This window comes from Marmota monax, unplaced genomic scaffold (genome assembly GCF_021218885.2).
Source record: "Marmota monax isolate L192 unplaced genomic scaffold, Marmota_monax_Labrador192_F-V1.1 WCK01_AAM20220418_F8-fsc00096, whole genome shotgun sequence".
Lineage (NCBI taxonomy): Eukaryota > Metazoa > Chordata > Mammalia > Rodentia > Sciuridae > Marmota > Marmota monax.
The window spans coordinates 3907917-3980005 of NW_026695236.1; the positions used below are offsets into that span (position 1 = coordinate 3907917).

Here is a 72089-nt window from a genome sequence, read left to right on the forward strand (position 1 = left end):
TTTTTGTGCAACACTTCTATTGCACTGGTTTGAACAAAATATACATACATGTACAAACACAAAACAATAACTGTGTGATTTCTATAATTTTTACATAGGAGTTAGATGCTCTTGTGTTTCTCTTTAAAACTGTCATAACAGAATGTGAAGATAGTAAACTGTGTGCTAATAATTTAAAATTTAACTTTATTTAGTGAAGATCTTTTTTTTTTTTGGCGGGGGGCAGTGGTACCAGGGATTGAACTCAGGGGCACTCAACCACTGAGCCACATCCCCAGCCCTATTTTATATTTTATTTAGAGACAGAGTATTACTGAGTTGCTTAGCACCTTGCTTTTGCTGAGGCTGGCTTTGAACTCATGATTCTCCTGCCTCAGCTTCCTGAGCCACTGGGATTACAGATGAGCACCACCACACCCGGCTTAACGTTACTTAGAATGGCATTAAATAACAAATTTTTAAAAATGTCTTAAATTGTTGGTTGGCCTTTATTTATTTACTTACACATGGTGCTGATAATTGAACCCAGGACTTCACACGTGCTAGGCAAGCATTCTACCAACTGAGTCGCAACCCCAGCCCTTAAATATCAAATTATAAGACACCACAAGTTGAGAAAGAAACTGTAGGAGGAAAAATGATCATCTCATTTTTTTTTTTGTTTTTAAACAAGGGACTTGCACTTTCACTTTGTAACATGCAAATTATGTAGCCAGCTGTCTTCAGGACTAAAAACATGACCAGCAGCATCCTCTGTTTCTCTTGAATTGAATTATTCTTTCACAGATGAAGTTCAGGGGGCTATAGGATGACTGCTTTCTGAAATCAACTGACAAGAGTCTCACTGTGTTCCCCATCCAGGCTTTGGCTCATTTGGGGGCAAAGAACATGCTCTTTCCCTGAAAGGGTATTGACAGTGTAGGGGTCCTTAACACTTTTGTTGAACAGGGTCTTTTTCACTTTTTTTTTTTTTTTTGTATGAGGTGCTGAGGATCGAACCCGGGACTCACGCATGCCAGGCGAGCGCGCTACTTCTTGAGCCACATCCCCAGCCCTCTTTTTCACTTTTAAGTTGAAGTCCAGGTGAACTAGGTATACACTTTCAGGTGTCCTCATTATCCAAGGTACATTTGTAATCTAAGAAGGAAACAGGCTGCATGATGTAGAAATACATGGAGAGCTGAAGGGTTTCACAGCACTGGTACCTTTTTTTGTAATGCGCGCGTGTGTGTGTGTGCTAGTAATTAAACCTAGACTCTTGAGCATGATAAAAATTTGGCTGTGAACCATCTAGTTGACCTTCAACTCTTAACCTTGTTAAGAGTTCTCTTGTTTTAATAACTAGTAACCACCAAAGGGGTTATCAAAAAAATGGCTGGTGGACAGGAAATAGGCCCAATTTCTGTTTTTATCATTGTTTTCTTGGTACATAGCCATGCCCTGTCATTATATGTTGTCTATTGTTATGGGCCAGGCTATATGGGCAATAACCAAACAGACTTCATTTTACTGAGACTCCATGTCATATAAGAAATGCTTCTAGTGGATGGGGTTGTGGCTCAGTGGTAGAGTATTCCCCTAGTGCAGGTGAGGCACTGGGTCAGATTCTCAGCACCACACAAAAATAAGTAAATAAAAATAAAGGCATTGTGTCCACCTACAACTAAAAAATATTTTAAAAAAAAGAAAAGAAAGAAATGCTTCTCCTATGGGAAAACTCCACCCCTGCCATTGTGTTGATCCTGCTTAGCATAGTCTGTTTAGAAACAAAATTGTTTCTGTTCTTCTTATATAATGTAAATTGTCCTTTTTTCAGTTCCCATTTTTCTTGGACAATGTACCCTGTCAGAGAATGATTGTCTAGATGTTAGTTACCGTTCTTCAACTTGTACTCAAAATGACCCACTTCCCCTTCTGCCTATGATTTTAGATCTCATGATGTTTGTTTATGGTTTTGATTCATAGCTACAGCCACTTATGTTTAATGTGATTTTAGACTATAAAGGTATGCTGCAACCCTTGGAGAAGATTGAAGGGTATAGACTTGTAGCCTGCCCTTTGGCCTGTCAGCTGGTGAATAAAAATGGTTCCATCTCCTGCTTCAAGTTGACTTGGTGATTTATTGAAATTTTGCCATAACACTAAGGCTGCTTTCATACCATAGGAGCAGACTCAAATAGTTATAACGGAGACTATAAGATCTATATTTCCTATCTAGGTCTCTGTAGAACAAATTTGTTAACCCCTGATCTACAGAGATATAGACTAATAAACAAAAAAAAAACTGACATAAGTTCTAATATATACTATTGGAGCAAATATAATTTGCAACAGTAGAGAAAAATGCCCTTTCATTAATAATTGATTCTGATTAATGAATCTGAGGAATCACAGAGGCACACAAAGATTTGCATGCTGGGCAGTTAATAAAACATTATAAAAGCAAAAAAAAAAGGAAGTAATGAACATGTCTAACAACAAGGCAGTCAACAGATAAAACTGTATTAATGGAAATGTATCAAAACATGCAAACAAATAACAAAATAATCTAATATTTGAAAAATCAGAAACAACCTAAAAATAAAGCATATAAACAACATTTTTAGTAATATCATTTGTTTAAAATTATGCACACAAAAAACATCTCATAAATAAAAGCAATCATTTCTGGGAAGTAAATTAAAGGTGGATTTTACCTTTTCTTTTTTTTCTTTTTGTGATGCTGAGGATTGAAACGTAGACCCTTTGCAAAATAGGCTACTCTTTATGCTTCTATAAAAACAGCACATGTGATTTAGAAATTATTAAATTGGAGCTGGGGATATAGCTCAGTAGTACAGTGCTTGCCTAGCCTTGGATTCAATCCCCAGGCACTATAAAAAAAAAAAAAGTGAGAATGGTATTGATTTTTTTTTATCTTAACAAAATGTTTATAGATGAAATGACATGGTGTGCTTCAAAATAATCTGGGGTGGATGTAAGGGCAAAACAAGGTTAGCTATGCATAAAAAATCTTATTTATTTATTTATTTATTTATAGTTGGTTTTTTTTTTTTTTTAATTTTTTATTGTGGGTTGTTCAAAACATTACAAATTTCTTGACATATCATATTCCACACTTTGATTCAAGTGGGTTATGAACTCCCACCTTCACCCCATACACAGATTGCAGAATCACATCAGTTACACATCCATTGATTTACAAATTGCCATACTAGTGTCTGTTGTGCTCAGCTGCCTTTCCCATCCTCCACCCTCCCCCCTCCCCACCTCTCCCCTCCCTTCCCCTCCTCTCTCTCTACCTCCTCCACTGTATAACCCTGAGGGTCTCCTTCCATTACCATGCAATTTCCCTTCTCTCTCCCTTTCCCTCCCACCTCTCATCCCTGTTAAATGTTAATCTTCTTCTCCTGCTCTTCGTCCCTACTCTGTATTTATAGTTGTTGATGAGCTTTCTTTTATTCATTTATTTATATGTGGTGCTGAAAATTGAACTCAGTTCCTCACATATGCTGGGCAAGTGCTTTAAACTGAGACACAACCCAGCCCTAAAAAATCTTAATATTATGACATTGTATAAGAAATATGCTGAACAATTATCAAGTCAAAGAAGAAATAGGAAATTAAAAAACATATCTTGAATCAAATAAAAATTGAAACATAACATACCAAAACTTATCAGATGCAATAAAAGTAGTTTTAAGAGGAAAGTTTATAGCATTAAATGTTTACATCAAAAGAGATCTCAATCAACCTAACATTATACCTCAAAGAACAAGAAAAATAGCGAAGGTCAATAAAACCAAGGGTTTGTTTTTTAAAAAATTTAAAAAGCCAGATGTGGTGATACATACCTACAATCCCAACAACTCAAGAAGCCGAGGCAGGAAACTTTCAAGTTCTAGGCCAGCCTCCACAACTTAAGACCCTGTCTCAAAATAAAAAATAAAATGAACTGGGGATGTAGCTCAGTGGTAGAGAGTCCCTGAATTCAATCCCCAGTACTGAAAACAATAAATAAATAAAAGTAAAAAGCTTAATAAAATAAAAAAATCCCTGAGCTAGACTAAGACAAAAGACAGAATACTCATAAATAAAATCAGAAATAAGAGACATTACACCTTAAACACAGAATGCTGAGCATTATGAGAACGCTATGAACAATAATATGCCAACAAATTAGATAACCTCGGACAAATGAATTACTAGAAACCTATAATGTACCAAGACTAAATTATGAAGAAATCAAAAATCAGAACAGACCAGTAATAAGTAAGATTTACTCAGTAACAGAAAGTCTCCCATCAAAGAAAAGCCCAGAATTGAATGGCTTCACACCTGAATTCTACCAGACATTTAAAGAACTAACACCAATTCTCAAACTCTTCCAAAAACATGAGGAGGGACTACTTGCAAACTCAATTTACAAGACTAGCATTAACTCTAACAACAAAGCCAGACAAGGACAAAATAAAAAGCTAATATTCCTCATGAACATAGATACAAATATCCTCAACAAGACTAGCAAACCATATTCAACAGAACATTTAAAATATCATAAGCAATTGTCAATTAAAAATAAAAATTAAAAAAATAGTTACCAGGAACAGTGTCACACAGGTGTAATTCCAAGGATTTGGGAGGCTTGAGGAAGGAGGATCTCTAGTTTGAGGTCAGCCTCAGCAACTCAGTGATTCCCTACATCAAAAATGAAAATGGGCACACCTGTAATCCCAGTGACTCGGGAGGCTGAGACAGAAGGATGAAAAGAGCTAAGAAACTCAGTGAGATCCTGTCTATAAATAAAATACAAAATAGGGATTGGGATGTGGTTCAGTTGTCAAATTCCCGAGTTCAGTCACCAGTACCCAAAGGGGGGGGGAGAGACAGAGAGAGAGAGGGGGGGGGGAGTGGGAGTGAGAGTGAGAGAGAGAGAGAGAGAGAGAGAGAGAGGAAAAAAATGGGCTGGAAGTGTGGTCAGTGGTCGAGAGTCTCTCGATTCAATCCCCAGTATGGGGACACACATACACAGCCATATGTAGCTCAACAAAGGCCCACATTCTAAAGAATGTCATTGATTTTGTCATTGTGCAAACATCATAGAGTGTGCTTACAGACAGCTATAATGTCACCAGGCTTTATCATAGGGGACCACCATTATATATATAGTCTGTTGATGTTGGCAAAGTTTTTATGAGGCAAATGATCATTTTTGGTCTTGATCTCCAGTTCCTGACACAAGGTTCTAGAATCATTTTGTATATTGAGATAACTGGCAATTAGGAGTTTGGGAATAGCTTCAGGATGGGAGCTGACCATCAGAAAACCAAGGCATGCTTCAACAAATGGTGCTGGGAAAACTGGAAATCCATATGCAACAAAATGAAACTGAATCCCTTTCTCTCGCCATGCACAAAAGTGAATTCAAAATGGATCAAGGAGCTTGATATCAAATCAGAGACACGCCGTCTGATAGAAGAAAAAGTTGGCTACGATCTACATTCGGTGGGGTCGGGCTCCAAATTCCTCAATAGGACACCCATAGCACAAAAGTTAATAACTAGAATCAACAAATGGGACTTACTCAGACTAAAAAGTTTTTTCTCAGCAAAAGAAACAATAAGAGAGGTAAATAGGGAGCCTACACCCTGGGAACAAATCTTTACTCCTCACACTTCACATAGAGCCCTAATATCCAGAGTATACAAAGAACTCAAAAAATTAGACAATAAGAGAACAAACAACCCAATCAACAAATGGGCCAAGGACCTGAACAGACACTTCTCAGAGGAGGACATACAATCAATCAACAAGTACATGAAAAAATGCTCACCATCTCTAGCAGTCAGAGAAATGCAAATCAAAACCACCCTAAGATACCATCTCACTCCAGTAAGATTGGCAGCCATTATGAAGTCAAACAACAACAAGTGCTGGCGAGTATGTGGGGAAAAGGGTACACTTGTACATTGCTGGTGGGACTGCAAATTGGTGCAGCCAATTTGGAAAGCAGTATGGAGATTTCTTGGAAAGCTGGGAATGGAGCCACCATTTGACCCAGCTATTCCCCTTCTTGGTCTATTCCCTAAAGACCTAAAAAGAGCATGCTACAGGGACACTGCTACATCGATGTTCATAGCAGCACAATTCACAATAGCAAGACTGTGGAACCAACCTAGATGCCCTTCAATAGACGAATGGATAAAAAAAATGTGGCATTTATACACAATGGAGTATTACTCTGCATTAAAAAATGACAAAATCATAGAATTTGCAGGGAAATGGATGGCATTAGAGCAGATTATGCTAAATGAAGCTAGCCAATCCCTAAAAAACAAATGCCAAATGTCTTCTTTGATATAAGGAGAGTAACTAAGAACAGAGTAGGGACGAAGAGCATGAGAAGAAGATTAACATTTAACAGGGATGAGAGGTGGGAGGGAAAGGGAGAGAGAAGGGAAATTGCATGGAAATGGAAGGAGACCCTCAGGGTTATACAGTGGAGGGGGTAGAGAGAGAGGAGGGGAGGGGAGGGGAGAGGAGGGGAGGGGGGATGCTGGAGGATGGGAAAGGCAGCGGAGCACAACAGACACTAGTATGGCAATATGTAAATCAATGGATGTGTAACTGATGTGATTCTGCAATCTGTGTATGGGGTGAAGGTGGGAGTTCATAACCCACTTGAATCAAAGTGTGGAATATGATATGTCAAGAAATTTGTAATGTTTTGAACAACCAACAATAAAAAATTAAAAAATGAAAAAAAAAAAAAGAAAACCAAGGCATGATTAGAAGGTTTCAGCTCTACCTTGAGACAGAGAGGGGCAGAAGATGGCCAGTAATTTAACATGGCTACTAATGGAACCTTCTCTCTCTCTCTCTCTCTCTCTCTCTCTCTCTCTCTCTCTCTCTCTCACACACACACACACACACACAAAAAAAAAAAAAACCTCTAAGCAATATGTTTCAGAAAGGTTCTGGGTTGGTGAATGCACCTACATGCCCAAATAGTGGTGCATTCTACTCCCTGGGATATAATCTCCCCTTTAGACCTCCCCCAATGTACCTCCTTCATGAGGCTGTTGATCTGTAGCCTTAGTTGGTAATACTAAGCAAGCTGTTTTCTGGAGTTCTTTGAGCCATTCTAGCAAACTATTAAAGCTGAGGGGCTTACAGTCAGTCAGAAGTATGGGAGATCTAGACTTAAGGATGGGCATCTAAAATATGTGCAGTCTGGTGGGACTAAATCCCTAACCTGTGGGGTCTGATGCTAACTTCAGATAGTGTTAGAACTGAATTGAATTACTAGAAACCAGGTGGTGTCCAGACTGGTTGGTAGTGTGGAAAGCACTCACACATTTGGCATTAGAACTGTTGAAAATAGTTTGGCTATTGTAAATTGTGCTGCTTTAAAAATGGTTATCACTGTTGTATGACTTTAATTCTTCAGAGTAAATACCAAGTGGTATAGGTGGGTCATATGGTGGTTCCATACCTAGTCTTTTGAGGAGACTCCATATTGATTTCCATAGTAGTTGTACTAATTTAGTCCAACCAACAGTGTAAACGTGTTCTTTTCTCCACATCCACTCTAGCATTTATTTCTATTCTTGATGATTGCCATTCTGACTGGTATAAGATGAAATCTCAAGTGTAGATTTGCATTTCCCTAATTGCTTATGATGCTGAACATTTTTTGATGTATTTATTAGCCACTTGTATTTCTTCTTTGAGAAGTGTCTGTTTAATTCTTTTGCCCCTTTATTAATTGGGTTTTTTGGTGAAGTGTTTTTTAGCTCTTTATATTTTCTAGATATTAATCCTCTGCAAGAGTCGCTAACAAGGATTTTCTCCCATTCTCTGGGTTCACTCTTCACATTCTTAATTATTGTTTCCTTTGTGGCACAGAAGATTTTTAACTTAATGCCATCCCATTTATTAATTCTTGACCTATTGCCTGAGCTTTAGGAATCCTATTGAGAATGTTGTTGCCTGTGCCTAAAATCTGGAGTGTTGACCCTACATTTTCTTCTGCAAGTTGCAATTTCTGGTCTAATTCATAGGTATTTGATCCATTTTGAGTTGACTTTTGTGCAGGGTGAGAGATAAGGGTCTAGTTTCATTCTTCCACATGTGATAACCAGTTGTCCCAGAACCGTTTGTTAAAATGCCTGTCTATCCTTGCATCTCCAAAGTATATTTTTGGCAACTTTTTCAAGGATTAGATGATTTTATCTGTGTGGATTTGTCTCTTGTGTCTTCTACTCTGTGCCATTGGTCTATGTGTCTTGTTTTTATGCCAGTATCATGAAGTTTTTGTTACCATAGCTCTGTAGTATAATTTGAAGTAAGGTATTGTGATGCCTCCAACATTGCTTTTTTGGCTTAATATTGCTTTGGCTATTCTGGGTCTTTTATTCTTCCTAATGAATTTTAGGACTGTTTTTTCCTGGTTTTGTGAAGAATATCATTGTTATTTTGATAAGGGTTGCATTGTATGTTGCCTGTGGTAGTATGGGCATTTTAATATTAATTCTGCTTATCCAGGAACATGGAGGTCTTTTCATCTTCAAAGCTCTTCAATTTCTTTTAATGTTCTGTAACTTTCATTATAGAACACTTTCACCTCTTCAGTTAGATATATTCCTAGGTATTTTACTTTTGTTTGGGTTATTGTAAAAACTGTTTTCCTGATTTCTTTCTAAGAAGATTCATTGTTGGTATATATTGTTTTATAACCTGCTACTTTGCCAAATTTATTACCTCTAGAAGTCTTTTGGTGGAGTTTTTTTTTTTGTTTTGTTTTTAATCTTCTAGGTATAGAATCATATCATCCACAGTGATAATTTCCTTTCCTATTTTTATCCTTTTTATTTGCTTCTCTTGCCTAATGGCTAGAATTTCTAAACTGCATTAAATAGGAGTGGTGAGAGTAGACATCTTTGACTTGTAGATTCTAAAGTAAATGCTTTCAATTTTTCCCCATTTACTATGAGGTTGGTTTTGAATTTTTAATATATAGTTTTATGATGTTGAGGTAGGTCCTTCTATTACTAGTTTCTTCAGTGTTTTTGTTATGAATGCGTGCTGAATTTTTCAGACTTCTCTGCATCTATTGAGATTACTGATTTTTGACCTTAATTCTTTTAATGTGATGAATTATTTATTGATTTATATATATGAAACTATCCTTGCATCTCTGAAATAAACTCAACTTGGTCATGGTGTACAATCTCCTTGAAATGTTGTTGGACACAATTTGCTAAATTTTATTAAGTATTTTTGCATCTAATTTCATCAGGGATATTAGTCTATAGTTTTCTTTCCTTGATGTATCCTTATCTGGTTTTGGTGTGAGTGTGATACTGGTTTCATAAAATGAATTTGGAAGGTTACATCCTTATTTCATAGAATTATTTCAGGATTATTGACATTAGTTCTTCTGCAAAGGTTTGATACAATTTGAGAACCCATCTGGTCCTGGAACATGGAGGTCTTTCCATCTTCAAAGCTCTTCAATTTCTTTTAATGTTCTGTAAGCTTCATTAAAATCTTTTTATTACTGCTTGTATTTCAATACAAGTTATTGACCTGTTTAGGTTTCCTACGTCCTGATTCAGCTTTGGCATGTATTCAACTAGAAATGTATCCATTTCTTGTAGGTTTCCCAGTTTTCAAAATAGTCCTAATGATATGCTGGATTTCTAACATCTGTGATGAGTTCTCCTTTTTATCTCTGATTTTCATTAATCTTACTTTTCTCCCTTTTTTAGTTTGGCTAAGGATTTATCAATCAATCTATTTAAAAAGAACTCTATTTCATCCATCCTTAGGATTGTTTTTTTATTCTCAAGTTCATTGATTTTCAGCTGTGATCTTAAGTCTTTCCTTCCTTTTATCGGTTTTGGAATTGGTTTGTTCTTCCTTTCAAAGGGCCTTGCAATGCATCATTAGGTCATTTATTTGGGACCTTTCTAATTCTCTTATGTAGGCACTCAGCTATAAACTTTCCTTTCAGAACTACCTTCGCAATGTCCCAGATGTTCTGGTATGTTGCATCACTATTCCTATTTAAGAATTTTTAAATTTCTCACTCAATTTCTTCTATCACCCATTCATCCTTCAGAGTATTGTTCAATCCCCATGCTGTTTATATAGCTTTCATAGGGTTTGGTTGTACTGATTTTTAATTTCATCCCATCATGATCTGATAAGATGCAAGGAATTATATCAAATTTTTTTTTTGGTTTGGTAAGAGTTGCTGTATGGCCTAAAATATGGTCTATCTTGGAAAAGGTTCCATGAGATTCTGAGAAGTATATTATTATTGTATAAAATATTCTATAGATGCCTGTTAGGTCCATTTGATTTATATTTTTAACATCCATAGAGTCTTTACTGAGTTTTTGTCCAGATGAGCTATCTAATGGTCAGAGAAATCACCCAGTATTATTGTACTAGGGGCTATCTGGGGCTCCAATTTGAGTAGTGCCTTTTATGTAATCAGTTATGCTCATACTTGGGGCATAAACATTTATTATTGTTATATCTTCTTGTTGGATTGCTCCCTTTACCAATGCAAAGTGACCTTTTTTCCTTTTTCTGATATAATTTTTGTCATATGGGAGTAGCTACTTCTGCTTGTTTTCAGACTCCATTCACATGGTATATCTATCAATTTCCATCCTTTCACTTTCAGCTTGTGGCTGTCTTTGATATGTCTCTTACAGACATATAGTTGGGACCTGTTTTTTAATCCACTTTGCCAACTAACATCTATTAATTGGAGAGTTGAGACAATACACCTTCAATGTCAAGATGTTTATTAACTTCTGTCATTTTATTGTTTAGTCTTGTTTCTCATTTGCTTAGCTACTCTTCAAATGAGTTTTTCTGTGAGCTCTGAAGCCTTTTCAATTTGTTTAATATTTAAGTTCTGTAGTGCCAGTTTACTAGTCATGAGTTCTTTTATTAGGGCTTGTAGAGTTTGTACTGAGAAATCAGAAGCAATTGTGATTGGCTTGCCTCTTAATATGACCTGGTGTTTTTTCTCTTGAAGAAAAATATGGAACATTAAAAAAAAAAATGTGTCATCCTTGTCCAGGAATCATGCTAATCTTCCGTTTATCTTTTCAATTTTAGTGTATGTACTGCCAAAGCAAGCTCAATTTGTCATTCTTCAGTCTTCTTGATCACTCAAAATATTTGATCGTTTTTCAAGGTCTAAGAGGAGATGCCACCTTTGTGGTTTGCTTTCAGCTTTCATGGAACAAAGCTGAGAATTCAAAATATTTCATTTTCTGCTCATGCAGGAAAAAAATTACAAAAAAAGATATTTCTAAATTATTAGATGAATCAGAAGATCATGAGAGGCAGACATAGCACTATACTCTAGAGATAGTGACAAAACTGATTGTGTAAGTGAAATTTCAGCCTGTCTTCAGATGACCTACATTGCAGAATTTTTCCATTCAAGAAGTGAATAATATGTTTCTATGAAGGAACATACACTCACCCAGTTAGTCATGTAACAGGAAGGATTTCACCTTGCAGTATTTTGCCATAATAAACTGGACCACCTTGCTTTGCTAAAAGGATGTCACAGTACTATCTTTAGTGTTTATGCATCAAAATTTATTTGCTTTTGGTTTGCGACTTAAGAAGGATCCATTGGATGCAAAGATGATAAATGTTGATAAAGTTTTCCTGTTTACTAAGAGTTAAAGCACTGTATTTCAGGGAGGTAGACCTTGCTTCAGAGACACGACACTGTCCAATACCATACAAGTATACAATATCAAAACCAAATTTTAAAAATACAAAAAAGAAAATTTTATTAATCCTTTTAAAAACTTGACAAAATTCAGTCTTCCATATTTTACCCTGGCCTGGCTCACCTCACCTTACCTCTACCATAGTTTCATGACTACTCAGGCTTTCTTCATTCTGCTTCAGGTTGGTTAACATTCGACATGTGATCGTGGTCCTCTTTGGAGATTTTGTTGTTGTTCACAAATAAATGCAACATGCTCTATGTCTGAGACCAAAACCCAACTACCTTCCACCCTATGAGATCTACTTAATCTCACTTAGCCTATTGGCTACCATTTTAGAAATGAGGCAATAACTCACTACATGGACATACTCCCTGTATCTTTCATTGTTAGACCGTGCATTTAAACAGTATGTCCTCTCCTTTGTTCTAATAATAACATTTCCACTAAGTTTACTAATGGTCCAATTACAAATCTACTGACAAGAAAACATATGTTCTAATACTACTGAATTTTAAATATAATTACTTGTGGAATCATCACAGAAGAAATCACTAAAACTATAAAACCATAAAACATATAATAGCCAATAATCATAAAATATACTTAGGGCTTATTATTTGGCAAATAATATTCTAAATACCCCAAATACATTAAAATAATTTGCTTCTCATTTTTGTGGTAGTATTATTCATTTTACACATGAGCAAACTAAAGCACAGAGATGTTACTTACCCAAAGTTACACAGTGGCAGAGCCAATATTTAATTTCAGCTTAGTTGTAGAGCCTACACTTAAATCTCTACATTAAATTGCTTTCTCCAGTTAAGAAAAAAAGATCATCACAAATAGATTAAGCTATAATTTTATAACTTTCAACTTGCTTTCATCATAGTGAAAATAAAATAACACACAGCTTACAAAAATAAATTTTTATTAAAAGCAGTAGAGTCTGAGCAGGAAGACAGTACAAAGAATGTAAACAATGTAAACATCACTACATTCAGCTCAGCCTGATTGAACGCTGAAAAACAAGTCTAAATGCTCTATGTGCTCTTGCTAGCAAGATACATTAATTCTATTTTACACAGACAACACAGTCTAATTTTGAGTAGGAAAAAATATTTTATCGAAGTCGATCCCAACGCCAAATACTGGCATCATCACAAACTGCTATAAGAATGCTGCTATCCCTGCTAAAACTGGTTTGTCGAATAGCAGCACCACATTTATGATGAGTCAGTGTTGTACATCTAGGGAAAAAACATGACAAGAGGTTAAATATTTTACATTATACTACCAATATCTACCTTTAGAATGAATAAGAAAATAAACAGATACCAAGTCTCTTTAAAAAGCATTTAAAACCAGACTATCTTCATTAAAAGTTCAATCTCAAATCTCATAAAATTTGGGTATATTTTAAACCCAAGCGGCACCATATAATTTTTACAAGTATCACCAAGGTGCTCATTATTAAAATAAAAAAATACTTGTAACTCTGAAATTTGTAAATGTTAAAATGTTATTTAAGGATGATACTGCAAGTGTCAATATTTTTTCTATATTTGCATAAAACTTTGGGGGGAATAAGGCAGAAGTCTTTAATATTATAGAAATTTCTCAATACTTACTTGGCTTTATGAGGATCTTCTACTTCTAAATCCCAAACATAAAGTTTGCCAACCTGATTGCCCAATGCAAGCATCTGTGTAAACATTTTTAAAAACATCAAATTAATAAAATCACCATGCTCCAAGGCATTCAACAATCCTAAGACAACTTTCTTACTTCAGAAAAACCTCGGCTCCAGCCTCTGACTGCGCTCTTGACTATTTCTTTGGATCTTATATTCCTGATTTGTAAATAGGAATAAGAGCAATTAATATTTCACAGGTGTCCTGAGTAAAATAAGAAGGCACTTCACAATTTTATGAAGGGCTTTACAGTTTACATTGTAATGTGGTACTCTTTTTTCTGCCCTGCCTTAAAGAATTATAGCAACAGTTGTGGAAAGCTCTTCCAAAACATGTTTTTCTTTTCTTTTTTTTTTTTTTTAAAAAAAAAGAGATGAATACCCAGTTAATTTGTTACCACAGAATCCTAACAACAGATTTCTTTAACATTTTAGGTAACTAGTAACTAGTATTTAACCTGTCTTCCATGCTGATTTTCCTAGGAAAAAGCTACAGAAGTAATTTAACATTCCAATCACTAAAATATTAAATGTTAGTAACAGTTATTATGGAATGTAACCTAAATTTAACTACTGATACCAAACTGCCAATTTTATTTATAACAGGCATTGCAGATGGTATACAGAGCCCACAATGGCAGAATTTTTTAATCAATACAAAACATCAAGATAGATTCTTAGAGTAAAAAGAACATGGATATAACAGAAAAAAGTTAGAATTACAATGGAGTATAAGCCAAATAATTTCAAAATGTAAAAATATGCTGCTACCTTTTGCCAGAAATCCATAGAAAACCTCATGTACCAAATGTCACACTGGCTGTAATCAAATCGCCCAAGAATAGTCACATTAGACTCACTAGGTTTAATTTTATCTATATCATCTTCCATTTTGCCAGGTTTCCAGCATACAATGGCATTTTCACAAGACTAAAAGAGAAAAAAGAAAAACAAGTATTAATTTTAGAACTGAATTTTAAAAATTTAAAACAAGACTATTATTTTAGAATGACAAGTCAAAGAATGTGGTTAATCCAGTGATACACATTCATTTGTATACAGTCAACGTCCACATTTGAGTATAAGAAATCTGATCAACAAAATTAGACAATACAAAAAAATTATGTTGTTTGGAATATTCATGTTGGAAGTCACAATTTCTCTTCATAATCAAACCACGTTCAGCTCTAGATACTTTGGTACCCAGAGATACTTTGAAATTACATTTCAAAGGTATAATTATAAAAACACTGTATTAGAATACATGGCTTTTCAATATCTGGTCCTTCTTTTTATCACCAGTTTCCCCAATTTTCCAACTTATTTCTAATCCTTTATTGCATTCTTCAACCACAGTGTCTGTACCACCTGACAGGTAACAGATATAATGAATTCATTCAATGTGCCTTGAAGATCAGGTTTGAAGTAGGGCAAAAGGAGGCAATCAAAGCAGTAGTTTAACATCAAGACACCGACATGTGGATGGGCTCAAATGATATGAAGTTATACTTCTCTTATCATATAACACTGACTCTTTGTGCACACATTCCTACTTAGGCAGGAACTGGTAAAGAATACAATGAAAAGAAAATTTCAAAACTGTGGATGTCTTTCATATTATTAATTGGTAGAAGCCAGACATGCTGACAAAAATCTTCTGATGAATTGGATAGTTCCTCACCAAATTACATTATACAGCACAACCTCAATAACACCAGATTAAGAAACCTTGGTTTAAGTAAACAGTGCTCCCTGGATTTTGCTGTGCAGCTTACACTATCAAAGGCGGTAACCCTGCAGCAAGGGTAACTGGCATTTAAACAGTTTAACCACATGGTCATAAGAAGATCAGAATGGGATAATACTTTTTCTTTTTTTTTTTTTTAATACCATGGATTGAACCTAGAGAGGCTTAACAACTGAGCCACATCCCCAGCCCTTTTTTATATTTTATTTAGAGACAGGGTGTCACGGAGTCGTGTAGGGCCTTGCTAAGTTGCTGAAGCTGGCTTTGAACTAGCAATCTTCCAGAGCTACTGGGATTACAGGCATGCACCACCATACCTGGCAGGACAACACATTTTTTTATTCTTTTTCAAATTTTTCAAACATAATGCTGTATGGTATATGTTACACAAGTTCTTAACTACAAAGTACCCTCAGAGATCACCTTAGCTTGATGACTCTTGAACAAGTGTACAACTAGATCAATAATAACTTGTGGAATTTTCTCAGGAACCTCATCGTGACCCCAACCCCAATGAATCAGAATCTCTCAGGGGAAGGCAGAAGCATAAGAATTATAAAATTGTTCTTCATGTACTTCTTACTGTGCTGATAAAGAATATTTTTCCCCCTGTGGTGGGGGATCAAACCCAAGGCCTAAGGCATGCCAGCCAAGCACTCTACCATTGAGCTACATCCCCAGTCAAGAATTTTAATTATTAGAGTCCCGCCTCATGGAAAACTAAAGTAAGGGAAGATAAAAAGAATTTACCAGAGCTGATTCATTACCTTCGAAATCATCTAGGGAGTGTTTTAGAATCACAGATTTCTAGGGTTCTTGTGCCAAATTTAGAATGTTTGGGGGATAAAGTGTAGGAATCTATTTTTACCATGTTCTTCCAGTGATTTTTAACACAGAGCCAGATTTGAGATGACCATTAATATTTAGTCCAACCTCTCACCTAAATTCAGAAATCCTGTCCTTAAGTGTGATTACATTCCCAGTATGGGGAAATGAACCCAGGAGTATGGGTTCTTGAACCACTGAATTATATCACTGGTCCTTTTTATTTTTTTGAGACAGTGTCTCACTAAGTTGCTAAGGGACTGAAACTTGTGTTGTTCCTGCCTCAGTCTCCTGTGTTGCTGGGATTATAAGTGTGCACTACTGAACAACTGGCCAGATTAAGTTCTAAGGGTAGAAATTTAAAGCTACTGGCTTTTTATTGCTGCTACAAAAAAAAAAAAAAAAAAAAAAAAAAGGAGTAGATTCACTTTTCTCTATTAATTCCCCTGAATGTAACTTAAAAGACTAAATATCATATAAAGCAAACAATCTTAAAGGTGAGAAAAGGCAGACAAGTTATGAACCCAGGAATGTGAACCATAAGAGTGTTGAGTTCTCTGGATTTTCTTTATATCCCAGACTGGATGCTAGAGAAGGCAACAAAGCAAGAATGCTAACAAGTAAAGACAAGCCTCTCAAAACAGCACAGAAAAACCCATGACTCATCTTCACTTGAACCTACAAAATCCTGGTAAGGAACCATTCTTAAGTCATAACTAAGTACCTTGATTACATATCCACTGGTATCCCATACCCTTAGCATCAATAAGGTGACTTTCTGGCTGGCCTAGTATCAGAGAAGGGCTAGAGAAGGCCTAACAGAGTCAGGACAGTCACAACCACTCAGTGGTAAGGCCATAACTAACTATCCACACAGCAGTGGAGACTATTAGTTCAGCACTAATGAGGCATCCCAACCCCTCCAACTATGGTTGTATTAACTGAGGCCTAGTAGAAAGTCTGAACTCCCACCCACTAACTGGTAACCACAAGGCTGTGCTCTCCTTCCCCAGCTGAAAAGTATCAAAGAAGCCTACCACAAGGGAAGCTTGAAAGAAGATCTAGAGTCTCATAATACCCTAAATATCCACAAATCAATAAAAAATTACTGGGATACTAAGAATCAGAAAAATCTCAACTTGAAAAAAAAAAAGATACCAATACTGAAGCAATAGATGTCACAATTATCTGATAAGGATTTTAAGGCAGCAATCATAGAAATGCTTTAATGAGTACAAATACATACACTTGAACTAAAAAAGGTTTCAGAAACAGAATATATATGGAAAAATTTGAAATAAAATTGTATTATAATCAAAATTAAAACTTCAATGGATGGGCTGAATAGCAGAAGACAGAGGAGAGAGTTAAGAATTTTAAAAAGAGAACAACAGTAATTATCCAATCTGAGTAAAAAAGAAAACAGACCTTAAAAAAAAAAAAAAAATCCGAGAAACCAAATTAAAGATCTAACATTTCATCAGACTCCAAACTAGGGAGAGGTGCAGGGTTAAAAAATAACTCAAATAATGGTTGAAAGGTTTCCAATCTGAGACAAAAATATGCCCCCAAAACATAAACCTAGGGCTGGGGTTGTGGCTCAGTAGTAGACTGCTCCTGTAAGCATGTGTAAGTCTCTGGGTTCAATCCTCAGCACTACATAAAAATAAATAAATAAATAAAATAAAGATATCATGTCCATCTATGACTAAAAGAGTAATAATAATAATAATAATAATAATAATAATAATAAATCTATCAAAGATTCAAGAAGGTAGTGAACGCTAACAAAATAAATCCAAATAAATCTCCATTCAAATTATACTCAAACCCCAAACTACAAATATATTCATGTTCAATCTAAAAACTAAAGACAAAGGAAAAATGGTGAAAGCAGAAACAAAAAGAATGCCTTATCTACAGAGGAGAAAAATTTCCAGAAGATTCCTCATCAAACCAAAGGGGGGACAAATACTTTTTCAATAGTTAAAAAACAAAACCTAAAAAACTGTGAAGCCAGAAAACTATATTTAGTGACTACATCCTTCAAGAATGAAGAAGAAATAAAGCCATTCTTAGATGAAGGAAAACTAAGAGAATTTTGTCAACAGCAGACCTACCTACAAGAAGTTTCCTGAACAGAAGGAAATTATTTAAGGAGTCATCTTGGCATTATGAGTATGGAAGAACAGAAAAAGCAGGATGAGTAGTATGTAATACTCGCTCCCTTTTCTTTTGGGTTTTCTAAATTATATTTGATGACTGAAGCAAGATTCTGATGTGGTTCTCAATATAAAGCAAATATTTAAGAGTTGTAAATGAAGAATAAAGGAATGAAAAGTCATACATTTCACTTGAATTGATAAAATACCAATACAAGGATGACATGTTACACATATACAGTAAAGCAACCACTGAAAAAAACCCAGAGAGAGAAATGAAAACAAAAACATATAAACAAAAATAACCAATCCAGCAGACTAATATAATTACCTAAGTTAAGGCTTAAATATAAATGGTCTAAATAAATCAAATAAAATAAACCACCAGAGAGGATTAATTACAAAATGACTCAATTATATGTAATCTATAAGAAACTTACACAACAAACAGATGTTAAAAAGTAAAATATTACATAACAATAAAAGGGTAAAGCCACCAGGATACAGCAATACCAAATATATATGTACCGAACAACAGAACTGCAAAACCTGTAATAGAATTGTCAGGAGAAAGAAAAATCTACAATATAGCTGGAGATTTAATCATTTGTCTCTTAGTAAGTGACAAAACAGTATACATAAAATCAATAAGACACAGAAGAATTTAACACCATCAACCAATAGCATCTAATTTTCACAATACTTATTCTTTTCAAACTCCCATGAAACATATCTAAAATAAATTCACAGAACTTCTTTAAAAAAAGAAGATACCAATAAAAATTAAAACATAAAGAGCAACAAAATAAAAAGTTCTTTGAAAAGATCAATACTGATAAAGCTCTAGAAAATGACAAAAAAAAATACAAATTTCAAGAATAAAACAGGTTTTATCATTAGAGACCCAGTAGATAGTCCCAATTCATTTATATAAAGTCATTATTACTGATACCCAAACCATATTAAAATAACAAGGAAAAAAAATTCAGGTAAGTTTAATACTTCATGAATCATCCACAAAAATACTTAGAAAATAGAATTTTACGACATATAAAAGAAATTATACAGCATGACCAAGTAGGGTTTATTCTAGAGAAACAAGGCTGGATCAATACTCAAAAAATAGTACAATCCACTAAATTAACAGGCTACAGAATAAAGAAAAAAACATAATTTTATCAACTTATGAAGAAAAAGCATTTGACAAAAATGAAACCCATTTGTGGAAAAACTCAAAAATTTAGGAAGAGAATACAATTCTCAACTTGACAGAGAATACCTAAAACAAAACAGAACAACAATAATAACAAAAAAATCCAGCTATTAATTATGAGACTATAGTCAAAATGTCTGTTCTTAACATGGTTATTCAACATAGTACCAACAGTTGAGTTCATCAGTGCAATAAGGAAAGAAAGAAAAGGCATACAGATCATATAGGAAAAAAATAAAATTGTCCTATTAATAGATGACAAGATGGTCTACATAGAAAATCCCAAGTAATCACAGAATCAACAAGAACAAAAAAAGTTCTTAGAAAAAGCAATTTATTTAGGTTGTAGGATTCAAGATTAATATTCAATCAATTGTATTTCTATAGACTAGTTATGAACTCATGGAAATGGAAATTTAAAATACAATTTATAATAGCTAAAAAAGAGAATAAAGAATACTTAGATGTAAATCCAACAAAGCACAAACAAGGACTTGTATGCTAAAAGGTATAAATGCTGATAAATACAATTTAAAAACTAAGTAAATGAAAGACATACAATATTTATGGATTATAAAACTCAAGATATTACTGCCCCTCAAAATTACATATAAGTTAAACATAATTTCAATCAAAATCTCCCTCATCCCAAAAAGAAATCCCAATAAGATTTTCTTTTTTTTTTGGTAAATGTAGACAAGATTCATTCTAAAACTTATATGTAAAGGCAAAAGAACTAGAATAGCTAAAAACAATTTTGAAAAAGAATAAAGCGAGAAATCAACCTATCCAATTTCAAGACTTATCATAGTGCTACAATAATGAAGACCATGTATGTAGTGATGGCACAGAGACAGACATACAGTTCAATGGAACAAAGTATGTTCAAATAATTTTTGACAGGTACAAAAGCAATTCAATGGAAGAAGCATAGTCTTTGAAAAAATAATACTGGAGTAACTGGGTATGTATAGGGAAAAAACTAACTTCAACTTGAACCTCGTACTTTTTACAGAAATTAACTCAAAATAGATCATACATTTGAGGGAAAACATAGCAAGAAAACAAATAAAACAAAAGAGAAAATCTTTAAGGCCTAGGACTTAGTGAAGAGTTCTTAGACACAACATTGAAAGCATTGTCTACAAAATTTTTTTAAAAAATCAAAAATTGAATTTCATAAAAACTGAAGACATTTTAAAGACCCTGTTAAGAGGATGAAAAGCTACAGACTGGAAGAAAATATTTGCAAACTATGTATCTGACACAGGAGTCATATTTAGAATATATTAACAACTCTCAAAACTCAACAGTAAAAACAAAACAAAACCAATCCAATTAGAAAATGAGTAAAGATATGAAAAGACATCACCAAAAAGGATATATGGATGATAAATAAGCACATGAAAAAGATGTTCGACAACACTAGCCATCAGGGAATGCAAATTAAGACCACGATGAGATATCACTACACACCTATCAGAACAGCTAAAATAAAAAATAATGACAATACCAAATGCTGGCGAAGATTCGGAGACACTGGATCTCTCATACATTGCTGGTGAGAATGTAAAATGGCACGGCCACTCTGGAAAATAGTTTTGGCAGTTTCTTAAAAAACTAAACAAACTTAACCATGACCCAGCAATTGCCCTCCTAGGCATTTATCCCAGAGAAATGAAAAACAAGTCCACACCAAATCCTGTACAAAATCATTAATTAGCAGCTTTATTTGTAATAGCCCCAAACTGGAAACAACCAAAACAACCTACAATAGATGGTTAAATAAACTGTGGTGGTATACCCATACAATGAAATGCTACTTATCAATAAAAAGGAGAATTACTGATATAAGCAACAACTTGGATGGATCTCCAGGGCATTACATTGAGTGGGAAAAAACAATCTCAAAAGATTCCAAACTATTACATTCTTGAAATGACAAAATTCATGTGATTAAAATAACAAGAAACTACACACACATTATAATAACAGTGTCAATATCCTGGGTTTGATATTGTGTTATAGTTATGTAAAATATGACCATTAGGGGAAATTGGGAATTGATCACACTGGACCTTTCTGTACTTACTATCTTTGAAACTTCTTCTGAATCTAAGTATTTCAAGATCAAAAGTTTAAGGGGGGGGGGGGGAGATAAACAACAACAGTAAAACTATACCCATAGGAAAAGAAAAAAAAATAAATTAGGTTCTGGCCCAAGAATACATGAATATCCTGAAATCCGCATCAAGAAAAGAAACGAAATAGCAATTTTTTCCAAATCTGACAATCCAAATGTTCAAATAACATCACCAATAACTTCTCTCAATTGCCATCTTAAAATGTGTGTGTGAAAATTGAGCCCTCAGTATCTGTAAGAGAATGGTTTCAGGATGCCCCCAAATACCAAGTACTTTATATAAAATGGCACAGTATTTGCATATACCCTACACACATCCTCCCATAGACTCTATTTATCTTTTGGCAAAGGGGATTGAACCCAGGGGTGCTTTACCATTGAGCTACATTCCCATACCCTCCCTTTTTTTAAATTTAAGACTCAATCTCACATCTCACTAAGCTGCTGAAGCTGACCTCAAACTTGCCATCCTCCTGCCTTAGCCTCCCAAGTGACTGGGATTACATGGGTATGCCACTACACCCAGCATTCCCATATACTTAAAATCATCTCTAGATTACTTATAACATCTAATGCAATATAAATGCTATGTAAATGACTGTTATATTGCATTGCTTAGAGAATCATGACCAAAAAGTCTGTACATGTGCAGGTTTTTTTTTTTTTTTTTCCCAATCAATGGTTGGCTGAATGCAGGATGTGGAACCCATGAATATGGAAGGGTATACCTACATCCATCAACATGTTAGAGCAGGATATGCAGGATGGGGCTATAGCCTATAAACCAACCAACTCCAGCCTCCTGTTTTTATAAATAAAATGTTATTGAAATAGACACAAACATATCAATAAAAAAAGAAACACTGTTGGTTTTAATTATTGGTTATTTTGCAACATCATCAAATATCAGAAAACACTATCACCTTATAAGCTACATTTCTCTTACTAGAGCACAAATAATTGTATTATTCCAAAATAAGTTTTCAAATCTACCAAAATATTAGACTTTGAGAGTCAAATTTCCCTTCTAGTATTCATTTTAACCAAATGAATTTGCAAAGTTTCAAACACACACACACACACACACACACACTCACACACTCGCACTCTCTTTCTCTCTCTCTGAAAGTACAGCTTAACTGCAGTTTCTTTTCATACCTTGGAAAGTATCAAATCGCCTAACCATCGCACACAATCAACATAATTCCTATGTATGTCTCTGGTAGAAAAGTCAGGAAAGTGGATTTTCTGGGAAATAAATGGCCTGAAGGAAAATAGAAATGTAAAAAGTTAAAAGAAAAAAATATATTAGAAATGACACTAGTTTTAATTTTTGAATTTATAAAACTCTTTTTTGTGGTATGGCCAGGGGCCTTTTGCATGCTGGCTAAGTGTTCTACTACTGAGCTACATCTGTAGCCTGACTTATAAAACTTTTAAAAATAAAATGTGACTATCAATTCCTCTGTTTCCAGACAACTTATATTTCAATCTGTTTACTGAAGAGTAAGTCTCCATTTTTCTTTCTCTATTTTCTTCCGTTATCAATTTTCAATCTTATTTTTGTCCAATGATATTTAAAAAATAAAATTGTACTACATATGACCCCAAATTAATCCATTTAATTCTGAGTATCCTAACCAATAAAAAATAAAGAGATCTGATGGCAGGGGTGAAATTTTCCCACAAAAGTACACTAAACTACTTATTTAATCCTTTAAAATTCAGCATTAACAGTCTATGAAAGTTAACATACTTAAGATAGCCATCTTTCTGGAAGCAATGAAACATCATCTCAAAGTCAGCTACAAATAAATTTACAGTCCTGCCTCAAGAAATAATTTCTGAAAAAGCCTTGCAGAAATCTGATAAAGACCTTTCCAAATAATTTCTATATTTAGGAAACTAAAATGTGACTCCATTTCTTCCCTTAAAGACACTTCCAAGAAGACAATGAATAAGATAAGCTGCTACCAATTCTGAAGTTACTGGTTTTAATACTACACCTAATATTTCTAATCTAGTAAATAGTTCAGTTTTGTGTGTTTTTGTTGTGCTACGTATAGAACCCAGAATTCATATATGCTAGGCAAGTACTTTACCAGTGACTGCTTCCCCAACCCCAAGAGCCGGTTTTTATACTGAAATAATTATAGAATTACACATCATGAATTAATTGTCTTAGTCAATTGACATGTTCTCTTCTTACATTTGCCCTCATATGTAAAAAGCATGTTGGGCTGTATTATCTGGTATAATGCTTCCAATTCAAATTCTGGGAATTTGTTAAAACATTCAAATGTTATTGATGATTGGACATAAATTTTTAACTGTTACACAATTACATTAAATGCCTTTAAGTCAAGTACATATTAAAAGTCTTATGATTAAACTCCTTCAAGGAGAAAACCAGCACAACTCAATATTATTTTCTGTAAACTAAGAAATATAATTTGTATTTATTTCAAAAATATACAAAATAATTTCAAAATACAAATTCAACACCATATTAGTCTGTGCTCTTTTAAAGTAGAATTCTGAAAGTTGTATTTATTCTTAAAGGTCACTAAGGTTTGATGAGTGTACTCAAATGTAGCTTACAAATTTAACTATTATTAATATAGTTTGCAAACCAGAAGATAACCTCTAGCTCTTTGCTTAAACAAAAAGGCAAAGTTAGTATATGTAAACATATGTTTAAAATGAAAGTGTTAATGACAGCCTAATGTAATGCTTAAAAAAGTTAGCTGCATTAAGAATTCAGGCATTTCCAAAACTGAGACATTTCAAAAACACAAGGAAGTTACAAAATTGCCCACCACGGGCTAGGGTTGTGGCTCACTGGTAAAGTGCTCGCCTAACATGCACGAGGCACTGGGTTCAATCCTCAGTACCACATAAATGTAAAATAAAGATATTGTGTCCACCTAAAACTTAAGAATAAATATTTAAAAAAAAAAAATTGCCCACCACACAGTATCATGGAACAAGACTTCTGAATTTAAATTTCCTCTATTTAATGAAGTGAGATTCATTAAAAAAAAAAAAGTTATATTATCATTATTCTTTTTAAATACATTCTATTATCTTGAATTAGAACTTACTGATGTGTCTTTTACTTTATTCTATTAATACTGTTAATATGTGGGGCTGGGGTTGTGGCTCAGTGGAACAGCACTTGCCTAGCATGCATAAGGCACTGTAGGTTAGATTCTCAGCACCACGTACAAATAAATAACAACATCTAAAAAATATTTTTTAAAAACTGTTACATGTGTAAATTTAAAAGGTTAAGTATATGCATAGCTAAATAAAAATCAGTAAAATATGCTACTAAATGAAGGCAAAAACAGTTCTAAAGGGATTGTAAAAACTGAGCCATAAGCATTAAAAATAAAAGGTTTCCATTTAAAAGGGGTGAATTTTATGGCAGATAAATTATACCTAAAGGTTATTAAAAGGCCTTCTAAACTTAGAGTTGGGGATTTATTGAACAATTCAGGGAAAAAGTAAAACACATTTATTCAACAGCACAATAAAGCATATTAACTGTTACCTGTTAGTTTTATTGGGGTTATAATCATAAGATTCCTTAATTGCATTCATCATTCTCTTTGAATTGATTCTCCAAAGTTTAAGGGAGTGATCCATACCACAGGACATTATTTTTTCACCCAAAAGGTCATAATCCTATATGTAAAACAGAAAAGTTTAAATTAAGTATAAAAATTACCATCACAAATTGTATTTGTCCAATTTTCACCTAACACAGTGAAAATTGTATTTCAAATCAAAACACTAACTCCATTTTGTTTTTCATCTATGTAATCCATAAATCACAGTTTACTACTTCCAAGATTTAAAGTTTTATTTGGTTTGTCACCAGAGTAAATGAGTTCTTATAATATGGAAGGCCAGAAAGTAAATTATGTGAATTTTACTTTTATTTATTCCATTATATTAAAGTATTCCCTTTGTTTGATTTTCAAGGTATATATTGAGTGCTGAGGTAAAATTATTATTTTATGACACAAAAAGCTGAAGTTTCATTGCTTTTCTTATCCAAATCCAATCAAGAAATTCAATTGATATCTGAATTTGAACCTATGAGTCCTTAAACAACTCAGATTTTATTTTATACTAGTAAATCAAAACATTTCAAAGTTATATTGGTGTTAGAATTAACTTTTTAAGTGAATAAAGGGAAAAAAACATGAGAGTTGGAAAAAAGTCACCTTAAACTTAGTGTGAGCACAATAAAACGCTTTCTAAAAAGTAGACAACTTACTTCAAAGAAAAAGGGAAAATATAGTTTTTCATTTTCTGCAGTACTCTGGATTGGACCCAGAAGCCCCCTATCACTGAGCCATACACCCAGTCCTTTTAATTTTGAGACAGGTTCTAAGTTGCCGAGGATGGCCTTGAACCAGCAATCCCATCTCAGCCTCCTTAGTTGCTGGGATTATAGGTGTGCACTACAGTGCCAAACAAGAAAATGTTTCTTAACTAGTGTAATGTGTTCCTTCAGTAATTAAGAAACAGGAAAAAGAAAAAGGTTACCTTTTTTGGGGTGATTTTAGATTAAAGATAGAAAGGAATATATTCATATTATTCTTACATGAGAATCTAGGCACTGGTAAGATAAACTACAGGTAATTTTAAAAAACAAACACCAAAAAAACTCTTGCTCTATTCCTTCACCAGTAAGATTAAAATCTTACATGTTCAATAAATAAAATGCCTGCCTGGCAGGCTGTATGAAACAAACATATGCTTTCTATTAAGAACAGAGTTCCATGGGGATTGTTCACAGCTTATAAACCTGAACTTTACTGTCCTATAGCTTTCAACTTACAGCACTTAGGACTTCATCTCTGTGCCCTTCTACACCTCCAAATATTGCCACCAGAGTGTCCGTTTGGATATTCCATAATCGTAAAGCATGATCTAGTGTAAACATACAAAAAATTAAGATGAACTTTTATCATTCATTTACTGTGAACTTTTTCAGCACCTCCTTAGAGAAGCAAACACTATAAAAGTTTAGACTTAAGTTACACACAGTAAAGACTAATAATGAAATCCATATTATATAGCAACTTAAAATATTTATAACATTTATAGTATTAACTAGACAAATTTTTAAATTATGTAATCTTAAAAATATTTTAAGCTTATTTATGTCAAATAAGTTTCTTTAAATAATATCCTAATTTGATGGAGAGATACTTTTGAGATTAAAACAGAGATTTAACATAATTTTATACTACACCACAGAATAAGGTACTAGCTCTTCCCTTCACCACACTCAATATTAACAAATCAAAAGGGATTGAACAGATTTATAAGATTTCTACAGAAAGCCAAAAATGACTGAAAACAATATGCATTGTAACACGATTATATAGTATGACAGTTTTCCTTTGAAAATTACATAACTGTAATTTGAACAACTTCTTTTATTTCATTTTTTTGCAGCCCTGAGTACCAAACCCAGGGCCTTGCGTATACTAGGCCAGCCCTCTATCACTGAAATATACTACCTCCTGCCCCGTCCCAACTTATTCTATTAAACAATAAAGAATGTATAGCAAGCACCAGTGAAACTCCACATCATGTACAACCACAAGATGGGATTCTAATTAGAGAAGTTACACTCCATGTATGTATAATGTCAAAATGCATTCTACTGTCATGTATATATAAAAAGTTTTAAAAATATATAGCAAAAGACATGCCACGTAGAGCTTGAAATATAACAATACTCATATTGTAAATGAGTATTAACATACTATATAATTACCACCAGGAGGCAATAGTACATTGAGAAATTAACATTGCTATAAAACTGATTTCTTGATTCCAATCATGTACAAGTTTTTGAGTATACAAATGTTTTTCACTAGTACAAGTATGTGCACATGCACAAGCAAACCCACACCCCTACCTACAATTCATAATTTTATGTTTAATGTTAAGGACCTGCTAGCTTATTTTACAAAATGGTTACATTTTACATTCCAACCAGCAATGTTTGATCATGTTATAATTTCTCCACATCTCAATCAATACCTATCTGCCTTTTTTATTATAGCTACCCTAACTATCTGTGAAATGGTTCTCATTGTGCTTTTGATTTCAATTTCCTTAGTGATTAATAATGGTGAACATCTTTTAATCTGTTTATTGGTCATTTGTGTGTGTTTTCTGGAGACATGTTTATTTGGAACTTTTGTCCATTTTTAACTGGGTTGTCTATTTATTGTTGAGCTGTAAGAGCTCATATGCTCATGACATATATTTTCTCCCATTCATAGGTTGTTTTTTCACTTTCTTGATGGCATCATTTATAGTAAAATTTCTACTCAGCTTGAAAAGGTTGTATGCTTTTTTTTTAAAAGCTATATAGATGAACACGATGCCATTATTTTGTTTACTTATTTTATGAGGTACTGAGGATCCAATCCAGTGCCTCACATGTGCTGTGCAAGCACTCTACTACTGAGCCACAACCTCAGCCCAAGGCTGTATGCTTTTTAAAAACATTCTTGCTCATACAATAGGGAAAGACCAGGGTTAAAAATTGTGATATTTAAACGAGGAGAAGAATTAGTCTACTCAGCTGTACAGGAATATTTGAGCTCAATTACTGTCACCAGGGGACAAAAATAACATCTTTTCCTAGTGGTAATTTTCTTTTTATTTTTTTAATATAGAGGATTGAACTCAGGGGTGGTTAACCACTGAGACAAATCCCCATCCCTTTTTTATATTTCAAGACAGGGTCTTGCTGAATTGCTTATATATTAATATTGCTGTAAAACAGCTAAATTGCTGAGGCTGGCTTTGAACTCATGATCCTCTTGCCTCACTCAGACTACTGAGCTGCTGGGATTACAGACTTACACCACCATGCCTGACCTGGTCGTAGTCATTTTAACTTCAGCCTCAATATTTACAGAAAAAAATTGACACAATTTTCATATGGGAGTTTTTTTGTTTCTGGGGAATCAACCCCACAGCATTACACATGCTAGGCATGCCCTAATGTTAGGTAGTAGCCACCAATGAGCAGTGAAATGCATGGCAAGGTCACAAGTGTTCCTTAAATTACTTTAGGTCCTTCTTTAAACTATTTCAAAGTAGATGAGAAAGAAAAGTGTGGTAGTTAATTTGCAGATAATAAACAGAAGCAAAGGAGCTAATGGGAAATATGTCAAAAGAAAGGATTAATGGGACTTGACAGGGTCCATTGATGGTGATGTGAAGCTAGGAATTATGGCTATAGGTGTCTTCATCTGTCTGGGAAGAAAGTTTCCTTTAGTAAAATAGGCGCACTAAGGTAACTTCTGACCAGCTACTGACCCCAGTGCCCATATCAACATGGGATTGACTTGTAGATGAAGCCCCCCTAAATAGGATGGCCACCATGACAGTTCCAGAGATGAGCAACTAAGATCAAAAACTCCACTGCCTTGGGACTGGGGATGTAGCTCAGTTGGTAGAGTGCTTGCCTTGCATGCACAAGGCCCTGGGTTAAATCCCCAGCAACACACACACACACAAAAAAAAAAAAAAAAAAAAAAAAACCCTCCACTACCTAAAGAAGTTGAACACCTGATTGGCAAAGAGTACAGAGTGGTCTCTAATTCTGGTAAACATCAAACACTAATAAATTTGTAGACAACATTGTCTCCTTTTATCATTCTCTGCTCAGATGCCCCAGTGTCTCATTGTAAGAGTGCTCTCTGCTTTAATTTTCACTTTGCTTATTTATTTACTTTAATTTCACCTACTTTCTCTTTAAAGTCCTCTTGAATAGCTTTTGGTGTCTGATTTTAAATTTTGTTATGTCAGAACACAAGAACTGAGATTTGGAGTTTCAACTCGCTGCTTTCCTATAACACTATCACTGAGCTACATTCCCAGTCCAAGTTTTAATTTGAGGACTCAAATGCCTAAGAAAAAACTTGACTAGAATAAGTAGAAGCATAAAAGAAGGCAATGAAAAATAGAAACAACACAACCTAATTCATTTTGGAAAGCTCAGAAATAATTTAGAATGATTAAGTGGCCTGTTTAGACCCAGAATAAACTTATAATGTCAGCATAAGCATAAGAGCAATACAAAGCTTTAGCTTCATAGAAAATATTCTTAAAAGTTTATGCTGGAGTAATAAGAATTTTATGGAATTCTACAAAGAATCCTTTATACAACAGTCTTCGAAAATTAAAAAAAAACAGTGATTGTCCACTTCATTGTCAGTATCAATTATTTTATTAAAGTCTGATGTCAATGCCATAAGTACATTTCACCGTTCCTTTCTTTAATTCTTGGTTTGTGAAATACTAACGTAGCCTAAGATTTTATAAAAATTCATTGTTACAGAATGATCCCGCAGATAGCATAGGTTTTAAACGGGCCATTAAACCTGCTGGTGACCCTCTCCACCTTGGCCCATTCATCTGGATGGACACGTGGTCCTTGGCACCAATGATGCAGCTACTGGTGAAGCATTTCTGTGGCATGTACAGGTCCACGAACTCACCAGCATCATCCTGCACGTTGAAGCGCACTAGCTGCCTCCACCACAAGTGTGAGCGCAGAAAGGAAGTGGCCTACTCTTTAAAATTGTTATTTCCGAAGAAATAAGACTAAAGAAACATTTGCTTCTCTTACCTTTACTTACTGACAGGAGAAGATTTGGATCTCTTGGGTGGAATTTCAGCTCATTGATGGCATTTCCATGGCCAACATAGTGCTACAATAAATTTAAAATATTTCAAATTTCATATCTCGAAAATCAGTAAATTTTTTTATAAGTCTTAAGAAAATGGAAAAATAGTTTTACTCATTAAAGTAGTGGTTTTCAACCTTAGCTACAAATTAAAATTGTCCTGCAGACTGAAGGGGGAAAAAGATGCTCAAGTCTCACTTGAAGATGTTCTGATAGGACTGGATTAGCAAAGACTCATTTAAAAGATCCTTAGGTAATTTAATGTGCCCCCAGGGTTAAAAACAGTTAATTAAACCAGTCTCCATATCATCTTCCTAGGCTTTACCATTCAGTTAATCACAAGGTATCCTTCAATCTACAACTCCCAGTTTGGGTGTCTTGCAAAACCTGGTATTTGTCCATTGAAAGCCTCTCAAAAGAAAGGCAAGGAGGGAAATTATTTTAAAAGAAAAGCACTACAAGCCTGGTGGTGGCATACCCCTGTAATCCCAGTGATTTGGGAGGCAGGAGGATAGCAAGTTCAGAGGCCAGACTCAGCAACTTTGTTAGGCCCTAAGCAATTTGACAAGACCCTGTCTCAAAATAAAGCATAAAAAGCAATGGGATGTAGCTCAGGGATGTCACCCCTAGGTTTAATCTCTGCCAAAGAAGAAAAGAAAGAAAGCATTACAAATATTAACATTTTTCCCACTTATTCCTCAATTTAATTACACAACTTTCACAAAGGACTCAAAAAGATTTGTCTAAAGAAAGCAATAAACAATGCACAAATTGTAAATTTTGCAGTCACTGATTAGATTAATTTTACATTGAAAACAGTATGTTTTCACCAATGTACATTCAAAATATGCAATTTAGCCAAAAAACCCACCTTTATACATTGCATTGTTATAGGATTAATTATCCTTATTATGCCTCTCGATCCAGCTACCGCCAGCAAAGGATGGCTTGTATTGCTATCATAGGTCCATGCACAAGTGTAAAAGTTTTCATCAGCCTAAAAAATGCCACAGTTAAGAAATATATTTTTGAAATAAATGTTAATAATTGTAATATGTAGAATCCTCTCAAAACACTGCTGTATTTTTTTTTTTTTGCAGGGGGAGGGGAGGGTGTACCAGGGATTGAACTCAGGGGCACTCAACCACTGAGCCACATCCCCAGCCCTATTTAGTATTTTGTGATAATGGAAAGAAGTATTGCTAGTTGGGGAAGATCTCACACAGAAAAAGTGGAAAGTGGAATATTTAGAGAGACAGGGTCTCATTGAGTTGCTTAGCGCCTCTCCATCGCTGAGGCTGTCTTTGAACTCGGGATCCTCCTGCCTCATCCTCCCGAGCTGCTGGGATTATAGGCATGCGCCACTGAGCCCGGCAAAACCGGTATAGTTTTTGACATATAAGTTCTGATTTTTTATTATACAACCAAATTTATAAAATGGTAATTTTAGGTCTAAAATCCATGCCAAATGAGTAAACAAAACTAGTCCCTTCACTCAACTGTATTTATTATTTAGCTGTTTGTATAACTCTGTTCTTATAGTGTCACTGTAGTGCCAAAACAGCTACAGACAAAATGTTAACAAGTGGGCATGGTTGTGTACCAATAAAATTTTATTTACAAAACTAGGCCAAGCTGTAAGCTCTACTTTGCTGACCCTCTATCTTGATAGTTCTGTCCATCTCCAAATAACAATAAATATTCCACTTTCCACTTTTTCTGTGTGAGATCTTCCCCAACTAGCAATACTTCTTTCCATTATCACATAGAGAAGACTGTCTTTATCTTGTTTGCTTGGTTTTTCAAATGGATCTGGAAGAAGCTTTTACTGCTCTACCTAATCCTCTGCCTTTTAAATTTTCCTTTTATTCGATAACTCGTGTTTTGTAATATTTTATTTCCTAAGCAGAGCATGTTATTTTTTCCATCTAAGCTTTTGTTGATCCAATACTTGGAATGACTGACAGTTACAGCTTCTGATCAACTCAAGTTCATTATTAAAACTATGCTGAAATTTAAAAATTCTAGGCAAAGTCAAAGAAACAAGAAGTTTTAGCTAGTCCTAGTCTCAGCTAATATTTTCTATTACCAGATTTTTAACATTCCTTTCTCCAGTCTGATTCTGAGGATCAGGAAAATCAGATACCAAGATTCTATTGGGTGACAATGACAGTGAAGGAATAACATTGGCTAAAGAAAGGACAGTAACTTGGGGCTGGGACTGGGGCTCAGCAGTAGCACATTTGTCAGGCATGTGTGAGGCACTGGGTTCGATTCTCAGCACTGCATATAAACAAATTTTTTTTAAAAGGCCTATCAACAACTAAAAAAATAAATTTAATTAAAAAAAAGAAAGGACAGTAATTTAAGGGAATTAATTTAGAAAAGTTTTGGTTTATTTATTGAAAATAAATGTCTTTGACCAAAGATACTAAAACCCAGGAAAGGATACATCAGCATCCACATAAGACTGCAATAACCGGATTTCACCTTGTGAATGACATTCATATAATGTAACCTAATGAAAACAAAAATAAAGTAAATTTCATCTCAAATACAGAAACACACTCTTTAGCTTCTAAACATTCTAATCACAATATTATCTTAAAGACTCTACAGAAACTATTGCCCTAAAAATAGCTCCTTTAAACTTATAAATTTATGAAAATCATTATAAAGCCTAACACGTTTTACATAATATCCAGAGTATAAAATATTCTAGTAATGTTTCTATTTACTAATTTATAAATTATATTTATAATTTTATAATATTTTACAAATATTTTATTTCCCATCATTTAAATGTATTCTTCATCCTTATAATTGCACCAACCTCTCAAAGTGAATAAAGTTGAACACCCAAAGTAATTGTGGTTTATCATCCTTTATTTAAATCCATAACAAAAGTCTTTGGCACCATAAAGAAATAACAAATATTCAGAAACAGATACATTTACCATGATTAAAGAGTATACAATGTATACATGTACCAACACATCAGCTGATACCCAATAAATATGTATAATTTTTGTGCTTTTTTGTATCAGTTAAAAAAAATTTTAAAAAGACTTTATGTAGTTATAGGCAGTTATTAACATAAAAAAGTCTACAATTTGCTAACAATGAATTGCTTTTCCTTGTATGGTAGCCCTTTTCATTTGATTCATATTCCAAAATTTAAAATATAGCAATATATACAACTTTAAAAATTTTTATAAAATTTGTTCCATTTTTCTTTTTTTTTTTTGAGTTTTAAAAATAAAATTTATTTATTTATTTTTTTAAATTTTTTATTGTTGGTTGTTCAAAACATTACATAGTTCTTGATATATCATATTTCACAATTTGATTCAAGTGGGTTATGAGCTCCCATTTTTACCCCATATACAGATTGCAGAATCACATCAGTTACACATCCATTGATTTACATATTGCCATACTAGTGTCTGTTGTGTTCTGCTGCCTTTCCTATCCTCTACTATCCCCCCTCCCCTCCCCTCCCCTCTTCTCTCTCTGCCCCCTCTACTGTCATTCATTTGTCCCCCTTGTATTATTTTTCCCATTTTTCTTATACCTTAGTCACATTAGCAAAAATCTATTAAAATTTAATAGTAGCATATACTATGAAGATCCTATACATCATTTACCACTATTAAATTCATAAAATAATCTCCCCTAGATCATAATCTAAAAACTAATCTTCATGTGGTTGTTAACTATATCTTAAAAGATAATTGTTTTCCCTTTCTTCTTTTAAAAAAATCCTAATGGCAGGACTTTTTAGAATTCAATAAACTATATATAATACACTTCAATGTCATTTTAAATGATTCTTTTTCTTAGAAAGCTTAGAACACTGCAATTAGCATACTTGAGCAGAAATTATACCAATTCTACTACTATCATGGCCAAGTTGAAGAATTATAATGGTAGGTTTATGGGGATATCTTAAAAGTGGATTCAAATTTAATTAATGGGTTCAAGCCAGTTAGAAAATCTTTCTTGAAACTACACTTTTCCTCTGATTGCTATTTTCAAAGAGTATGAGAACTAAACAACTATAGGAAAACTACATATCATACAACCTATGTTTGGCTGAACCCTAAGAAAAGCTGTTATCCCATGTTATCAACTTCACTAGTAACTTTCAAGTACTTTTAAAAAATTTTTTAGATGTAGGTGGACACAATACCTTTATTTTATTTATTTGTATGTGGTGCTGAGAATCGAACCCAGGGCCTTGCACATGCAAGGCGAGTGCTCTACCACTGAGCCACAACCCCAGCCTGAGCACCAGAGTCTTAATGTAATTAAAACTTCCTCAAGTCAAAATTTATTTTTTAGAAAAAAAGAACTGGAAGGACTCAGCCCAGAATGGCTGATGTTTGAAGAATACTGAACAGACAATTTCCCTGTTATCAAGTTAACTTACTAAAACAAAAAATATTAATACAAGGAATCAAAAATATAGAAAACAAGTAGTGCACATTAAAAATTACAACTCTCAATGAATTTTAACACAATTACTAAAAACACATAAGATGTCATTTTACTCAATTAAATGACTAATGAACATCTCAGATTCATTTCTTTCCTTTTTTGAGCTAAGGGTAGATAGAGTAAGTGACTTGTCAACAGTCCATATCCAATTAGTCTATTTTCTTCCTATTTCTTTTTCTGAACACATCAATCTATTTCTATGCTATTCATCTTAATTCCCACCACAGCATTAATGGATAACCAAAATGTTAGCTACTTATAGACTTAAAGAGGAAAATTTTTCCTTGAGATGATTTCAATTTTTAAAAGAAAACCTGTGAGGACTCCCTGGAAATTCTAGTTAGAAATGAATAGAATGAGTACATCTTTGCAACCCAGCTAATTAATTTAGCCCCTTATTTAATTAAAACGTTAGAGGATGCGGCTGTAGCTCAGTGGCAAAGCACATGCTTGGCATATGTGAGGCACTGAGTTTGATCCTTAGCACCACATAAAATAAAGGCATTCTGCCCATCTACAACTATTAAAAAAAAAAAAAAATGTTGTTGATGCCATGGTGTGTGCCTATAATCCCAGCAGCTTGGGAGGCTGAGGCAGGAGGATTGCAAGTTCAAAGCCAGCCTCAGCAAAAGTGAGGCACTAAGCAACTCAGTGAGATTCTGTCTCTAAATAAAATACAAAATGGGGCTGGGGATGTGGCTCAGTGGTCAAACGCCCCTGAGTTCAATCCACAGTACTTAAAAAAAAAAAAAAAAAAAAAGTTAAGTGATGGTTTATGTTAAAATGTGCCAGCATTGCTCTTTTCACCCATTTCTCTCAATTTAAGATAACTGGCTTTCTTAAAAGCAAACTCAATGGTAAAGTATTGCATAGCATGCTCAACGCTCTGAGCTGGATCCCTAGCACCACAAAATAAATTAGTAAGAAAATAAATAGCAAACTCAGATATTTACTGCAAATAATTAAAACACTTGCAAAACTGTTATTTAAATCCACTGGCTTTATGCTTTCATTTATAGAGCAATTAATTATTTTTTTTTTTAAATCACAAATTTCTCATCCAATTCAATTCATAAATAACAAAATAACTTTTTAAAAAAAGAGAAAAGTAGTCAAATGTGGTAGCATAGGTCTATAAATTCCACATACTCCACAGGCTGAGGCAGGAGGACCAAAAGTCTGAGGCCTGCCTAGGCAACTTAGCAAGACACTGTCTCAAAATTTTAAAACAGAGCTGAAGACATAGTGCAGCAATAGAGTACTTGCCTAGCATGCGTGAGGCCCTGGTTTCAATCCCCAGCACCACATCACACACACATACAAATCCCCACACCACACATACAAATGCACATGCACACATGGACACACACACACACAGCAAGAGAGAAGTTAGTTCTTTCAATCACCCAAAATATTTATGAAGAAATATAAAACCTGTTTGATGACCTACTTTAGTAATAAATGTATTTTCCAATAATAAATATTAGTTTTAAATTGACAATTTCTAGAAAGTTTTAGTTCAAAATCATTCATTCTATAATAACAAATCCAATAATCAAGCTGAGGGCCAAAAAGACCCCATAACACTCACTCTGTTGCTTCCTACAGTTGCAAAGACTAATGGATCTCCTTCTTTACTGTGCCAGTTAAATTGAACTCCAAACAATGGTTGGTTATGATCTTCCTATAAAATAATCATGAAATAAAAATTCAACAGTGTCTCTTAGAAATAAAAAAAGATAGTGAACTAACCTTTACCCTTTCTCTAAAATATAATTTGTTATTTTTGTGAATCATACATAAGCTGACTTTTGACGATAAATTAAAAAATCTTGACTAGACCAGTTTTCACATCTTTATATACTGTATATGATAAAATTTTATAACAATCAAAGACTTTGATCACTGCCTCAGTAACATTTATTTAGGTTACAATTATTTGTCTATAAAAAAACTTTGATATGTACCTTTCATTTTCTTTAACTCGAATCGTTTTTTCCCGAATCACAATACATTCGGTAAATTTTGATAAACATATTTAACACATTGGGTCATGAGGATAAATTTATTTTTCCAAAAGAGGAAACCAACAAATGGCTTTATAGAGATAATGTAACTTTTTGGCAATCACTAAATTTTACTAGGCTTAAATTTTCCTTTGTAAAGTGAAACATTATCAAAACTCTATTTAAATTACTGCTTTCTATTAACTCCATATAAACAATTTTAAATAATTTTGAATTTGGGTCTTTAAAGAAAAACATTCCAGGAATTTTATAATGAAAAAGAATACCTGAAGAGTGAGGGCCGTGGGAGTAAATGGACTATACCTTCAGAGACATACAAACAGATAGATCATAAGATTACTCACTTTTGTTTACATGGTTATTTTTCAGTTTTAGGACTTTACTGGCAATCTCCTGGCATTTAACACTAAATTTCAAGTTTACTGGAAGGTACTGTTTTCACTTTAAAATTTAACAACTTTCATTTTCTTATCATTTGAAAAGCCACAGCTTTAGGCTTTTGAATTATTTAAAGGCAGTTAAAAATATCTTCCAGATATAGTAACTAACTCTTAAGCTACTAAAATATTATCGTAATATTTTAACAGACACTTTTTTGAGAGGCTGAGATTAATTTCTCTTTTACACACTAAGCACTTAATTTTTGCTACAGACAGGAAGACCTCATGTAGCCACAGCTTCTTAAGCTCTCCTAAGCCTTTACCTAAAAGTATAATTAGCTATCTACATTTAAACACATATATATGAAGTAACATAATGTTTATTTTCCTTCAGGAAAAATAACTTTAAACTTAAAAAATAAAAAACACAAAGTGGAAATACATCAGAAAACATTTAAAATAAACATCAGTAATCCTTTTTATAAAGTAAATGTTACTGAGGCAGTAATTTAAATAACCCTAAACTCTTATTTTCCCCAAATATTGACTACTGAAAAGTTTTTAAAATTGCACACCTTTTCCTTTTAAGACAAATATAAATAAAGCAAAGGACAAAAAGATTAAAAAAAAAAAAAAAACTGTACAAAGTAAGACGTCTGTTTCAATTTATACTTCTTAGTTAATGGGTAACATTCAGCTCTTTTTAATAACTGGTGCCAGAAGTAGCTCATGTTTTTTAAGGTTTACCAGAACATAAAGAGTTACATTTCCTAAAATATTTTATTTGAATTAACAAACAATAAAGCAAAACCACCTGCAATACTCAGTATTACACATTTAAATTAAAATAAAAAACAAAGCCAAAAAGCTAAATGTGGGAGATTGTATTATGCTATTTGAACCTCAAATAAAAAAAAAAACTTAAAAACCCTCTAACTTTAAAATATTTTAAACTTAAAAGAGTATCTTGAATATAAAATGTATGCCATTGAGAAATAATTCTAAAGCCTAACATTCAGCCCCAAAAATCTGTCTTTCTGAACATACCTTGAGACTGTTTACACATTTGAAAGAATATTTGCATTTCTTCGACTTCCATTTTCCCTTTCCCCAACTTTTCCTTCCAGGTGCATTTGGTGTATTTGTAGGTGTATCAGGGCGTTCAGTGTTTGTACCACTTTCTATACTGACAGCATCATCCTATAAACAGTAAATTAAGAAAAATTACATGAGACAGTGATATTTTCAGGCAAGTGACTTTATACTGGAAAGATCTAATGGACCTAAAAGTCTGCAAAAAAAAAAAAAAAAGAAAGAAAGAAAAAATGTATTTCTGTCTTCAAATAAGGATACAAAACATCAGAATTTTTGTAGGTATTTTTATATTTCAGCAAAAATGAAAACAAAATACTAATCAGATTGATAATGGAAAAGTAATATTGCCTTTACATAATAAGGTACTGACCTACACCAGCTACTTTAATGCATGGGACCATTTAATCTTTAGGGCACTTGTTAGATAAGGAGGTGTTGAGAAAGCCTAACTGTTCTCATTAGTTAGGGTTGCTGGGATTCCACCCTAAAACTGTGACTACTAAATCTGACTGATCTACATGTCTTTATAATTTCCTTGCTTGTTACTCAGTTTGGAGCATGGAGGTAGGTGGCCATTTGAGGCCAAAGTGTTAATGCTTCCACTTTGATGTAGTTTTTACAAGTCCCGATATTCATATGCTGTATATTGACAACAAACTATTCAGAATTTAAAGTCTCAATGGCTTCAAATGGCTATTTGTAAATAAAATGTGCCTCATAGTCCTAACATAATCAGAACTCTGAAGACAATAGTTAAAAGTAAAATCCTTCCAAATACAGAAATGAATGCAGAAATCCTAAAAATTCTTCTAATTTATTTCTTATCTCTGGTACAGAAGACATACTAAAGGCCCTTTAATCTCAAGAGAATTTCACTACCTTCTTGGATTCCAATGTCTCCTTAGGAATAAGATGATTTATTTACATCTATGACCCTAAATTCATTCAAGGGAAAGTTTGTTTTGTTTTGTTTTGATCTTTCTTTCTTCAAGTGCCTACTAACATCTGCTAGAATAGTCTAAAAAACATTGCCTTTAGGGTCTATTTCTAAATTACTGCTTCCTAAAGCTGGTTTATATTACAGAAGGTTAAAATTAACTGAAGTATCAAAAGGCATAGTAAAAAAAAATCATATTAACTCACTTGAAAATAACAATATATTTCCTGGGGATTTCAAACTTCATATGACTCCAAAATGAAATGCATTTTTAAAAAATACCCTATTCTGGAAAATACTAATTATCTAGCATAAAAAAAATGGATGGAGACAGGTGGCACAAAGTGCTCAACAAATATTTGAACTGTAATTTAATGTGAGTGCAATTAAACATTATGGAAATAGAAAATGTAAAATTTTAAAGTTGGGTTCCTAGCTTGAAATGTTTTTTATGTCTGTCCTATTCTCCCCACTTGTCAGTTGTATTTACATAGTTAAAAATCCAGGATAGAAAAATGTATCAATGAAAAACCATGCTTATAGTTCCAAATTATCAGATTACAGTCTTCCTCACTGTCTTTTAAGTATTTTTGCAATTCTTTTTAAATTATAGATAACTGCTAGACATGCAAATTTTGTCACCACAGAATAAATTCAGTATAATTCCCTTTCCATTAGTGTAAAAAATATTTTCTCTCCATTTGCAATTCATCCCTTCATTTCTTTATTTTATATAAATTTGTACTGTTTGGACTTTTTTGGTTTACAAGTTATAACATTTACCTAATTTCCTTCAAGTGAGTAAAATAAAAATATTAACCATGTTCACACACTTTTTTCTGAAAAATTACCTTTTAACAGAAGAGAAATGAAAGAAAACGAACAAACTCTGGAGTTGGGAATGTGGCTTAGTGGTAGAGTGCTTGCCTAGCATGCATGAGGCCCTGGGTTCAACACCCAGCACCACAGAACAAAATAACACAACTTCTTTTTATTTTGGCTAAACACTGAGCCATTAGTCAAGAGGCCATACAAAAACATTGTCACACTGCATATTTTATCTCTTGACTGCTTAATTTACCCATCTATCTCCTCCAAAGGCAAGATGGAATTAAACAGAAACAAAATGCTTTCATTTTGTCTTTAAATTAAAATAAAATCTTTGTTTAATATGTACTCAGGCTGACTCCCACCCTACTCCTTCCTCAAAGTGCAGAATGACAATGCCCAACAAGAAAACAGACTCTGGAATAATAATTTGTCCCTTAATCTTGTCCCATTACTCTAGCAAAGGGCAAGCCTCCAGATTAGGCCTTCCGGTATCGTTAACCACAATAACCATTAATAATCTTTCAGACACTAACTACTTTACAGTCATCTGATCTTAAAAAGTTTGATAAAATGACAGAAAATATATACAATAAATCTCAAATATGTTCTTCAATTCTTTTAATAACTTTTTAAAGAGTGTTAGCTGCTCAGGTTACCTAACTCCAACTCAAAAACACTTTCTTCCCCCACCTGCTTTTGGTCTTGTTATTATTCCCTCCCTATAGAGTAAAACCCTGTCCTTGTTAGTTTTTCTGGAACTTATTTTTATAAAATGTTCTCTACTCTGTGTTGTATGGAATTCAGAAGGTCTGTGAATTCAAGCAGGGGAAAAAATTACATCTTAATTTCCACCACTTTGAAATTTTACACTTCCTTCTGTTATAATGGAGGTAATATAGATGCCAATGTTAGCATAGTTATGACTCTGTCACTAATAGAAATTAGATATTTCTTTTTTTAATATTTATTTTTTAGTTGTTTTTTTAAGGTGGACACAATATCTTTATTTTACATTTACATGGTGCTGAGGCTCAAATCCAGTGCCTCACCCATGGAGGCGAGTAAATACCCTACCACTGAGCCACAACCCCAGCCCGGAAATTAGATATTTCTATATCACACTGTTAAAGTTAAGTTAAACACTTTTGGTCCCATCCAAAATGCATAGGACCAAAAGTGTTTCAGATTTTAGAATATTTGTATATACTTTACCATTTGAACATTCCTAACCCAAAAATGTTAAAAGTTCCAAAATTCTAAACATTTTGAGTGCCAAAAACAAATTTCAACTCAAAAAACCCATTCTTCCCCTACCTGCTTTTGACCTTATCATTATTCCCTTCCTCTAGAGTAAAATTACTACCCTCGTTTGTTTTTCTGCATTTCAGATTTTGCATTTTCAGATCAGGAATGCCAACCTGTATTACAGTTGCTATGGATCTTGAAAAATAAGCCTGTCAATACCCTCAAATCCAATGCTATATTCTGTTGTTAAAAGAAATATATATTATTAAATCTGATCCCACACCCCCCAATCCCATGGAACCCAGGGCCTCCCACATGCTAGGCAAGTGCTCTACAACTGAGCTATCCCCCTGGTCCTAAAAAAATATATTATACAATTTTATAATTGATCATGTTTTGTAACCCCATATACTGTATTTCGTACATTTAAAAATGTTATTTTGGGAAGACTCCACAGGCTTCATTGAGGGGTCCAAGCATAAACACCAAAAAAAAGTTTAAAATCTCTGTCCCCTATTTGGAGGAAACAAAACAAAAAGCTAATCCAATCATTTGGTTTTGAACTGCTTCAGAAGGTACCAAAGAATATATTCCCTTCAGGGGTCTACAAAAAAGAAAATAAGCTTTCACTTTATTTTGTCCCCTGAATTTTTCCTCACTCTAAGCAGGTTTCACATTTTCATTATATTTTGCCCGATTATTAAGCATATGAAAGGGCCAGAAATATAACTCTGTATGATCACAAAATAAGTAACGGTAATTATTATAAATAATTAACAAACATTTGTGTACTATTTATTATGGGAGAGATACTCCTTAACCACTTTACTTATATTACCTCATTTAATCCTCACACTCCGTTTAACCTTTATCTAAATAAATCTGTCTTTACCACGGTTGCCTAAAATCTTCCAGGTCGTTCCCTTTACAAACTGCCAAAGGAGAAACTACCCCCACCCATACCTAACTCAAACTTGGTTCCCCTCCTAGTCAGAAGAAGACCCTCTCAATTATGCCTTTACAGAAAAGGCGACACTCGGGCACACCCCACCTCCACGGACAGGGCAGAGGCAGCCACAAGATCTCCTTTAATAAAGTCATCTAAACCCCTATGTCAAAGATCTATACTTTCCATCCTGGAGTTTCTATTGGTATCTAAGGGTGGCACAGACCCTAAACTCCTTGAAAGGGGTGCCTAACAGACTCAGCCTCTTCCTTTCAACTCTTAGGAAAATCTCTAACATGCCTTTTAAACCTACATGAATCTCAGATCCGGAATCTTCCCTATATCCCCCAAAGACTCAAACACTTCTGCATCACATGTAAAAGGAACTCAAAAGAGACCTCTCAGACCCCTGTAACCATTTAAATCCCTCTCCTTCACCAAGTTTCTGCCCGTTCTCAGCCCCAGCTCAAAATCCCCCCAGAGACAAGTTCAATTTTCTCCAGCACGCCCGCGTTTTCCCGAGTACAGGGTGACACCTCTCCCTCCCCCCACAGTCGCCCGCCCGCCCCCGCTCCTACAGTTTTAAAAGAACTTAAAACTTCTACTCCGGAGTCGCGTGACTGCTAGGGGCTGCACTCACATTCTCATCTCCAGAGAGATCCGGGTTGCTGTTCTCGTCGCTACTCAGCTTCTGTTTCTTGGCCGAAGGCATGTCGGTTCCCGCCGGCGCTGTCGACACTTCCCTCTCGGACATATTCCTCCGCCTCCCTCCAGGTTCCTGCCGCCTCGGGCGGGGCCTCCGCCACACCGCCGTCAAGCAAGCCCGGCCCGAGCTTGCCGCAAAGTTGCCACTGCCGCCGCCACCTCCACCGCTCCCCCCACTGTCGCAAATCGCGCCCAGCCGCCGAGGCGGGCGTGCGTGCGACCCCGCCACACTGCTGAAAAAGGGGCGCGCGCGCGCGCCCTCCTGCGCGGCTTCCTGGCTTCTTCCCTTTACCCACTCCCGTCTTGCTGTTTTCCCGCCGCCCTCCCGGCAGATTGCACGAAGACGTATGATCCGTTGGTTTAAGAGGGCAGTATTTCGTAGGTCCCCTTTCCCCACCACCGCCTCGAAAAGAAGAGGCGGAACTCAAAGGGATGTTCCCTCACCCCTTTCTTCCTTCCAAAGACGTTTCAGCCGCAATTGGCTCAATCCTTCGATCTCCGACCGGCTGCAAGGCAGCGAAAGTCTGTGGAATGGACTAGACCACCTATGTCCCAGAGAAGGGGAAGGAATACAATAAGTCACCTATTGCTTTACCTGTGTATTCCAAGTGTCCTTAATATTGAACTTGAAGGATAATGTTTTCCCTAAATCATGGAAGCGTGGACACCCTACTTTTCGCTTGAGGACAGAAATCGAAAAACTGTACACGGTTTCCGAATCGCCACCCCTATCAAGCAAATGGAAGGCACTCGCCAGAAGATGCGCATGCGCCCAGGCGTATTCTCGCGCTGGGTTGTCGGGAGCCACCTCCTCCAAGCCCCTCCTCTTTTCGAATTCTTGTTTGCTGAACCAGGTAGTCTGTCGGGTGTTCAAAGTCGAGCTGGATTTCAAAATGCTCTTAGATTCAAGTCTGGATGTACCCTAAATTCTTGACGAATATCTTATTCTGATGAATATTTGTTGCAATGAATTAATGATTATCATCAGCTAGTTGGTGCCAATATTGGTTAAGGTTTAAGTAGAGATATCTTTAAATTACCTTACTCTAGATTCCGGTGTGTTACAAGCGAAGTGCCCCCTTTAACTGTTAGAAGATTATCAAGGCCCTGGAAAACGCCAAGACATGTAAATCATTGCTCTTCGCTAACTGTGTATGCGATTGTGAGACTTGGGCAACGGTCCTTTTTTTGGTTTTGCACGTCAGATACAATAAAAAATTTTAGAAAAAGGCAAAAGAATTGTTTTATGTCGCTGAAATATTTGGCCCTGTTGCATGTATCTGGACTCTTGACCCGTGCCAAACACACCAATGAACCTGTGGATTTCTTGGATGGGTAATTAAACCGTATAACTGAATGAATATCAGGAAGAGGAAAATGATGGCAATAAAATAAAATACAGCATTCCCCGTTTCAGAACGTAATTGTGATTACTTATCTTTCTGGGTGTCAGTGTCCTCATCTGTAAAATGAGGAAATAGGAAGGGACCTAACATTTCTTGAGCGCCCACTTGATAGTGTATATATTTTCTCATTTAGATTTCAATGTATCTTCCAGTGGATAACCAGTCTAGAATGCCCCATCCTAATATTCTAGCATATTTAAATTACTTATGCATGCAGATTGCACACACTTTCTTTTAGATATAAGCAGAGAACTGGTTGAGAATGAAAAAAAAGGAGATAAAGCAATGAAAAAGATTTTTACAATGAAGTCTCAGGAAAATTAAGCGGGAAAAAATTCAAGTTCAGGTCTTAATAATTGCAGTTATTGTTGAGCACTTCTAGTGAGTCAAGCACTGCAAAGATTTCTTCAGTATGTAAGAGAAATGAGACAAGTATAGAGCCAGTTACTGAGAAAGTAAGAAGTCTTTGGTGCTATCGCTTTCATGGGCAGAAATGCACTCCCATTATTGGGAAGGATATTCGTGAAATATAGCTCTACAGATAAAGGATAATCAACAGAAGCATTTCAGGTACAAATTACTGTGGGAGCTGGGAAGTGGGAGTCAACGTCTAGATGAAAAGTGCTGAATATTTGAATAAAGGACACATGGGAAGAAAATACATTTTCAGCATTTCATGTTACTGTAACAAAGCAAAAATATTTTTAGAGTCTTATTAAGGTTTGGAGGGATTATTTTTAAATTTATTTTCTGATGAATCAGGGTTGATAAATAGAAATTAGTTCATGTTCTTTATTAACAAGGTTAAAGAAAAACTTATTCTGAAAGTTCTTTAAATGGTTAGGAAAATACACTCAGGACTGTCTTGATAGATGTCAAAATATAATGGAGAAAAGAGATCATGCTCAATTCTAAATACAGCAAAGACAAGTGAAGATGAGATGGGGGAATGTGGTTGAAAATTATGAAAAGGAAGATATCAAAGGCATGAGCATTCTAGCTAAGCCAACTTAACAGGATTGTTGCTGAAGGTAGCCACAGTAATGAGACATCAAGGATTGGGAATTCTTTCTGAACCGACTTACCAGAACTCCAGTACAACTGAATTAGACAAGCTGAAGACAAAGTCCAAGGACAAGACCTAGACGAAAAGAGGGTGCAAAGACTCCTAACTAAAGCCAAGGAGAAGGCCTTTGTCACTATTTATTTGTCACTTAATAAATATTTACTGAGTACCCTCTATATGTCAATATCACAGGTATTCTATATAAAGTACTATTTTTGTAGTATTAATATGTAGATATCTACCCAGTTTCTCAATACCGAATTCTACCATGAAGGATTTCAGAAACCATCACAGTTGGAGAGATCTTACCTCCTATATTTTACAAATGAGGAAACTGAGGCTTAGGGTAATTAAAAGTTTGTCCAAAGATAAAGAGCTCAAGTAGCAGAGCTAAAGATTGTATTTGATCAAATGAAAAGCCAAAGAAACAACAGCTCTAGACTTATGTAATTATCCTCACAGAGCTTGCTTGGTCTTTAAACCACATGATCTTTTACACACCATCAAAGAACATCAAAAAGTTTTCTCAGCCAGGCACAATAACATAACACCTGTAATCCAAGTAACTTTGGATGCTGAGGCAGAAGGATTGCAAGTTCAAGACTAGCCTCAGCAATTTGGCAAGGCTATAAGCAACTTAGTGGGACCCTGTCTCAAAAACAGAAAAAATGGCTGGGGACTTAGCTCATTGGTCAAAGCACCCCTAGGTTCAATTCCCCCCGCCCCCCCCCCCAAAAAAAAATAGCTATCTCACTTAGGACAGAGGACATAGCTAGACAAACCTGGGAAAATACAAACAAGTCTGGAACATAGTTAATAGTAACATATGTATTTTAGTTTCTTAATTTTGACTTGCATGCTATGATACTATGTTAACAACGACAGAAACTAGATGAGGAGAGTCCAGGAACTACCATGTTTGCCACTGTTCTGTAAAACTATTCCAAAAATTTTTTTTTAAAAAACTTAAAATAATGCTATCTCAAGTGGCCTATTGAGAACTCAGTAAGAAATACTCTCTGGGTCCACACAATGTCACATGCTTGTAATTCCAGACACTCAGAAGACTGGAAAAGGCAGAAGAATTGAAAATTCAAGGCCAGCTTCCACAAACTTAACAAGACCCTCAGCAACTCAGGGAGATCCTGTTCTAAAATAAAATTAAAAGGACTGGGAATGTAGCTCAGTGGTAAAGCACCCCTATGTTCAATTCCCAGTTACCCTTCTTCCCCCCAAAAGAAAGAAATACCCTTTGGCTTCAGATAAATGATTGGTTGATCTTGAAAAACTTTCCAAGATCATTTGGTTATATAAAAAAGAAAATTCACATTCTTCTTTGGCATTGTCTTCTGTTATAAGTTTCATATCAGGAAATGAGTTTCAAAAGCTAAATTAAATCCTTCCCATTTCCATTGAAGTTTATTTTTCATTCATACAGTATTTTTGTCTCTTCTGCTTCATAAATAGCAGCTGTTCATCATCATTCATGCAATCTCATATGCTTGCAGATCTAGTATTCTATGAACAGAACATCATATGGCTTCTTTGAACATTTAGAAATGAATGAAGAAAAAAAGGAATGAATGAGGAAAAATTTATTGAATGCCATTTATGTGCAAAGCAGTATGTAATTTCAAGTATGGGGGTTCAATAAACGGGAAAATAGGACACAGGACCTGCCTTTGAAAAGCCTGATATTCTTCCAGCATTAAAAAAAAAGTATCTCATGCACTTAATAAATATTTACTGAGTACCCTCTATATGTCAAGTACTGTTCCAGATGCTGAGGAGACTTGATAATAAGGAAATAAAATAGATTCCTGCTGTCAGAGTTTATTGTCTAGAAAGAGAAACAAACTTAATCAGACAATCACCAAATAGATGTAAAATTACAACTGTAGTAAGTGGTATAAAGAGAAGTAGAGAGTCAGGGCTGTTATTTGCCCATATGGTGTCTTATTTTAAAAAAGGCATTACCATAGGCAAAAAGAGCCCAGAGAAGGTAAACCTTGGCAAGCAGACTGTGCCTTTGGTGAATCAGAAAAAGATGCTCCTTTATCCAGTTTGATACAGCCTTGTTCATGAACAGGTCTTTGTGAGTGGAGCGCAAACTGGATTTCAGCCCCATTCATCACCTCAGGTGAGAACCTAGGTTTATATAAATAACCTGCATAAGCGTAAGTAGCAGACCTATAAAAAGGTTCTAGATTCATATAGTAAAGGAAAGCTTCAGAGTTTCCCTGAGGAACAGAAAGAAGAGTGGAACTTCAAGAAGAATGAGTTAACCAGGTGAAAGAGAAGAAGGACAACATTCTAAGGAGTGATAACAGCATCTACAAAAGGCCCTGGGGGCAGGAATGAAAGGAACAAAGGTCATTGGTAAGCTTAAACAGTCAGTGCTGGTGAAGGACTGGAGAAATGGCGAGAATATGATAATATATAAAGCTAGAAAAGTAGGTAAGAAATCAGACCATGCAGGACATTGTAGACCATATTAAGACTGTTGTGTTAAAATGTATATCCAGCTGATAGGACATATACAGAAGGAATTATAATGGCATTACTTTATTTTAATTTTGTTGATATTTCATTTATATATAGTGAAATGCACAGGTATTAAACATACAGTTTGATGAATATACATCCATGTAATCCATATCAATAAGATGTGGATGGAATTTCTAGCACTTCAGAAAGTCTCCTATTGCCTCTTCCCAGGCACACCTTTCTTCTCCCCAAGCAATCCACTGACTGTATTTCCTATATTTGTATATTACTTTTGTTTTATATGAGCTTTTCCTATTCTCAAATCTCACATAAGTGGAATAATTCAGTATGAGCTCTTTTGTGTCTGATTTGTTTGGTTGCACATAATGTTTTTGAGATTTATAAAATGACATTAACATATAAAGAAAAATACTGTCTAGATCACAACTTTCACATTTTAGCAAGCATAAGAATCATCTGGACAGCTTGTTAAATAACAATTGTCTGGACCCCATTTCCAGAGATTCTGATGTACTAGGTTGGGGTATAGTTTTTTAGTGTTATCTCTAACAAACTGAGTATTCAAGTATTCAAGAAGCATACTTTGAGAACCTCTGATCTAGACAACAAAAATAGTTCCTAAGAGCCTATTTCTTTTAAAAAAATTATTTTAAAGGAACGTCTATGTGCCAGGAACTGTCTAGGTTGCTGAGATTTAAAAATAATTAAAATGTCATGCCTGTCCTCTAGTAACTTGGAGTCTGGTAAGAGAAGACAAGGGTAAACTAAATAAGTATTTCTAGATCTCTTAGTCTATTCATTAAATAGTGGACACAATATTAAAACCATTAAGAATAAAAACTGTATAATGAATCCCATCCTAGATGGGATTCCTCACTTGGCAGTAGGATTCCTCACTGCCAAGCTGACTGCAAAGATTGAGTGTTTTACACATGTTTGGTACTGCACAAAGTGTTTTCTGTGCAACACACCATCTAATCCTCTCAATTACTCTTTGAAGCTGGTACTACATAATCCACATTTTATTGATGAGGGAACTGTAGCTCAGAGTGATTAACAGACTAGACAAAGACCTCAGTGAGTAAGTGGGAGAATCAGAATTCAAACCCAGATTTGGTTGACCCAGGTGCTAGTTCTTTTAAATGCCAGCTGTCAGGAAAAAAGCAACCTTATTTAGTTTTCATGAGTAATATTTCATATTAGAAACATTTAACAAGAATACTGTATTATTACAGGATGGGTAGGAGAGTAGCTAATTTTAACTTGGTTGAAATAGGAGGAGTCTTAATGAAGATGTAGGAATTAGTTTAGAAGGTAAGTTTTTGTCTGTGTTACCCTAATATAGTCCTAGAGACCAAGACAATCCAATGGGTATACATGCAGTACTAGAAAAACGCATTCTATTGCAGATGAGGAAAAATTTATTGGGGTCAAATATAGCTTGAATGAAATCTCTCTCATGATTATGTAATGCTTTTTCTTATCAAGTATAGACCTTATGATTGCTAATTTAGCTTTCTAATTATCTCTACAATAAAGAGGAACGTTCTAAAGACTGACTATTCATATCTAGTCACTAGAGAAGTATATTCTGCATAACTTTGGCATATGGTTCATAATAGGTCTCTTTCTAGTTTGGGAGGTGCTAATCAAGAAAAGCCTAAGACTGTTGATCAATAACGTAAAGGTAGCCAAAGAAGAGTTTTTGCTTAGAGTTCTGCAGAAAAAACTGGAGGCTGGCAGATGAGCTCTGAGACTATTTTAGTACTGCAGACCTGAACTAAGGCAGTAACAATGAAGATGGAAAGCAAGAAATTATTTCCAGAGATGTTTAAGAATACAATCTATAGGATTCCCTAATTCAAGGAATGTGAAGACTAAAGGGAGAGGGGCAAAAAATGACTCAGATTTATAGTTTAGCTGACTTCCTGAATGGTGATATCTCTAACTAAGATAGAAAAAATAGGAGTACATAGAATTATTAACTTTGTTGAAAAAACAGGTACAGTATTATTTAATTTCTCAAATTCAAATAGTCTCAAAGAACAAATGCAAAGGATTTGTTCACTAATTTAAGTGAAGAATTAGCTCAAACAATGGAGATAATTCCAATGTCTTAATCTTTCAAAAAAAAATTTTTGAGGAGTACTGGGGGTTTAACCCAGGGGCATTTTACCACTGAGTTACATCCCCCAAGCCCTTTTAATTTTTTTTTATTTTGAGACAGGATCTCACTAAGTTAAATTGTTAAATTGCTGAGGCTGGCCTGGAACTTGTGATCCTCCTGCCTCAGCTTCCCAAGTTGCTAGAATTATAGGAGTGAGTCACCAAGTCAGAGAGGTTTGTGTAAGCATTAAATAAGACAATGTGTGGAAGAGCTAAAAACATTTATTAAAGGAAAAGTTGTTAAAAAATAAATTTCGATTTTTGAAACAAAATTTGATCCTGCTTTAAAATTACCATCTTCGATTTTAAGAATGATAGGATTTTATCTGCAATTTCCCCCTTATACAATAAAGAAGAAAGGATGCAGGAAAATATATTTTAGTTAAAAGTAGCTATCTTTTGAGATACTCAGGGCTCTTTTCAAATGTAAATCAAAACTAGCAATGCTCCCATTTAAAGTGCTAAGAAAAAAAGGATTCAGAAAGTTGCACTAAGAAGTAACATTCATTGCAGGCTTGTTATATGCCAGGCACGTTGCACATTTTATCTCATTTAATCTTTATGATATCCTTGCATCTGTTTTTACAGATGAGGAAGCTGAGACAGAGAAGTTAAATTAACTCAGAGTCACAAAGATGATATGTGGGGTAGCAAGTTTTGAGTCCACATAGCCTAACTTTGGGACGGAGTTCTTCAACCCTGTACTATGTAGCTTTCCACAGAATTGTCAACATGTTCTCTATGTGAATGGACTTATATATTGGTTTTTCTCTTTCCTTCCTTCCTCCCCACCTCCCATTCCTTTTTGATTTTATGTATTTTTGGTAATATGCATATATTACTTTTGAGTTAAGAGAAAGGATTATTTTAATTTAAAAAGCAATCAGATACATTAATTAATTTTAAATAATCCAGTTCTCCTCTCTACCTAATTTTGATTTTAAGTATTAAGTGCATTGCTGTTTGAAGGCAAAGTCTTCCTGGGTGCATGGTATATATATTGCACATTTAATTCCCTGAAGACTACAATTACTGGCAGATTAATTAACTGTCATTATTTTAGAATCTGGAATATGCAAGTAAATCCCCAATTCTGAAATAAAATTTTAGGAATTAAAGCTAGATAAACAGGAGTTTTGTTGTTGCTGTTTAAACATTTGTAATCTTTATATCATCTGAAATTTTGTTAATGAACCATAAGAAATTCACTATTATCCATCAGTTAAAGTCAGGGCCCAAACATTTCTGAGATCTGATATTTAACTTATAACTGTAAGGCTATTCCCTTAGAAGTATAAAACTGTATTTCTAATATATTTGTGAAGATTTGGTCTTCCCTTTTGCTGTGTTCACTCTGGTTTGTTATTATGTGATGTCTCAGGAGAATTAATCTGTTGGATCAGATAGTGCTGTGTGTGCTGGAATAAGTCAACAACGAGAAAGTTTTTGTGTTGAAAGAGTAATTACATAGATCAAATTACATAGACTCCAAAACAACATGAGGCACTTAAAGAAAAAAATAAAAAACAAAAATACATCTGCTCTCTATAACAGGTTGCATTCAGATTCACTGACCTTGATGTTAATTCACCATCAGTGCAAATAACCAAAACAAGAAAAGATATATACTTAATATATTTTATGCAAAAATTACTTGCTGCTTTTGGTTTGTAGATACATTTAAAAATATGCCTGGGAGAGAACCCTGAATAGAATCAAAATAAGAGTTTTTCAAATGAAGATTTGATAATAAAAATGTATACTTTAAAAAGAGAGAGAACTAAACTAAATTAGAAAGTATACATTTTGAATTTATTCCAACATGGGGTTTTATTTTATTTCTTTGATGAAGCAAAAGGTGACTTGTGGTTCTTCAAACAAAATTTTGATAGAGCTAGTTTAAGCATTCATGAGGTACAGAGTGTCAATGAACAGATTTTGATGAGTCAAATGTAAATAAATCAGAAACATATGGATTATATTCTTCTAGATGCACATGAGTTTCAAAGTGTAGAGGAAAACCTGCTCAGCAAAATGCTCGGGACACTTTGAAATCCAAATATTTGGAATGTTGAATTTCAACATTTGAGGTATTCACTAAATGAGGCCATGGCTATTTGTATGGGGTAAATACTGGAGATCAATTTTCCTTAACTTCATTTCTCCTCACTTTTCCTAAATCTTCTGCCCAGGAATAAGAATGTGTATTTTAGTCAGGGTGCTCCAGAGAAAAAGAACTAATAAGACCTGTATATTTACATATACAGATTTATTTTAAGAAATTGGCTTATGCAATTATGAAAGCTATAAAGTCCAAAATCTGCAGTTTTAGCCTGAAGGCCATCTGCTGGCAGAATGCTCTCTTGCTTAGGGGAAGGTCAGTCTTTTGTTCTATTCAGGCCTGCAGATGACTGAATGAGGTCCACTCACATTATGGAGAGCAATGTGCTTTGTGCAGTACCCACTCATTTACATGTTAATCTCATCCAAAAACCCTCAAAGAAACATCCAGAGTAACATTTGAACAAATAGCTCAGCACTGTGGCCCTATAAGTTGACTCATAAAAATGAACCATCACAGGGGCTGTGGTTGTGGCTCAGTAGCAGAGTGCTCACCTAGCACATGCAAGGCCCTGGGTTTGATCCTCAGTACCACATAAAAAAAATATAAAATAAAGGTATTTTGTCCAATTACAACTAAAAAATAAATATAAAAAAAGAAATAAAAATTAACCATCACAGATGCCTAGTTGGTTGATATGGACCATTTGTTAAATTTGATATTTAGAATACTAAAGCAATGCCAGTTCAAAAGGATGAATAAAATTCACTAACAAACTTTTAGAGCTAGAAAGCTATTGGAGACCCTCTAGTAGTATTTCTCAAAAGAGATGCTTTTAGCATTTGGGGTAGAGTAGTTTTTGGATGAGGGAAAATGTCCTGAGTATCCCAGGTCACTCAGCCTCTCTGACCTCAACCCATAAATGCTAATAGCTCTGTCAAACATTGTGACAATCACAAACTTTTAACTGACTTAACAATGCAATTATTAATTTTTACCAGACTGTTTTGCAGTATTAATGAATCTATAATTACACTACCAAAAATAAGATTTAAAATGTCAACTCTGAATGTTATCAAATATTATAAAAAACTGTAATGTAGAAAGTTGGTAAGGATTATAGGCATAAAATTACCAGGGTTTTGGTCAACACATAAGTGCAATTTGGGGTGTTAAACCAAAAGCATAGATAAATTACCTCCTATTTTGAAAACTTTTTGAAAAATAGGAAATATTAGTTGGGGAAGCATTAATCCAAAAGAGTAAACATGAACACATTGGATACCATTGTCTATAAGGAAGGTGAGCATTTCTGAAACAGCAATTAGCTTTGGTTTGAAACTCACACCTTTAAGATAAGAGTGCGATTGTCTCTTGTTCCAGGAAGCCTCCCCCAACCATGCAAATGCATTTCATTGATATTCACAGAAGTCATCATCCTAGTTTATAGTTGGTGTTGCTGTCTCCCCCATTAAACTATATGCTTTATGAGGTCAGATACATTGTGTTGTTTGTCTGCCTTGTACTCCTAACATTCAGCCAAATACCTGGCATATAATAGGAGTTCAATAAATATTTGTTGGCTAGGGGAATAAGGAGGGAACAGCATAAAGAAAACAAATTCTATCTTTACGGAAACTATGCATAAGAGAGAAACATCATTGCTTTTCCTCAGCCATTGCAGAGTTCATGCTTGACAAATTTGGAAAATCTGGCAAAAAACAGTTGAATAAAAGAAAAGAATAGACACTAATTTCATACAAATTTTATGTGACATGGGAGTCATCTAAAATGGATAAAGACCCAAAGGCCAGAGAAAACTGCACTGTAGAAGTGTGATTGGAGAACAAAAGGGTATACTCTAATGGTGATAAACTGAGGGGAGCTGAGCAAGTATTGTTTGTTCAGATTCTTTTTGGCCTCCAGGTATAGGGCAGGACCACTCCAGAATAAGGATCTTATACCCTACTTTCAGGAAAGGTAGGTCAAAGAATTTTTTTTTTTTTTTTTTTTTTTATGGTCTGCTTCAAAGGAGAAATGTGGGAAGATCAGAATAAGCTTCTTGCTTCTGTGTATTTTTTTTCAATTTCCTTCACTTTAAAATAGTCAGTATGCCAAGGTGTCATATTTTAGAGTAGGATTTCCTGCATCCCATCACAGGCATATATCATTTCAATTATGACACCTATAGGACAGGAACCATATTTTATTATTCATGTGTTTACCAAGTCCTTAGCATTGCACCTGGTACACAGGAACCATATTTTATTATTCATGTGTTTACTAAGTCCTTAGCATTGCACCTGGTACATGTAACAGTTCTCATACTTCATTGAGGTATGATTTATATGCAATAAACTGCATTCATTTAACATGAACAGTTGATAGTTTTGAGGCAAATGAGTTTTGACAGCAGAGTAATGGCCAATTGAAATACAAAACATTTCCATTATCCAAAATTTCCTTCATTCCCCTTTACAGTTATCTTCCCTGCTTCACCCCAGACCCATGAACACTAGAGATTAGTTTGCATTTTCTGGAATTTTATACAAATAGAGTAACACAGTATGTACTTCTTAAGCTGTATGTATATTGCTGCACAGATACTTAGTTTGTTCCTTTATATTGCTGAATGATATTTCATTGTATGGATGCACTGTGATGCATTTACTAATCTACCTGTTAATGGGTTTTGTTGTTGTTGTTGTTGTTTTTTGCCGTTAAGTACCAAGGATCTTTATTTATTCTCAGTTCTGAAATGGAGTCTGTAACTCAGATAATATGCCACTATTTGAAAATAAAAGGTCCCACCAGCCCCAGTCTTCCCATATTTTTAGTCACAAGATCACACTTCATTCACGGCAGAAGACAATCAAGCTGAAGAATTAAGGAGGTACACTGAAGATAAAAGCAAAAAAGGAATAATCTTACAAGCAAATCATCTCAGTTACTTAAAAGGTTAAGTTTCAGATTAATTTACACAGTAGTGACAAAACTATTTAGTCTCAGTGAAAATGAAGACAGTCATACCATTTAGAAAAGATCAATTTAGAAATACTAATTCAGGCAAGCATGCAAAATTCAGAATATTAAAAAAAAAATGCAAGGCCTGGCTGCACAAATACACTCAGGTGAATTGCAAACTGAAAGGGACACTTGAGGATCAGCAGACCAGTCTCTCCTTCTATGAATGAGGAAAGTGAGCAGACACCAACTGGCGAAGCTCATGTGGCGATACCAGGTGCACACAGATCTAACTCCTGGTGCCATCTACAACCCCATATACTTAAAATAAGGATATAATATCCAGAACACAGAAGCCCACTGATTTAAATAAAAGATTTTAGAACTGATACACAGGGAGGAGGTAAAGTTAACACAGCACAGTAGCACACTTCACATTTCAGAGATGAAATGATCTCTCAAAGATTTAATGCTCCATTTTCACAAACAATAAAGTTTCTATCCAATTTTCTGATTTATAGTAAAATGTATTAGCTTAAAAAATGTGCACTCTTCACACTTTTTTGCCTAACTTTTAAAACTGAGAACTGGCTATTTTTTAGCCCAAGAAACCTATGCCATGCATACACTTTAACTGCACATCTTAGGAATACATAAAATCTGTTATATTTCGGTAACTTATAGTGTATTTACAAAATGAAAAGCTCTCTCAAAATACACTTTTCACTGGGAAAAATAAATAAAACAAATGAATGGATCTACATAAAGCAAACAATAACTTTGGTAGACTTCAGTGTAGGATAGTCTATAACAAAAACATTTGCCCTTATTCCCCCAGAGCTGCTCATCTTCCAAGTTAACAATTTTTAACATTTTTTTATCTGAGATTTTATTATGTTGACGTTTGTTTCTCATTCCACATCATCTTCAGCTAAGCCCTGAGCACTCACAATTCTCTAATTGTTGGAAGCTTAGTCAGAAGCATCTGGAACACTGGTGATGGAAGAGTTTGCTGTAACACTTGCAGCAACTGCTGTGGCTGTCCACAAACAGCAATTGCGTTTGTCAGATGGTCCACACCTTTCTCATATTCACCTGAGCTAGCAGCTCTTCATTGAGTTGTATTTCTTCAAGGAAAATACTTCTGAACAGCTTCAGCATCTTTAAGGTCTGGTAACTTGGAAAGCCCAGCTCTCTCCTTGGCAAGCTTCTGTTTCTTTCTTCGTTCCCAAAGCCTATTCTTTTTTTTTTAAAGAGAGAATTTCAATATTTACTTTTTACTTCTTGGCGGACACAACATCTTTGTTTGTATGTGGTGCTGAGGATCGAACCCGGGCCGCACGCATGCCATGCGAGCGCGCTACCGCTTGAGCCACATCCCCAGCCCCCCAAAGCCTGTTCTTGAAGTTGGGGTCGCTGGGCCTTTTGCGGTAGAAGTAGATGCAGTAGCCCATGAAGAGCACCCCCACACAAGCAGGCGGTGATGGCGCTGTTCCGGCCCACCATCTTCCCTCAGTGCCGCCAAGCCGCTGCAAGCACTCCAATGAGCCTCACAGCCTAATAGGGTTGTTTATAGTTTTGAGCTATTATGACTAAAGATGCTATGGTGATTTATGGATAAGTATTTGTGTAGAAGTGTGCTTTCATTTCTTTAGGCAAATACCCAGGAGCAGAATTCTGCATCATATAGCTAGCAAATTGTCAAACCATTTTCGAGATGGTTGTACCATTTTTCATTGCCACCAGTAATGTTTAAAAGTTCCAGTTGAACTACACCCTCCTCAATCCATGATATTGTCAGTCCTTATAATTTTAGCTATACTGGAGGTTACATAGTAGTATTGAGAAATTAATGTGACTCCATTTTTGAGAACCAGCCTCTACCTCAGAGCAAAGCCTGTCCAAGGAAGGGGGCGTGACCCTTGTCCTTGGAAAAACCCACAGAGTACTAAGCACATACCCACCCTGCTGAGTTGTTTGTCTGTAAATAACAGGAGAGGTCTGAGGCACCAGGTGTCCCTGACTCAGTTAAGCTAGGTGAGGACCCATAGCAACCCCCCTAGCAACCTCCAATCAGCATGAGACAGGGAAAATACCTGGAATGCCAGATGACCCCCAAGTAGTTTATGGTGGTTGATAACATGTTGGGAAACCATGTAGTTTAGCACGTACACCCCTCGTTGCCTAAACCAATCAGTTCAAAGGAATCTCCCTCTTATACTAACCAATCACCCCTACCCAACTTGTTCCCACCATTGAATGTGCTAATCAATGTTAAGAGTTGTTTGACTTTCCCGCGGTATGGAATAATTTGCGTGTGATGTTGTGACGCATAGAGTATCCCCCAAAAACCTATAAAATCTCAATGAACAAAGGACTGGGACTCACTCCCTGGGACCGCTGCGTGGGGAACCGTTGTGAGTCCAGGCTTGAGCTTGCAATAAAGACTCTTGTGTGCTTGCATCGGATTCAGCTCCTGGAGATCTATTGGGGTCCTATGAATCTGGCATAATAGTATCTATGGTTTTAAGATGAATTTCTCTGATAAAATGATGTTGAACACTTAACATGTTCAACATTCCATATATACATCACATATATCTTCTTTGGTGAAGTGTCTGTCCGAGTGTTCAGTCCATCTTTGCTTTTTGGTACTGGGGATTGAATCCAGGGGCACTTAACCACTGAGCCATGTACCCCAGCCCTTTTTTAATTTTTATTTAAAGACAGGGTCTCACTAAGTTGCTGAGGCTGGCTTTCAACTCACAATCCCCCTGCCTCAGCCTCTGGCGCCTCTGGGATTGCTGGCATGTGCTACCATACCCAGCTCAGTCCCTTTTTAAAAATTTGATGTTTTACCTTTGTTTTATTGAGTTGTAGGAGTTCTTTATATATTCTAGATACAAGTCCTTCAGCTAATAGGAGTTATTTATATATCCTCAATATAAATCCTTTGGCTAATATATACAAAATGTTTTGTCCCAGTCTGTGGATATCTTTTCTTAATGGTATCTCTTAATAGCAAAAGTTCTGATTTTTTAATCCAATGATCAATTTATTCTTTTTCTTTCTTTTAAAATTTTGGTTCTGAGGATTGAACCTAGGGGTACTCTACCACTGAGTTACATCCCCAGATCCTTTTTTTTTTTAAGTAAGGTTTCACTAAGATGCTGAGGCTGACCTTGAATTTGCAATCCTACCTCAGTCTCCTGAACTGCCAGGATTATAATTGTATGCTACCATGTTCAGAGAAATTAAATTTATTTACCTGATATTCTTGTCTCACACAGAATTCATATATGTGATGCTCTGTGAAGCTATACAACACAAATGTTCTATAATGTCCCCATCTCTGTACTCTGAGGTTTCCATTACCTGAAATGCCTTTTCCCTCATTTTGGAATAAATGTTCTCTCTCCATGAAGCTTTCTTCCATCTTCTCAATCAGGACTATTGTGACTTTTCTTGATCTCCCAAGATACTCTTTTATTTTTTATTTATTATAGTAATATAATAGCTTTCATGTATTATTACTATGTATGTAAGACAGTGTGCTAAGTATTTAACATGCATTACCAGTTATAGTCATCATAGAAACAATATATGTAGATATTATTTTGTTCCAATTGACAGATGAAGAAATTGAGGGTTGAGTCCCTGTAGTATGCTGTTTTAAGTCCTTTGGGTTTAGACCGAGGAGAGGGATAGCTGGGTCAAATGTGGTTCCATTCCCAATTTTCCAAGCAATCTCCATACTGCTTTCCATATTGGCTGCACAAGTTTGCAGTCCCACCAGCAGTGTATGAGTATACCTTTTTCCCCATCCTTGCCAACATTTATTGTTGTTTGTCTTCATAATAGTTGCCATTCTGACTGGAGTGAGATTAAATCTTAGAATGGTCTTGATTTGCATTTCTCTAATTGCTAATGATGATTTTTTGAATATATTTGTTGATTGATTGCATATCATCATCTGAGAAGTGTCTGTTCAGGTCTTTTGCCCATTTATTGATTGGGTTATTTGTTTTTTGGGTGTTTAACTTTTGAGTTCTTTATATACCCTAGAGATTAGCACCACATCAATGTTTATAGCAGCACAATTCACAATAGCTAAACTGTGGGACCAACCTAGATGCCCTTCAATAGGATAAATGGATAAAAAAAATGTGGCATATATACACAATGAAATATTACTCAGCAATAAAAGAGAATAAAATCATGGCATTTGCAGGCAAATGGATGGAATTAGAGAAGATAATGCTAAGTGAAGTTAGCCAATCCCAAATAAACAAATACCAAATGTTTTCTTTGATATAAGGAGGCTGATTCATAGTGGGATAGGGAGAGGGAGCTTGGGAGGAATAGATGAACTCTAGTTAGGGCAGAGGAGTTGGACGGGGAAGGAGGGAGTATGGGGTTAGAAATGATAGTGGAACATGATGATCATTATTATTTAAAGTACATGTATGAAGACATGAATTGGTGTGAATATACTTTGTATACAACCAGAGATATGAAACATTGTGCTCTGTATGTATAATAAGAATTGTAATGCATTTAACTGTCATATATAAATAAGAGAAAAAAAGGAAAATGATTTAAAACAGTGCTGAGGGTTAGGGACTTTCTGTAATAATATGATCATATGATTAATAAATGTTTATATTTTTATGTTAAAAAAAGGAATTGAGGGCTGAGGCTGTAGCTCAGTGGTGAAGCACTTGCCTAGCATGTGTGAGGCACTGGGTTTGATCCTTAGCACCACATAAATATAAACAAACAAAATAAAGGCATGCTTTATCTATAACTACAAAAAAATTATTAAAAAAGGAAATTGAAACACAGAGGTTAAGTAATGTGTCCAAGATCACACAATTACCATATTTCAGAGTTAAAATTCTAAGGTCTGTTTGAATCTATTTGGCTACAGAGTCTGTGTTCTTAAGAGTTATGCTGCTGTTCTGTCTTCAGATAGTAGTACCTATTTTGCTTGCATCTCTCCCAAACTAAGATGGTACTCAAAACATTGCTTCCTGGTATACTTGGAAAGATTGCTTGTGAGGCCCCAGAGATAGCAGAATTAAAAACCATTAAACAGCAAAAAGGAAAGGTCTTTGAAGTCTCCTTGTAACTTATGGTGAGTGTGCCCCAGACAGGGTGGGAAGTAACTTTTTACTTTGCCTCCATGTACAAGTTCTTTGAGTAATGTTTTGAGTTAGCACATTTGACATCACTAAAGTAGCTTTCCATTTTAACCCTTGGGGAATTTGGTGAAACTTCTTTGTAAATGAGAGCTACAAATAGGAAGAGCTAAATCACTTCTTGGTTCTTCTTCTTAAAAATATAATTTGGGTCAGGTGCAGAGGTACACACCTGTATTTCCAGGGGCTGGGAAAGCTGAGGCAGGAGGATTTCGAGTTCAAAGCCAGGCTCAGCAGCTTAGCGAGGCCCTAAGCAACTTAGCAGGACTTTGTTTCAAAATAAAATATTAAAAAGTGGCTGAGGATGTGTCTTAGAGGTTAAGCACCCCTAGGTTCAATCCCTGGTACAAAAAAAAAAAAAAAAACGATATCTACACATAAATTAAATTTGTTCCAAATTATTAAAGTAAAACTTGTATGTTTTAGATAACTTGGAAAAATGAAAAGCACAAAGAAGAAAATTCTCTTATAATTCTACTGCACTGAGATAACCATTATTAATGTTTAAATAGACTATTCTCATTTTTTCTGTGCACACATAGTCATGATATACACATATTTGGAAAATACAACTGATAATGCCACAATTTATAAGCAATTTTTACAACCATACATGGTAAATACTTTGTTTTCCTTTAACATCATTTTAACAGCTGCATAGTATTACATCATAAATATAACCATAAATTATTTAACCCCACCCTATTGTTTGGATTTAAGTGGTTTCTGATCTTTCATATGTATTCACATGCTTGCATGTGCATGTTTACTTTGTCTCTGATTATTTCCTCAGGAGCAGGAAGTGGGAGAGAAGCTAAATCACTTAATGTTCCAAGTTACATTTCACTCTGGTAGAATCCTATCAGTTAATATTTTCAGTGGAGCTAAGTTACCATTTGATGAATAAAATATTGGTAATCCCTTAGGGGCCAAATCCTAAAAGTATTGCCAGAATCTCTCCACTGCTAGAAGGAAGAGTAATGGCTCCAAGCAATAAGGGAAAAGTCCCAAGCATTTCAATGTTCATATCAGAGCACCAACTTTACCATATGCCATGCTGACTGGTTTACACTCCCAAATCCATGGACTGACAACACAAAATAGCTGTACATTGAGTTCTGAACAGAAATGTTAGTTTTAACCCAGTTAATTAGCTATGTCACCCCCTACCCCAGGCTAATATTTGTGGGCAGAATCCATTTGTAATATGTATTTGTAGGCGGCTTCTTCTTGATATCCATAGTACCTTCAAACTCAATTTTTTTTTCTGAATGAATGAAATCAATATTATCTTTATGCTTACCTCCTATTGACTCCTTTGGGAGATTTAAAAGATGCATGCTCTTGGAATTTGTTATCACAAAGACTGGAAGACTTATCTATAATGAGAACAGAATTTGGCCAACTGAAACAACTTTAATAGGTTGGAGTTTCTGGGCAGAGATCTCTGCCACAGGTTTACTAATCCATATAATAAAAAGACCTTGAAAGAATCTTCTTCCAACCTGTATTTAGAATCTACACAATTGCAACATACTTGTGTAACTCAATTACACATATCATTTAAAAGAAAAAAAAAACATCAACAGGAAAAATGTAGTATTTCAACAGAAATTTTGTTGAAACTTGATGACCAATTTCTTTTTTTTTTCCTCAATCAAATTCCAGTAAAACAGGTATCAATGTCACAAAATGAATTACAGTGAAAATACATCTAAGGTTTTGGAGGACCATAATTATTATTTTGCTAATATCTTTATAAGTAGTCTACTATTTAACACTCATAAATGTCATACTCATGAAAACTACATCATCCACAGACAGTACATTTGCATAAAATAAGGAATATTGTGTGAGGCAGAGGAAGGCCTTAAGAAGCTCCATAGTTTTCCCTCTAATGATTCTAGGAGAGAAAAAGATACTATATAGTTTCTTGTGACTTTATTGTGAAAATCCTGAGGGCACACATCCTTGTTCAGAATCAATGTCTCTTTGCCCATGAATGATAAAGGAGGATGTCTTTTTTCCATTGTTTTAACAATCTATTTGAAACTGGGTAATTTATGAAAAATAGAACTTTATTTGGTACATAGTCAGGGAGGCTGGGAAGTCTCAGAGCATAGCATCGGTATTCAGTCAGCATCTTGGGAGACTTCTTGCTGTATTATAACATTATGGAGGACATCACATGGTAAGACAGAGCAAGCATGTATCAGCTCTGGTCTGTCTTCCTCTTCTCATAAAGCCCCAGTCCCATCATGGAGGAGGTCCCTTCCTGGTGCCTTTATCTCATCTGATTACTTATATTCTGACAAGGTAAAATCAGCTGGTACTGAGGATGCTCACCCCTGTAGATAGGACATAGAGTTCACTTCACATATCACACTCCAGTCTGCTTCAGTTCTTGCCTGCTAACTATACTCGTGGTAGGCATTTGAATTTCCCACCCTGCCACTAGTTAAGGAATAACATAATGGGAAAGTGGTCAGGACTAAAATGACCTCACTTGACCACTAACTCCTTCTGGTGTGTCTGAAAGAGCTGGTGAATGACTGGAATGTCTCAATCATATACATGATTTGCTGTAAAAATTTTTTTCACTTTCATCTTTATTTTTTCCCTAGTTCAGATGGTTTTCTGCTTCTTCTTTTTGCTTCCCCACCTTGTGCCCTGCAATTCTAGTTGGTAGTTCTTTAGCAGAATTTTCAATGCTTGCCACATTCATTGCATAAAACAAAGGTAATCAGGGGTTAATCAGCACTGCATATCTGTGCCTGGTTAGAATTGCAGTTCTTCTTGCATTTGTTGCATTGGAAGAGATCAGTGCAGCCAGTCTTGGAGATGGCCTCTTGGGTCCTTCCTCAACTCCTTCAGCTTGTCACTGATCATTTCCTCTACTGTCATCTTTCCAACGAGCCTGCCAGAGATGGGTTGCTGATTTGTCTGGCAGTACTTCATGCCCATGCTCTTGAGATCCTAGTAGATTCCTGACGTCATCTTGTCACAGTTACTCCGTAATCCTTGTAATCATTGCCCACCACTGTCAGGGTTATTGACAGCCTCTCCATATGCTTGTCCTGAACACAGTCCCCTGTGAGAAAGCCACGGGGGGCCAGAAGTCAGACAAAGAGGCAAACATGGGTCTTTATAAGGAGTCCGTTATCTCTAACACACTCATTAATGTCATAATCATGAAAACCAGAAACCCTTCTGGGTGTTTGGGGATTCTCGGCTATCTATGTTTTTTTTTCTTAATATTTATTCTTAAGTTTTAGGTGGACACAATATCTTTATTTTACATTTATGTGATGCTGAGGATCGAATCCAGTTCCTCGTGCATGCTAGGTGAGCACTCTACCACTAAGCCACAACCCCAGCCCCTCTCGGCTATCTATTTGTTGCTATTTGATAGTTCTGGAGGCTGCAAGCCTAAGATCAAGGTTCTTTCTGGTCAGTTCAGTTCATGATGAGGGGTTTAATCCTAGCCATCTTCTTGCTGTTGTCACATGATGCAAAGAAGGAGCTTATTTGCTTTCTACTACCTTGTTAGAAACAATTTTAAACAGCTGTATATAGGTTGACATGGCCTGATTTATTTCCCTAAATTATCAATTTATTTATGATTTGTACTGGAAAGTATATCTTCATACGTTAAGTTTCAGAGAGTAGAAGCAAAGAAAATGAAGATCTAAACTCCTCAACCCTGTGAAGGCCATGGTTATTAAAGGAATTTACCTCTGCCTTCTTAGAAAAGCTATCAAGAACACAGCATCATTGTCTTCGTGTATTTAAAAAATAAATAATTAAATAAATAAAAGAAGAAGGAAAAAAAAGAACACAGCATCAGAAAATATTTAATTCAGCTGTACATTCTCATGAGTATCTGTAACATCTAATTATCAAATACATAATTCAGAGTAAGACGGTATTGGGGCTAGCTGAAGCAGGGAGGGGAAGATTTTAATTACTGAATGAAGACATGCTGATGTCATTAATTTGTCTATTTAAGAATTTTGTGGGAATTAAATTGCAATGAAACACAAGTACAACCTCATGATTTATCATTGCCTTTGAAACTTTGGTTAACATTGTTGGCATTATCGTTATAAACTACTCATTAATTGTATATTCCCGATCGGAGAGGGAAGATGGCGGCGAGGGGAGTGCATTACCCCCGTGTGCTGCTTCACTGTGTGGGAGTATGACAAGTCAGGACGGCTAAAGGATATCTTGTTAGGAATTTCCAGCAATAGTGGGGTGCGCCGGAACCTGGAGGAAGGATTTCCATCGCATGAGGATCGGCTACGGGGACTCAAACGCGAGAGGTTTGTCGCATGGAGGGTAACACTGCTTATTAAGCAAATCGCCCCGCGGCTAGAGTCTGCAAGGCGCGCTGGGATAGAGACGCAGGGTTACAGCGCTGCAGTTTCTGCCAGACGCGCAAGCACCGCACTCAGGGCTGAATTCGGGGTTCGAGACGGGGAAGGAAGCGGTCCATCTCGGTTCTCCACACCGGTCAGACCACAGAGGAGGCCAGCAGCCACCATGTTGGTAAACTGACGTCACCACACCTTTTTTTGACTGAACGCAGCTCATTCAGCCATAGAACAGGTAATTTCAGGCTGCAATTCGCCTGCGGCTTGCAGACAGATTGCTAGGGTTCAGCGCCTGGGGGCTTCTTAAAATCTGATCTTATCGGAGTGAACACGGAGCGCGGGGCGGCCGAGTTCCGGCTCCCGGAACCGTCCCGGAACCGCCCTGGCTCCGGGCTGCGGAGCCTGCGGAGGCTGCTTCTTGGACCCTGCTAATATCAGAGCAAACACGAAGCACCAAGAAGCCGAATTCCAGCTCCCGGAACTGAGCCCGCGGGGACTGCTTCTTGGAGCTTACACTTATAGGAGCTTACACCGAGCACAGAGCGGCCGAGTTCCGGCTCCCGGAACCGTCCCGGAACCGCCCTGGCTCAGGGCTGCGGAGCCCGCGGAGGCTGCTTCTTGGACCCTGCTACTATCAGAGCATACACCAAGCACTAAGCGGCCGAATTCCGGCTCCCGGAACTGAGCCCGCGGGGGCTGCTTCTTGGAGCTTACACTTATAGGAGCTTACACCGAGCACGGAGCGGCCGAGTTCCGGCTCCCGGAACTTCCCTGGACCGGGGCTAGGAGCCCGCGGAAACTGTGTCTCGGTCCGGGTCCTGCTGAGGGCAGGTCAGGACTCACCCATTGCTTGGGTTGCCTGGCAAGGGGAACGAAATGCTGCCATTCGCATAGGATACCAACATGGCAGAGATCTGATGTCAGCAGAAAGCGGTGGAGGAGAGATCTTCATCAATACCAGCGGTGACATAAGCAGTTGGTCTCCTGGTAAGGGGGGTGAGGCTCAGTCACCCGAGTCTCCTCAATTTGTCCTCGAGCCAGAGGGAAGGAGCCGGGCCGCCGCCAGCCCCCGGAGCAGGCCCAGCGGCTCGCCAGCGTGGTGACCGCGTGACCCCAATTGGAGAGGGGGCGGAGCGGAGCCGCCACCCACACCCGCCAGGTGGGCAGACCCACGACCCAGTAGTACATGGGCGTGGTAGGAGGGGCAGGGCAGAGCCGCCCTTCGCGCTTGCAAGGTAAACAGACCTGTGACAGCCTGGCGGGTCAGGCCCAGTGGCCTGCCAGTGTGGTACACACGTCACCCCAACTCGAGTAGGGGCAGAGCAGATCCTTATCCCACGCCCGGATCAGGCCCTGCCGGTGTGGTGGTCACGTGACCCCAATTGGAGTGGGGGTGGAGCGGAACCGCCACCCGTGCCCGCAGGGTGAGCAGACCAGTGATCAACCTGCAGATCAGGCCCAGGGGTCCGCAGGCGTGGTAGGAGGGGCAGGGCAGATCCGCCGCCCGCGCCTTCAAGGTAGGCAGACCTACAACAGACCGGCGGATCAGGCCGAGGAGCCTGCCGGCGGGGTACAAACACCACCCTAATTGGAGTAGTGACAGAGCAGAGTCGCCTCCCTTGCCAGGAACAGACCCAGCATCCTGCAGGCGGGGTAGTCACGACACCCCAATTGGAGTAGGGGCAAAGCAGAGCCTCCACCCGTGCCCGAAAGGTGGGCAGATCTGCGACCGACCAGCGGGACAGGCCCAGTGGCCTGCTGGTACGACAGACACGTCACCCCAATTGGAGTAGGGGCAGAACAGAGCCGCCACCAGCTCCCAGAACAGGCCCAGTGACCTGCCGGCGTGGTAGCCACGACACCCCAATTGGAATAAGGAGAGAGCAGAGCCGCCGCCCGCACCTGCAGGAAAGATACGCAAGCAGTATGAAAAGACAAGGAAAGAAAGGACCACAAGCAATGCAGGTCAACGCAACTTTAGAAGAGGTAACAGCTGCAGCAGATGGAATGTCAGATAAAGAATTCAGGATATACATGCTTCAGATGATCTGGAGTATCAAGGAAGACATTAAACAGCAAAATCAGACAATGAAAGATCACTTCGACAACGAATTACGCAAACAAATCCAGGAAGCAAAGGATCAACTATACAGGGAGATAGAGGTTATAAAAAACAAGCAATCAGAAATCCTAGAAATGCAGGAAGCAATAAACCAACTTAAAAACTCAATGGAGAATACTACCAACAGAGTAGAACACTTAGAAGATAGAACATCAGACAATGAAGACAAAGTATTTCAACTGGAAAAGAACATAGACAGCTCAGCAAGACTGTTAAGAAACCATGAGCAGAACATCCAAGAAATATGGGATAACATTAAGAGACCAAACTTAAGAGTCATTGGGATACAGGAAGGTACAGAGCTCCAAACCAAAGGAATGAGCAGTCTATTCAATGAAATAATACAAGAAAACTTCCCAGACTTGAAGAATGAGACAGAATCCCAAATCCTAGAAGCCTACAGGACGCCGAATGTGCAAAATCATAAGAGATCCACACCTAGACACATTATAATGAAGATGCCCAACATACAGAATAAGGAGAGAATTTTAAAAGCTACAAGAGAAAGGAAGCAGATTACATTTAGGGGCAAGCCAATCAGGATAACAGCTGATCTTTCAACACAGACTCTGAAAGCTAGAAGATCCTGGAATAACATATTTCAAACACTGAAAGATAATGGGTTCCAACCAAGAATTGTGTATCCAGCGAAATTAAGCTTCAGGATGGAGAATGAAATTAAAACCTTCCACGATAAACAAAAGTTTAAAGAATTCGCAGCTAGAAAACCATCTCTTCAAAACATCCTAGCCAAAGTATTACAGGAAGAGGAAATGGAAAATAACAATGAAAACCAACAGTGGGAGGTAGGACAGTAAAGGGGGGGGGAAACAATCAAAGAGGAAAACAAACAATGTTTAGTAACAGAAATAAACAAATATGGCTGGAAGAACAACCCATATCTCAATAATAACCCTAAATGTTAATGGCTTAAACTCACCAATTAAGAGACACAGGCTAGTAGAATGGATCACAAAACAAGACCCAACAATATGCTGCCTACAGGAGACGCATTTGATAGGAAAAGACATACATAGGCTGAAGGTGAAAGGTTGGGAAAAATCATATCACTCATATGGACTTCGGAAACAAGCAGGCGTGTCCATACTCATATCAAATAAAATAGATTTCAAGCCAAAGTTAATCAAAAGAGATAAAGAGGGACACTACATACTGCTTAAGGGAACCATACACCAACAAGACATAACAATCATAAATATTTATGCCCCAAACAATGGTGCAGCTATGTTCGTCAAACAAACTCTTCTCAAGTTCAAGAGTCTAATAGACCACCACACCATAATCATGGGAGACTTCAACACACCTCTCTCGCCACTGGACAGATCTTCCAAACAAAAGTTGAATAAGGAAACTATAGAACTCAATAACACTATTAATAACCTAGACCTAATTGACATATATAGAGTATACCACCCAACATCAAGCAGTTACACTTTTTTCTCAGCAGCACATGGATCCTTCTCAAAAATAGATCATATATTATGTCACAGGGCAACTCTTAGACAATATAAAGGAGTAGAGATATTACCATGCATCTTATCTGATCATAATGGAATGAAACTGAAAATCAACGATAAAAGAAGGAAGGAAAAAGCATACATCAATTGGAGAATGAACAATAGGTTACTGAATGATCAATGGGTTATAGAAGACATCAAGGAGGAAATTAAAAAATTCTTAGAGATAAATGAAAACACAGACACAACATATCGGAATCTATGGGACACATTGAAAGCAGTTCTAAGAGGAAAATTCATTGCTTGGAGTTCATTCCTTAAAAAAAGAAAAAACCAACAAATAAATGATCTCATACTTCATCTCAAAGTCCTTGAAAAAGAAGAGCAAAACAACAGCAAAAGAAGTAGAAGGCAAGAAATAATTAAAATCAGAGCTGAAATTAATGAAATCGAAACAAAAGAAACAATTGAAAAAATTGACAAAACTAAAAGTTGGTTCTTTGAAAAAATAAACAAAATCGACAGACCCTTAGCGATGCTAGTGAAGAGAAGAAGAGAGAGAACTCAAATTACTAGCATACGGGATGAAAAAGGCAATATCACAACAGACACTTCAGAAATACAGAAGATAATCAAAAACTATTTTGAATCCTTATACTCCAATAAATTAGAAGATAGTGAAGGCATAGATAAATTTCTTAAGTCATATGATCTGCCCAGATTGAGTCAGGAGGATATAGAAAACCTAAACAGACCAATATCAATTGAGGAGATAGAAGAAACCATCAAAAGACTACCAACTAAGAAAAGCCCAGGTCCCGATGGGTATACAGCAGAATTTTACAAAACCTTTAAAGAAGAACTAATACCAATACTTTTCAAGCTACTTCAGGAAATAGAAAAGGAGGAAGAACTTCCAAATTCATTCTATGAGGCCAACATCACCCTGATACCTAAACCAGACAAAGACACTTCAAAGAAAGAAAACTACAGACCAATATCTCTAATGAACCTAGATGCAAAAATCCTCAATAAAATTCTGGCGAATCGGATACAAAAACATATAAAAAAAATTGTACACCATGATCAAGTAGGATTCATCCCTGGGATGCAAGGCTGGTTCAATATACGGAAATCAATAAATGTTATTCACCACATCAATAGACTTAAAAATAAGAACCATATGATCATCTCAATAGATGTGGAAAAAGCATTTGACAAAGTACAGCATCCCTTTATGTTCAAAACTCTAGAAAAACTAGGGATAACAGGAACATACCTCAATATTGTAAAAGCAATCTATGCTAAGCCTCAGGCTAGCATTATTCTGAATGGAGAAAAACTGAAGGCATTCCCTCTAAAATCTGGAACAAGACAGGGATGCCCTCTCTCTCCACTTCTCTTCAACATAGTTCTCGAAACACTGGCCAGAGCAATTAGACAGACGAAAGAAATTAAAGGCATCAAAATAGGAAAAGAAGAAATTAAATTATCACTATTTGCAGATGATATGATTCTATATCTAGCAGACCCAAAAGGCTCTACAAAGAAACTATTAGAGCTAATAAATGAATTCAGCAAAGTGGCAGGATTTAAAATCAACACGCATAAATGAAAGGCATTCCTGTATATCAGCGACAAATCCTCTGAAATGGAAATGAGGACAACCACTCCATTCAAAATATCTTCAAAAAAAATAAAATACTTGGGAATCAACCTAACAAAAGAGGTGAAAGACTTATACAATGAAAACTACAGAACCCTAAAGAGAGAAATAGAAGAAGATCTTAGAAGATGGAAAAATATACCCTGTTCATGGATAGGCAGAACTAACATCATCAAAATGGCGATATTACCAAAAGTTCTCTATAGGTTTAATGCAATGCCAATCAAAATCCCAATGGCATTTCTTGTAGAAATAGAGAAAGCAATCATGAAATTCATATGGAAAAATAAAAGACCCAGAATAGCAAAAACAATGCTAAGCAAGAAGTGTGAATCAGGCGGTATAGCGATACCAGACTTCAAACTATACTACAGAGCAATAGTAACAAAAACAGCATGGTACTGGTACCAAAACAGGCGTGTGGACCAATGGTACAGAATAGAGGACACAGAAACCAATCCACAAAACTACAACTATCTTATATTTGATAAAGGGGCTAAAAGCATGCAATGGAGGAAGGATAGCATCTTCAACAAATGGTGCTGGGAAAACTGGAAATCCATATGCAACAAAATGAAACTGAATCCCTTTCTCTCGCCATGCACAAAAGTGAATTCAAAATGGATCAAGGAACTTGATATCAAATCAGAGACGCGCCGTCTGATAGAAGAAAAAGTTGGCTACGATCTACAGTCGGTGGGGTCGGGCTCCAAATTCCTCAATAGGACACCCATAGCACAAAAGTTAATAACTAGAATCAACAAATGGGACTTACTCAAACTAAGAAGTTTTTTCTCAGCAAAAGAAACAATAAGAGAGGTAAATAGGGAGCCTACATCCTGGGAACAAATCTTTACTCCTCACACTTCAGATAGAGCCCTAATATCCAGAGTATACAAAGAACTCAAAAAATTAGACAATAAGAGAACAAACAACCCAATCAACAAATGGGCCAAGGACCTGAACAGACACTTCACAGAGGAGGACATACAGTCAATCAACAAGTACATGAAAAAATGCTCAACATCTCTAGCTGTCAGAGAAATGCAAATCAAAACCACCCTAAGATACCATCTCACTCCAGTAAGATTGGCAGCCATTAGGAAGTCAAACAACAACAAGTGCTGGCGAGGATGTGGGGAAAAGGGTACACTTGTACATTGCTGGTGGGACTGCAGATTGGTGCAGCCAATTTGGAAAGCAGTATGGAGATTTCTTGGAAAGCTGGGAATGGAGCCACCATTTGACCCAGCTATTCCCCTTCTTGGTCTATTCCCTAAAGACCTAAAAAGAGCATGCTACAGGGACACTGCTACATCGATGTTCATAGCAGCACAGTTCACAATAGCAAGACTGTGGAACCAACCTAGATGCCCTTCAATAGACGAATGGATAAAAAAAATGTGGCATTTATACACAATGGAGTATTACTCTGCATTAAAAAATGACAAAATCATAGAATTTACAGGGAAATGGATGGCATTAGAGCAGATTATGCTAAGTGAAGCTAGCCAATCCCTAAAAAACAAATGCCAAATGTCTTCTTTGATATAAGGAAAGTAACTAAGAACAGAGTAGGGACGAAGAACAGGAGAAGAAGATTAACATTTAACAGGGATGAGAGGTGGGAGGGAAAGGGAGAGAGAAGGTAAATTGCACGGTAATGGAAGGAGACCCTCAGGGTTATACAGTGGAGGGGGTAGAGAGAGAGGAGGGGAGGGGAGGGGAGAGGTGGGGAGGGGGGAGGGTGGATGATGGGAAAGGCAGCGGAGCACAACAGACACTAGTATGGCAATTTGTAAATCAATGGATGTGTAACTGATGTGAATCTGCAATCTGTGTATGGGGTGAAGGTGGGAGTTCATAACCCACTAGAATCAAAGTGTGGAATATGATATGTCAAGAAATTTGTAATGTTTTGAACAACCCACAATAAAAAATTAAAAAAAAAAATTGTATATTCCCCTAAATTTATGCTCTTAAATTCATCACCATTCTTTGATATCATAGAAAGATATTTGGTGTTTGTCCAGGTTCCTGGTAGAGAACTCTTAAACCCTTGGGATTTCCTGACTGATAAGGTGATAGGAGTATCTTTTGTTCTGATGAA

At 36.0% G+C, this 72089-nt stretch overlaps 1 protein-coding gene, 1 non-coding gene and 1 pseudogene across 4 annotated transcripts; all 3 read right to left on the reverse strand.

The window, feature by feature from the left end:
* Positions 1 to 11059: 11059 nt before the first annotated feature.
* On the reverse strand, positions 11060 to 11162 carry LOC124089401 (U6 spliceosomal RNA). The gene has a single exon (XR_006850731.1). It is a non-coding gene; the product is annotated as a U6 spliceosomal RNA (small nuclear RNA).
* Positions 11163 to 12691: 1529 nt separating this feature from the next.
* Positions 12692 to 43149, reverse strand: Eed (embryonic ectoderm development). 3 transcript variants are annotated; one of them, XM_046439358.2, is made up of 13 exons: positions 42900 to 43137; positions 38253 to 38405; positions 36390 to 36482; positions 32751 to 32816; positions 31170 to 31295; positions 30241 to 30322; positions 26416 to 26507; positions 25117 to 25250; positions 22719 to 22824; positions 20931 to 21005; positions 14242 to 14400; positions 13409 to 13482; positions 12692 to 13027 (listed from the first exon to the last, which is right to left on the reverse strand). In XM_046439358.2, exons 1-13 carry the CDS (start codon positions 43011 to 43013, stop codon positions 12901 to 12903), a joined length of 1401 nt encoding a protein of 466 aa, XP_046295314.1. In that variant the 5' UTR covers positions 43014 to 43137; the 3' UTR covers positions 12692 to 12900. The 3 variants fall into 3 exon arrangements, with proteins under 3 accessions (XP_046295314.1, XP_046295315.1, XP_046295316.1); XM_046439360.2 differs by having other exon boundaries at positions 12889 to 13027; positions 14331 to 14400; positions 42900 to 43149; XM_046439359.2 differs by lacking the exon at positions 20931 to 21005.
* Positions 43150 to 55515: 12366 nt separating this feature from the next.
* Positions 55516 to 56642, reverse strand: LOC124089312 (mitochondrial import receptor subunit TOM20 homolog; annotated as a pseudogene).
* Positions 56643 to 72089: the final 15447 nt, after the last annotated feature.

Excerpts from the sequence above, each read along its gene's own strand:
- Eed (XM_046439358.2), bottom strand. The coding sequence starts at position 43,013 with ATGTCCGAGAGGGAAGTGTCGACAGCGCCGGCGGGAACCGACATGCCT. Across the intron at positions 32,817-36,389 it reads CAACTGTAGGAAGCAACAGA|GTTACATTATATGAATGTCA; the intron begins GTGAGTGTTATG and ends TGTTTTCATTAG. Across the intron at positions 26,508-30,240 it reads TCTCCTGTCAGTAAGTAAAG|ATCATGCTTTACGATTATGG; the intron begins GTAAGAGAAGCA and ends TGTTTACACTAG.